This window comes from Chiloscyllium plagiosum, unplaced genomic scaffold, assembly GCF_037043375.1.
Source record: "Chiloscyllium plagiosum isolate Xiang-an unplaced genomic scaffold, Cpla_swu_hap1 HiC_scaffold_35, whole genome shotgun sequence".
Lineage (NCBI taxonomy): Eukaryota > Metazoa > Chordata > Chondrichthyes > Orectolobiformes > Hemiscylliidae > Chiloscyllium > Chiloscyllium plagiosum.
The window spans coordinates 54,531,183-54,603,271 of record NW_028270173.1 but is presented as its reverse complement, the minus strand read 5'-3'; the positions used below and the strand labels follow the sequence as shown (position 1 = coordinate 54,603,271).

The 72,089-nt window shown below is 46.2% G+C and overlaps 2 pseudogenes across 1 annotated transcript; one reads left to right on the top strand and one right to left on the bottom strand.

Annotated features, from left to right (window-relative positions):
• Positions 1–15,608: 15,608 nt before the first annotated feature.
• On the bottom strand, positions 15,609–37,389 carry LOC148140934 (cytochrome P450 2K6-like; annotated as a pseudogene). Its single transcript, XR_015753104.1, has 5 exons — positions 36,960–37,389; positions 26,154–26,295; positions 22,515–22,701; positions 22,049–22,189; positions 15,609–16,663 (listed from the first exon to the last, which is right to left on the bottom strand). The product of XR_015753104.1 is annotated as a cytochrome P450 2K6-like (transcript).
• A 7,647-nt stretch (positions 37,390–45,036) lies between these two features.
• Positions 45,037–70,115, top strand: LOC148140933 (cytochrome P450 2K1-like; annotated as a pseudogene).
• The last annotated feature ends 1,974 nt before the right edge of the window (positions 70,116–72,089 follow it).

Below are 72,089 nucleotides of genomic sequence, written 5' to 3'. Positions count from 1 at the left end.
CAAGAAGGGGAGTAGGGATAACCCTAGTAACTATAGGCCGGTGAGTCTCACTTCTGTTGTGGGCAAAGTCTTAAAGAGAATTGTAAGGGATAGGATTTATGAACATCTGGATAGGAATAATGTGATCAAGGATAGTCAGCATAGTTTTGTGAAGGGCAGGTTGTGCCTCACAAACCTTATTGAATTCTTTGCGAAGGTGACTAAGGAGGTGGACGAGGGGAAAGCGGTAGATATGGTGTATATGGATTTTAGTAAGGCGTTTGATAAGGTTCCCCATGGTAGGCTACTTCAAAAAATACGGAGGTATGGCATTGAGGGTGAGTTGGAGGTTTGGATTAGGAATTGGCTGGCTGGAAGAAGACAGAGGGTAGTAGTTGATGGTAAAGGTTCATCTTGGAGTGCCGTTACTAGCGGTGTTCCGCAAGGATCTGTTTTGGGACCACTTCTGTTTGTCATTTTTATAAATGACCTGGAGGAGGGGCTAGAAGATTGGGTGAGCAAGTTTGTGGATGATACGAAAGTCAGAGGAGTTGTTGATAGTGAGGAAGGATGTGGCAGGTTACAGCTGGATATAGAGAAGCTGCAGAACTGGGCAGAAAGGTGGTAAATGGAGTTCAATGTAGCTAAGTGTGAGGTGATTCACTTTGGTAAGAGTAACAAGAAGATGGGGTACTGGGCTAATGGTCGGATACTTGGTAGTGTGGATGAGCAGAGGGATCTTGGTGTCCATGTACACAGATCTTTGAAAGTTGCCACCCAGGTAAATAGTGCGGTGAAGAAGGCGTACTGGCTTTTATTGGTAGAGGAATTGAGTTCCGGAGTCCTGAGATCATGTTGCAGTTGTATAAGACTCTGGTGCAGCCGCATCTGGAGTATTGTGTGCAGTTTTGGTTGCCATACTATAGGAAGGATGTGGAGGCACTGGAACGGGTGCAGAGGAGGTTTACCAGGATGTTGCCTGGTATGGTCGGGAGATCGTATGAGGAAAGGCTGAGGCACTTGGGGCTGTTTTCATTGGAGAAAAGAAGGTTTAGGGGTGACTTGATAGAGGTGTACAAGATGATTAGGGGTTTAGATAGGGTTGACCATGAGAACCTTTTCCACGTATGGAGTCAGCTATTACGAGGGGGCATAGCTTTAAATTAAGGGGTGGTAGGTATAGGACAGATGTTAGGGGTAGGTTCTTTACTCAGCGAGTCGTGAGTTCATGGAATGCCCTGCCAGTAGCAGTGGTGGACTCTCCCTCTTTATAGGCATTTAAGCGGGCATTGGATAGGCATATGGAGGATAGTGGGCTAGTGTAGGTTAGGTGGGCTTGGATCGGCGCAACATCGAGGGCCAAAGTGCCTGTACTGCACTGTATTCTTCTATGTTCTATGTTCTATCAAGATTGGATAATCCATTTACAGAACAAGTCTCAATGGTCTTTACCCTGTCAAGGTGTTGTGTGCCAGTTTGATTTCAATTGTGCTATGGGCGACATTGGTGAGCTTTGTCCCCCTTCAAGTAGATCACGCTGCAAAAGAGGAAATGTTATCGTCCACTAATAATTTGTTTCCCAAAACTCACAATAGAATATTTGGTAGGGATGAAGTGGTTTGTTATGCCCTAACTTCAGTAAAAGACTCCTTAACCCGTTTTTCCCCCTTCTGAATCCCAACGGAGGAGTATGGGACACTTCTAAAGTGTTTACTGGACATAATATTTCTTTTGAATATTATTTATCTCCACCTGCCAGTTGCTTATGGACTTCCTCCAATAAATCCGGAGTAGCCGATCCAAATTGCTACAATGGTAAGAGATGGGGGTGCACTTACATAAATGTGACTAAGACTATCCCCTGTGCAATGATCAAATGTACCAGACACCTCTGTTCCCCTGAAGGACCTCGCATCTCATGCATATCCCTTGAGGAGGAGTGTGTCTCTGTTATCACTGGTATTCAGGCCCTTTGTGGAATGGGTAATAGCATCCACCTTTATTATGAGACCCCTAGTGGCAGCCCCATCTTCCCAATTGTGGGATGGAAGGAACCATTCTGGGACATTAACCGCATCTCTTACTGAAAGACCCACCTTTTTCTATTGAACAGCGTTCACCCCAAGCGCTCAGGACAGCCGTACTTTGTAGCTGTGGACTACCCATATGTTCCAGGAAGTGACAAAGCCAGGCCTGCTTCTTACTGGGAAGCTCCTTCCATTATCGATACTAAACCCACTTATTGTTTTCTCAGTCACATTAAGGCAACTAGCTTCCTTGGCCTTAATGAAATCAGTCCTCCCCATGCTGGAGCTGTAGGGACACGTTTTCCGACTACAGTTCCCTGTCCGATTACTTGGGAATGGGATCGGGATTTCCCTGTTAAATGTTCAGTCTCACCTGAATTGTGCGCACATTGGAGGAATGCTCAGACTTTGAGCTTCAACTGAGACTGACTGTCTAGGGTGTGCATTCCTTAGTACCTTTACCTTAGGTGGGTCTGCAGGCATCATCAGCCATCAAAATCGAAATGATCTCATTTGCGGTCTCACCCTCTTGGGTAACGAGGCAGCCGCTGCCCTGGCAGGAATTAGGCAAATGCTTTCAGAATTGCGCCTATTTTCCCAACAAAACCGGTACCGCCCTCGATTACACACTGGCAAAGGAAGGTGGAATTTCTGCCGTAGTCAAAGGCAAATGCATTATGGGGGTCACTGACCTCATCGAAAATATTACCAACCATGTAGATAACATCCACACTTTGTCAGCCAAATGACTGAAGGTGCGGGATGGGGAGATTGGGGTTTTGGCTCATGGTACAACTGGCTGATCAATATGGCTATGTATGTTGTTATTGTTTTAGTTGGTCTTTTTGTTGGTATTGCTATTGTCAATTGTATTATTGCTAAAATGCTTCTGCTCCATTCATGGGGAACATGAGGAGGTGCCATTACCTGCCCCTATTTCCTCCCTGGAGGAGGAGGAAGTAGGGCAGTCATAGAGTCATAGAGATGTACAGCATTGGAACAGACCCTTCGGTCCAACCCGTCCATGCCAACCAGATAGCCCAACCCAATCTAGTCCCGCCTGCCAGCACCCGGCCCATATCCCTCCAAACCTTTCCTATTCATATACCCATCCAAATCGTCTTCAATTTTGCAATTGTACCAGCCTCCACCACATCCTCTGGCAGTTCATTCCATACACATACCAGCCTCTGTGTGAAAACATTGCCCATTAGGTCTCTTTTATATCTTTCCCCTCTCACCCTAAACCTATACCCTCTAGTTCTGGACTCCCAGATCCCAGGGAAAAGACTTTGCCTATTTACCCTATCCATGCCCCTCATAATTTTGTAAACCTCTATAAGGTCACCCTTCAGCCTCCGACTCCAGGGAAAACAGCCCCAGCCTGTTCAACCCCTCCCTATGGCTCAAATCCTTGTAAATCTTTTCTGAACCCTTTCAAGTTTCACAACATTTTTCCGATAGGAAGGAGACCAGAATTGCATGCAATATTCCAAAAGTGGCCTAACCAATGTCCTGTACAGCCACAACATGACCTTCCAACTCCTGTACTCAATACTCTGATCAATAAAGGAAAGCATACCAAACACCTTCTTCACTATCTACCTGTGACTCCACTTTCAAGGAGCTATGAACCTGCACGCCAAGGTCTCGCTGTTCAACAACACTCCCTAGGACCTTACCATTAAGTGTATAAGTCCTGCTAAGATTTGCTTTCTCAAAATGCAACACTTCACATTTATCTGAATTAAACTCCATCTGCCACTTCTCAGCCCAGTGGCCCATCTGGTCCAGATCCTGTTGTAATCTGAGGTAACCCTCTTCGCTGTCCACTACACCTCCAATTTTGGTGTCATCTGCAAACTTACTAACTGTACCTCTTATGCTTGCATCCAAATCATTTATGTAAATGACAAAAAGTAGAGGACCCAGCACCGATCCTTGTGGCACTCTATTGTTCACAGGCCTCCAGTCTGAAAAATAACCCTCCACAACCACCCTCTGTCTTCTACCTTTGAGCCAGTTCTGTATCCAAATGGCTAGTTCTCCCTGTATTCCATGAGATCTAACCTTGCTAATCAGTCTCCCATGGGGAACTTTGTCGAAGGCCTTTCTGAAGTCCATATAGATCACATCTACTGCTCTGCCCTCATCAATCTTCTTTGTTACGACTTCAAAACAGTCAATCAAGTTTGTGAGACATGGTTTCCCACGGACAAAGCCATGTTGACTATCCTTAGCAGTCCTTGCCTTTCCAAATACATGTACATCCTGTCCCTCAGGATTCCCTCCAACAACTTGCCCACTACTGAGGTCAGGGTCATCGGTCTATAGTTCCCTGGTTTGTCTTTACCACCCTTCTTAAACAGTGGCACCACGTTTGCCAGCCTCCAGTCTTCCGGCACCTCACCCGTGACTATCGATGATACAAATATCTCAGCACGAGACCCAGCAATCACTTCTCTAGCTTCCCACAGAGTTCTCGGGTACACCTGATCAGGTCCTGCTTCCATTCAATTGGACTAATCTAACCCATGTCCTCACATCCTATGATGTGGTCATGAAATGACCAAAGTGGGGAGATGAGGATCAAAAATCTGGATTTAGGCTGTTATCAAGAGTAACTATTTTATGCGTGCTTTTATTAACCACAAATGGCTTCTTATGCAAAGTAACATAACAAAATGGCTTCAGGCTGCAAATTACCACTATGTTTGAAATGGCTTCTCACCCGGCTATAGGCTACATTCCTGCCTTGCTGAGCTAACAATTCAAAGATAAAGCAGAACAATGGATCCCTGACTGTATGGAATTAACTAAGCTAGATAGGACATTACTAACCATCCAAGCTAACCTCGAAATGTAGGTGGGAAGAGAATGGGTGGTAAATAACTTTGTTTCCCATGAAATATCATTGGGTTAGCCTGTTGTCCATTATGTCATTTTATTACTGGATTTATTCATTAGATTCATTCTGCGATTAAGGCTGTACTATTTCTTAAGAACATGTAAAACTTGCCTTTGTTCCAAGTGAAATTGCGCAGGTTCTCCAAGGAACACAGAAGTCTTTAACCTCTGTATTGCTGGACAAACCTGTGCCTGGCGTCATAATAAACTGTGAAATCTTGCTGAAGCAGACCGTATTCCTGTAGATTATTTAACCGATTGCGGAACCAAGAGACCCCTCCTGGGGAGGGGGTTGAGATCCTCAGGCCAGTGTGGTCAAGCTTGTGGATCTTGGGTAGGAGGTAGAACCAGGCAGTGTGGCATTCCTTAACAGCTTCCAATCTCATAGTTTGGGAACGCCACACTGGCCTGTTTTACCCCCTCCCCAAGATATACAAGCCTGACTTCACCGGCTGACCCGTTATCTCAGCCTGCTCCTGTCCCTCGGATGCTGCCTGACATGCTGTGTTTTTCCAACTGTATTCTTTGCTCCTGACACAGTTAGCTCACAACCTATCCCACTCCTCTAGGACTTTCTCATTATTTAATGTAGTTTGAGCCATATCAAGCTGCATGACATTTGGATTTGGTTCCTCACTCTGCGGGGCAGTAACTAATATCTGTTTCTCCAGTTCCCAATCTCTATTTTAGTAAGGTTTCAATATATTCATGTGACATACCTGATACAGTTTTTTTTCTCTACAGATGGTTTACTTGACTCCACTTTGTCTCAGTTTGATAGTGACCACTAAACCTGGCTTTGAAGGGATTCCTATCACTGGTAACAATAGTAATAAGTCATCCCCACAGGAACATGTCTGAATAGTAGAGTTTTTTTCTATCTGCTGTTTTGGAAAATGTAGCGGGTGGTGGATTCTCAGGGGAATGTAGCACAAACAGTCAAGACTGACTCTAATGCCATGAGGGGTTCATCTGGTTCCAAGAGATCAATTGTATTAGGGAACTCCCTAGTCCGAGGTACAGACAGATGTTTCTGTGGCCAGCAGTGAAAAATCCCAATAGCGTGTTGCTTCCCTGGAGCCAGGGTCAAGGATGTCTCAGAGAGGGTGCAGAATGTTCTCAAGAGGGAGTGGGACCAGCAGGAGGTCATTGTACACATTGGAACCAATGGCATAAGAAGGGAAAAGGCTATAATTTTGAAGGTAGATTACAGAGAGTTAGGCAGGAATTTGAAAAGGAGGTCCTCAAGATTAGTAAAATCTGGATTACTCCCAGTGCTACCAGCTAGTGAGGGCAGGAGTAGGAGGATAGAGCAGATGAATGCATGGCTGAGGAGCTGGTGTATGGGAGAAGGATTTGAATTTTTGGATCATTGGAATCTCTTTTGGGGTAGAAGTAACCTGTACAAGGAGGACAGATTGCCCTAATTAGAAGGGGACTGATAAACTGGCAGTGAAATTTGCTGGAGCTGCTCAGGAGGATTTAAAATAGTAAGGTGGGGGAGCGGGGTGGGACCCAGGGAGATAGTGAGGAAAGAGATCGATCTGAGACTGGTACAGTTGAGAACAGAAGTGAGTCAAACAGTCAGGGCAGGTAGGGACAAAGCAGAGAACAAGGTAGGACTGATAAATTAAACTGCATTTATTTCAATGCAAGGGCCTAACAGGGAAGGCAGATGAACTCAGGGTATGTATAAGAACATGGGACTGGGATATCATAGTAGTTACAGAAACATGGCTCAGGGATGGACAGGAGTGGCAGCTAAATGTTCCAGGATACAAATGTTACAGGAAGGATAGGAAGGGAGGCAAGGGAGGAAGGGGGAGTAGATAAGGGATAACATCACAGCTGTACTGAGGGAGGATATTCCCAGAAATATCCAGCGACGTTATTTGGGTTGAACTGAGAAATAAGGAAGAAATGATCACTTTATTGGGATTATATTATAGACCCCCTATAGTCAAAGGAAAATTGAGAAACAAATTTGTAAGGAGATCTCAGTTATCTGTAAGGTTGGTTATGATAGGGGATTTTCACTTTCCAAACATAAACTGGGACTGCCATAGTGTTCAGGGTTCAGATGGAGAGGAAGTAAGTGTGTGCAAGAAAACTTTCTGATTCAGTATGTGGATCAGAGAAGGTGCAAAACTTGACCTACTCTTGGGAAATAAGGCAGGGCAGGTGACTGAGGTGTTAGTGGGGGAGCACTTTGGGGGCAAAAACCATAATTGTATTAGTTTTAAAATAGGGATGGAAAAAGATAGACCAGATCTAAAAGTTGAAGTTCTAAATTGAAGGAAGGCTAGTTTTGATGATATTAGGCAAGAACTTTCAAAAGTTGATTGGGGGCAGATGTTTGCAAGGAAAGGGATGGCTGGAAAATGGGAAGCTTTCAGAAATGACATAATGAGAGTCCAGAGACAGTATATTCCTGTTAGGGTGAAAGGAAAGGCTGGCAGATATAGGGAATTCTGGATGACTAAAGAAATTGAGATTTGGCAAAGAAAAAGAAGGAAGCATATGTCAGGTATAGACAGGATAGATCGAGTGAATCTTTAGAAGAGTATAAAGGAAGTAGGAACATACTTAAGAGGAAAAAGGGGACATGAGACAGCTTTTGCAAATAGAGTTAAGAAGAAGACAAAGGGTTTTTCCAAGTACATTAAGGGCAAAAGGGTAACTAGGGAGAGAATAGGACACCTCAAAGAGCAGCAAGGCAGAGTTTGTGTGGAGCCACATGAGTTGGGGGAGATACTAAATGAGTATTTTGCGTCAGTGTTTACTGTGGAAAAGGACATGGAAGATATAGAATGTAGGAAAATAAATAGTGACATCTTGAAAAATGTCCATATTACAGAGGAGTAAGTGCTGAACGTATTGAAATGCATAAAAGTGGATAAATCCCCAGGATCTGATCAGGTGTACTGTATAACTCTGTGGGAAGCTAGGAAAGTGTTTGCTGGGCCCCTTGCTGAGATATTTGTATCACTGATAGCTACAGGTGATGTGCCAGAAGACTGGAGGTTGGCGAATGTAGTGCCACTGTTTAAGAAAGGTGGTAAGGATAAGTCAGGGAACTATAGAGCAGTTGGTGGTGGTCAGGTTGTTGGAGGGAATCCTGAGGGACAGGATGTACACGTATTTGGAAAGGCAAGGACTGATTAGGGATAGTCAACACGGCTTTGTGTGTGGGAAATCATATCTCACAAACTTGATTGAGCTTTTTGAAGCTGTACCAAAGAGGATCTATGAGGGCAGAGCGGTGGACGTGATCTATAGGAACTTCAGTAAGTCTTTTGACACGTTTCCCATGGGAGACTGGTTAGCAAGGTTAGAGCTCATGGAATACAGGGAGAACTAGCCATTTGGATACAGAACTGGCTCAAAGGTAGAAGACAGAGGGTGATGATGGAGGGTGTTTTTCAGATTGGAGGACTGTGACCAGTGAAGTGCCACAAGGATCGGTGCTGGGCCCACTACTTTTCATAATTTATATAAATGATTTGGATGTGAGCATAAGAGCTATGGTTAGTAAGTTTGCAGATGACACCAAAATTGGAGGTGCAGTGGACAGTGAAGAAGGTTATCTCGGATTACAATGGGATCTTGATCAGATGGGCCAATGGGCTAAAAACTGGCAGATGGAGTAATGTACCAGCCTCCACCACTTCCTCTGGCAGCTTATTCCATGCACACACCACCCTCTGCATGAAAGAGATGCTCCTTTGGTCTGAGGGGTGTAATTGTGGCCGTGACATTGATAAGGAGCAGAGACTATTGGCGGGGTGTCTGTGATAGACTATAGCGAGGCTGGAACCACCCTCCAAACGTGTCTATCCTATATCCCACCGATTGCCACCAGAGGGGGGTGTTGTCCCCAGAAGCGGAGGGGGCCCCTATCAGATTCAGGAAGGTCGGAGGGATGTGAAAGGTCATGACAGCAGCAGAACAACATTGATGCAACCACCATTCAGCAGCGTCTGAGTCATTAAAAGGTACGGCCCTCCAGGGAATCCCACCTTTAGAATGGAAAGGAACGTGTGCACAAACCCAGCAGCCAGAGTGGCTGACCTACCGTGTGTAAAGATATGTGTATAATTAAACCTGTTGGACTATAACCTGGTGTTGTGTGATTTTTAACTTTATATAAAGAAAGGCATTAAAATGCAATTCTTTCTCAGTTGAGGCCACCAGGTTCTACCGAGGACCCCAGTCAGATAAGATCGACATCAGAAAATCAAGCAAAACCAATGTAATAACTGCAAAAACAATCAGTTGGGGACATCTGCGGGTTTTCCAGGGAATGCAGCAGGAATCAGTAGATGTTCTCCTTGGGGTGGTCCTCCCTTGCACTGCGTCCCCTGTGTCCATACGGCCTCCCCTTGACCTTGATCGCTGAATGGGTGACCAGCAGGACTAGGAACGGGCCTTTCCACCCAGGCTCCAATTTGCCCGGGCCTAATTCTCAGGCCTGGTGTACCTGTGAATGTAAACTTTGAAGAGTTTTGGTTAACTGATGCAAATATTTCCCACTTGTCCAACACTGTAGTGGCAGCTGTATCAGTCATTGGGATAGTTTGATTCATCTACTAAATACATCCACTGTTATTAGACAATATTCAGAACAATGTGCACGAGGCGATTCTATAAAAGCAAGTTGTGGACAAGTAAAAAGGCCCACCAGGCAAGGAAAGGGTTAACAACCGCACGGCATCCCTCTTACAGCGTGCGTCTCGTTTGTTTACAAATTAAACAACGCGTCAGCTCTTTTCCTGGCTGCTTTCTGGAAATCTGGGTGCCACCGTGTTTGTAACAGAGTATTAACCATTCCTTCCTTGCCCAAGTGTGTACAAATATGCACATAATCAACTACAATAGGCAGCAGCAACACAAACTTGTCCAGCAGGAGTCACCCACATTTTGGTTTGAGTATTGAGGGAGTACTCTATTTGAGTCCACAGTTTGTGATGTTCAGCAGAGGGCTTCCCCTGTGATTTCTGTACCTTACCCAGGTCTGGCATACCTGTCCCCATATTGTCCCTATCTGGGTGTTGCTGGGGACCCAATGGGACCAGAAGTTTGGGGTGTAAGGCTGCATGCTGGGCAGCAGCATCTATCTGCTGATTGCTTTGGAAACTGTATCAGTTGCCTCAGTGTGAATCGAACATCTTAATAACTGCCAGACTGATTGGACAAAACAGCATTACTATAACACCATCCCGTGGGTGTTAACAATCCTTTATGTTCCCACAAGGCTCTGTAATCATGGGTCACCCCAAAAGCACAATGACGAGTCAGTATATATTCACAGATTTTCCTTTTGCCAGGATGCAAGCATGTCGATCCCTGCAATTGCTCCAAGGTAACATTAAGGACACATCATTCCCTCGTGGCCATATTTCCACAGTAAAGCAAGGGCCTGCCATTTGTCCCTGGGGGATTTCACTGTCTTGTTCCCAGCCTCAAAGGTGTAGCACTGGGGCCTGTCTGTCCCCATTTGCAGGGTCCCCTTGAGAACGTGTTGATCAGCTGTGGTCGCTGGGTGGGCATCCGAGGTAGATTCCTCTCCCAGTGAGTATCCTGGTGCCAATTAACCCTGTCAGGGCTGGGCACACAGCACTTGGAATCGTGAGGTTGCTGGATATAATCGGTTTTACCTGTAACTTGCACCGTGGTTCAGTCTGGTTCTGGCCATCCCAATAGAAAACCACCATTTGTCTCATTGGCGACTGGAAAATCCTGGACTAGTTCATATTGTGTGTTCGGATCATGTCAGTGACACCAGGAGGAAAATTTTGTAAAAGCATAGGGTTAAACAAAGGTGCATCAGCTCCTTGATTATTTTTTCAATTGTGGGCTGTATACCACTTCCATCAAACAGATGGCCACTTGTTTCAGTCCTATAACACAAGCCATTCGTATTCAGGCTGCTCCCAGAATCTCACTGAGTTTATATCTGTATCACCCTTGGACATACTGAGCAAAGTGGGCTGGTTTGTTCTTGTGGTCAGGGGCATGTCTCATTAACATTACTCTGATTCCCAGGAAAGCCCCTGGTTTAGGATGGCACAGGCCACTCATCCCCATGATATCGGCAATGAAGGCTGGATGCTTCATTTTCAAAAGAGGGAAAGGTTTGTAATAAGGGTGGGGGGTGGGATCTATCAGGAGATGTTAGTGGCTCAGTAGGTATCCAGGAATAAAATCCCCATCCTCATCCCTATCAGCGTCATCCCCATCCTCAAATAGGGTCTGTATGCCAGACATAGGCTGGGGATTCCGAGTAGAATCTAAGTTCTGAATTTCACAGCATTGTTGCTTTAACCCTGTTTGTATATTCCTCAGCCTTAGTCGCCTTACACTGTTTCACATGGCCCTTTTATTTTTTTCATCTACCCATTCACAGTCAGCTATGACCACCTCCCACCTTTTGGAAGTTCCATCTACTCTCCATACCTCTGTTCTTCAATCACAAGCAGAATTCCTTCAACTGGCCAGTAAGGGATCTTTCCATTCTTTAGTTCACAACGAATCAATGTGGCCATGCTTCAAATTACCCATGAGGCAATGAGGCAGGTCACTGACAATGTGTAAAGGAATAAAACCAAGCGATCCTGCCAATTCATTCTGATTTTGTGATTCAGGGCTCATACAATTATCAACTGGAAATTCATTTATTCAGTATTCAATATTTCAAATGAAAAATGTACACAGTTACCAACTCTGAAATCCATTATCATTACCTGGTTCTAGTCCCTTAAATTAAATCCCAGATTAGGTTCTGTAAGCAGTCCTGACCAGTCATTGCTCATTGACAATGCTATAGGCCGTGAAATGTCTACAGTTGCTGCAAAGGGTCTTGTCTACTCACATGGTAACAAAAAACATCTCATGCACAAATAATGGCCGAATCCAAAGGCACAGATATTAATAATAGGATGTTAATTTTGTAACATGATTTATCACAACCTAATGTTGAACTGAAATTACAGTTGCCAGTGAGGGAGAGGAAATTGCTATGGAATAAAGCTACGACTGGCACACCATAATGACCAATGAGACACGGCAGTCTTAAAATTAAATGGAAACAAACAAGTCTGAAATAAAAATTAAATCTGCTGGCATCATTTTCTGAAACCAATGCTGTTAGTTTGAGATATTTTGGATCTATCTTTATACTTCCAGTTTTCCAAATTAAAGTAAATTAAATAAGGTTCATGCAATTCCTCCACTCACTGAGCAAATATTAAAGTCTCAGGTGATTTTCCTCAATGCCAGGCTTAGATTATAACTAAAACTGTGCAGAAATGTGCTGTCATCCTGGTACAGAATGATTCTGCACCTCAGGCCCAGATTTAGTGCTACTGCTTCACTTCCTTTAATCAATTCTATGACAACGTTCTGTGTTGAATCTGCACATATCTCTGTGCAGATCTGGACTTGGATCTCTGCTGATTCACTATTTGATCAGTAACGTAGTTGGCAATGAGGCAGCACCAAACGGTAATGAATATATATCCAGGAGCTATCTGACTGTACTGTCACACCACCCACTTCTGCACTTTGAGTTCCATTTTCCAATTGAGCAGAAACCTGCGCTCATCCCGGAACAGAATGATTCTGCAGCTGAGGCCCAGGTTTAGTGTTACTGCTTTACTTCCTTTAGTCAATTCTTTCATTCGTCCAACAGGTAGGGGTGAGACGGGTGAAAATGAACTTTGGCAGTAATATGAAAGTATGGGGAATTTGAGAGAAGGTTTATACTGATGTCAAATGGTGCAGAATCAAAGGAGAAGATTTTTTAAAAAGATTGTAATGTCGTCTTTCTCCATATTAAACTGATTTGAAATTAACTAAGATTGGCTTTCATGTAAGCATAAAAGAGATTAGTTAGAAATTGACAGTAGCGCAGTCAAGAACAGGGGTTAATATTTCACTTCATAATCACGGATGGATCCTTAACCTTAAAAGAAATCATCTTAAATTCCCAAAGGACAAATCAAATTCAAAACAGTCCTAGATCTGAAGCTCTAGGAACAAAACACAAACATTCAATCACCAACAAACAAATGTGCATTCAAACTGAATCACAAAGGGTTAAACTTGCTGCAAGCTGCAGGAAATCAGCACTGATTCTCTCTCTCTCTCTCTCTTTGTCTCTCTCACACACACACATATGAACATTTTAAGGGTAATGAGGCACTCACATTCCAAAATAGTTAAAGTTAAGGCGTTTAGTCTCATAAATCCTGGCTGTGGCACACAGATGCTTAACCAAGTGTGTGAGAGTTGTATCACTGGCCAGCTTTCTTTTTTTTAACCTGATAAAGGCAGGAACTACCCTCTCTATTCCATAAACAAAGGACAAACACCAAAACACACAGAACAAAACTATAGCAGACAAACAAGACAAAGCAGCAAAGCAAGACAAGCCAAGCTGAGTAGATACAACAGAGAAGATAATCTCGACCTAAAGCTTTCACGAAACAACAATCTGACAATGAACATCTAGACTAATGGTTTCTGCAAAACACTCTCGACATTCTCTAACCCTGACAGTCTCCTTATAATATATCATGATCTTTCTTTGTTTTGTCTTTCACAGAATAATTTGGGAATTAATTTAGACAACGCCAATTTGACTGAAGTTGAGTCCCCGACTCATTTGAAGTATTTCCTTATGCAGGTCCCTGACCTGTTAGTGGGACTCTCCGACTCCCTTGAAGTCCCTGACACCTTTTTTTAAGGGTCCCCAACTCTATTTGGGCCCTGATCCGCAGGTCCCTGACCTGTCAGTGGGAGTCCCTGACTGGAAACAAAACAAATGAAACTTGTGATTTTTCAAGGTAGGTCTCCATCTGGAATCTGACTTTTCTGGTATTTCACTCAGCATATCCCAGATCCAACCTTCCATTTCCCCACCCCCCACCTTATCCCAGATCCAACCATCCATTTCCCCTCTCCCCACCTTATCCCAGATCCAACCTTCCATTTCCCCTCCCCCCACCTTATCCCAGATCCAACCTTCCATTTCCCCTCCCCCCACCTTATCCCAAATCCAACCATCCATTTCCCCTCCCCCCACCTTATCCCAGATCCAACCATCCATTTCCCCTCCCCACACCTTATCCCAGATCCAACCTTCCATTTCCCCTCCCCCCACCTTATCCCAGATCCAACCATCCATTTCCCCTCCCCCCACCTTATCCCAGATCCAACCTTCCATTTCCCCTCCCCCACCTTATCCCACATCCAACCTTCCATTTCCCCTCCCCCCACCTTATCTCAGATCCAACCGTCCATTTCCCCTCCCCACACCTTATCCCAGATCCAACCTTCCATTTCCCCTCCCCACACCTTATCCCAGATCCAACCATCCATTTCCCCTCCCCCCACCTTATCCCAGATCCAACCTTCCATTTCTCCTCCCCACACCTTATTCCAGATCCAACCTTCCATTTCCCCTCCCCCCACCTTATCCCAAATCCAACCATCCATTTCCCCTCCCCCCACCTTATCCCAGATCCAACCTTCCATTTCTCCTCCCCACACCTTATTCCAGATCCAACCTTCCATTTCCCCTCCCCCCACCTTATCCCAGATCCAACCATCCATTTCCCCTCCCCCCACCTTATCCCAGATCCAACCATCCATTTCCCCTCCCCCCACCTTATCCCAGATCCAACCTTCCATTTCCCCTCCCCCCACCTTATCCCAGATCCAACCTTCCATTTCCCCTCCCCACACCTTATCCCAGATCCAACCTTCCATTTCCCCTCCCCCCACCTTATCCCAGATCCAACCATCCATTTCCCCTCCCCCCACCTTATCCCAGATCCAACCTTCCATTTCCCCTCCCCCCACCTTATCCCAGATCCAACCTTCCATTTCCCCTCCCCACACCTTATCCCAGATCCAACCTTCCATTTCCCCTCCCCCCACCTTATCCCCGAACAAATCTTCCATTTCCCCTCCCCCCACCTTATCCCAAATCCAACCATCCATTTCCCCTCCCCCCACCTTATCCCAGATCCAACCTTCCATTTCTCCTCCCCACACCTTATTCCAGATCCAACCTTCCATTTCCCCTCCCCCCACCTTATCCCAGATCCAACCATCCATTTCCCCTCCCCCCACCTTATCCCAGATCCAACCATCCATTTCCCCTCCCCCCACCTTATCCCAGATCCAACCTTCCATTTCCCCTCCCCCCACCTTATCCCAGATCCAACCTTCCATTTCCCCTCCCCACACCTTATCCCAGATCCAACCTTCCATTTCCCCTCCCCCCACCTTATCCCCGAACAAATCTTCCATTTCCCCTCTCCCCACCTTATCCCAGATCCAACCTTCCATTTCCCCTCCCCTCCACCTTATCCCAGATCCAACCTTCCATTTCCCCTTCCCTCACCTTATCCCAGATCCAACCTTCCATTTCTCCTCCCCCCACCTTGTCCCAGATCCAACCCTCCAACTGGACACCGCCCTCTTCACCTGTTGACCCTGTCCATCTCCCTTCCCACCAATCCACTCCATCCTCCCCACTGCCCTATCACCTTCACCCCCAACTTCATCGAACTATCGCATTCTCAGGTACCCTGCTCCCCGACCCCGCTCCCCGACCCCATTCCCCTCCCATTTATCTCTCAGCCCCTTGAGCTGCCTTGGGCCATAAACCTCATTCCTGATGAAGGACTGATGCTCCGAACATCGATTCTCCTGCTCCTCAGATGCTGCCTGACCTGCTGTATTTTTCCAGCACCACACTCTTTGACTCTGATCTCCAGCATCTGCAGTCCTCACTTTCACCCTGTGATCACAATACGGCAACATTCTGTGTTAAATCTGCACATATCTCTGCACAGATGTGGACTTGGATTTCTGCTGATTCACTATTTGATCAATAACGTAGTCAGCAATGAGGCAGCACCAAACGGTAATGAATATATATCCAGGAGCTATCTGACTGTATTGTCACGCCACCAACTTTGAGTTCCATTTTCCAATAATGACATTGCATTAATTGGATATAGAGCACATTTATTAGATATTTAATCATCACATCCATGATTAACTTTATTAGATATTTAAATTAATCTGAGAGTTTTCAGCTCCCTGAGGGTTTGTATGTGATTGGGTAGGAGACTGACTAATGTAAGGTGGTTTCCCTAATTCAGAATCAGTGAAACGTGCTGGTTATTGTTAAAGAACAAGGTTTAACCATTCGGTAGTTGCAATATATCCATTTGAAAGCATTTCGCTAACCCGATTAAGTCAATGCTCCGTGTGTAAAGTTTTCTCAAACTGAACGAGTTGGATTGCTTGAGTGGTCAGTGGACTCACGCCTCTTGATGGGATTCCAGCTTCTTTATACAAGTGGAGAAAATGTTCCTTGGAATTGTTATCATTCATGGGAGAGTATTTCGGAGACAAGCTGATTCACTATTTGTGAATTACGATTTGTGCAAAAAGTAAACGATTGTGTCGCAGCTAGCATAGAGATAGGATAATCAAGTCCCACCTTTATAAAGCCAGCAGTGAAAGACCGACTGGGCCTGTCGCTGGGTCCCATCAGCGAGACACAGCGCAAACCCGGTGGGGTTTCGGGTTGGACACTAAGCCGATTCTCGGGCTGGTGTCCAGGTCTGTCACGCCTGGTGGGGCCTGGAAGTGGAACTTCTGCAGCAGGGTGGTGAAGAACAGGAAAAGCTCCACTTTAGCCAGTGCCTCACCAGCGCACACCCTCCAACCTGAAAAAGAACAGGGGACGGTCAGTACCTCACCCACACACACAGACACAGACACACACACATACACATACGCACACACAGGCACACACAGGCACACACACACAGACACACACACACAGACACACACGGTTCGTTCATAAACAGGTGGAGTCCATTCGGTCACTCGACCCCCCTGCCCCTTTCAGTAAGATCCTTGCTGATCCTTTCCCTCCACTCTGCTCTCCCACACAAACTATTATGATCCCAGCTCATGGTATTATTCCATTAGGAAAGAAGACAGGGAAAGTGACTGAGGTGGGGGAGCACTTTGGGCTGTGTGATCGGAATTTCTATTAGTGTTAAAACAGTTATGGAAAAGGATAGAACTGATCAAAAAGTGAGAGTTCTAAACTGGAGTAAGGCCGAGTTTGACGGTATTAGACAGGAACTTTCAAGCATTGATTGAAGGAGGTTATTCACAGGTAAAGGGTTTGTTGGATAGTGGGAGGCCTTTAGGAACGAGAGTTCAGAGACAGTATGTTCCTGTTAGTGTGAAGGGCAAGGCTGGTAGGTGTACAGAATGCTGGATGACCAGAGAAATTGAGGCTTTGCTCAAGACAAAGAAAGAGGCATATTATCAGGTATAGCCAGTTGGGATCGAGTGAATCCCCAGCAGAATATAAAGGCAGTAGGAGTACACTGAAGAGGGAAATCAGGAGAGCTAAAAGGCGACATGAGATAGCTTTGGCAAATTGAGTTAAAGAGAATCCATAAAGGCTCGATAAGTACATTAAGTGCAAAGGAGTAACTGGGCAGAGAATAGGGCCCCCTTAAAGGTCAGCAAGGCCGCCTATGTGTAGAACCATAGGAGATGGGTGAGGTATTAAATGGAGACTTTGTATCAGTATTTACTGTGGAAAACGACATAGAAGTGGGGGAACTCAGGGGAATAAGTAATGAAGGCTTGAAAAAAGTTCATATAACAGAAGAGGAGGTGCTGGAGGTCTTAAAACACATAAAGGGAGATAAATCCCTGGGAACTGAGCAGATGTTTCCCAGAACTTTGAGGAAAGCTTGGGAAGAGCCACTTGCTGAGATATTTGTATCATTGATAACCATGGGTGGGATGCCGTAAAACTGGAAGTTGGCTAATGTGGTGTCATTGTATCAGAAAGGCTATAAGAAAAAGTGAATTACAGACAGGGTGAGCCTGATGACAGTGGTGGGTAAGTTGTTGGAGGGGGTTTTGAGGAATAGGATTTATATGCATTTGGAAAGGCAAGGATTGATTAGGGATAGTCAACATGGCTTTGTGCATGGGAAATCATGTCTCACTAACTTGGACACTGAGGGTCTTTTTCCATGCTGTATGACTCCAAGACTCTAAGTGAAATCCCAGGCTGAAACCATAGGAACAGCAGTGTGCCATTCAGCCCAACCAGTCTGTTCCACCATTTAATGACTGATCTATTGTCTAGCTCCATATCCCTTAGGCCCATACCCCTTCAAATCTTTGCTTCACAAAAATGTAAATATCTCAGATTTAAACTAAAAACTGATCCAGCATCAACTGCAGTTTGTGGAAGAGAGTTCCAACCATCTCCCACCCTTTGTGTGTGGATGTGCTTCCTAATGTCTCTCCTTCAGACAATTAAGATAATAGAGAATTAACCAAGTAATTTACAAACAGCAAAAATGTAAAGGTTTTGTAAAAATCAATCCCATTTATTCCACTAACATGCCTCGACAGTACTCCCATCTGAGACAATTCCCTGCCCTGTCTGGAACTTTTAAACTAAACTCCTTAAACTGAGGTAACCTTTTTCTTAAAATTAGTACCTCCTTTCTGGGGAGCAACTGCTTTATGCATCCAACTTCAGCCAAGGCTTCAAGTGAATTGATTTTCCCAGCATCGTTAAGACCCTGATGATCATTGCAATTGTAATCTTTCTGACTTGCCGTTTTGGTCTCCTGATTTATTTTCTTCCTCACATCCTGACTCTTGCTCAGAGGCTTGTACATAACACCCATCAGGGTCTTTTAGCCTTTGCTGTTCCTTGATTCTACCCACACAGATTCTGTGCTTCTGACTCTGTATCACTACTTGCTATCGTTGTAATTTAGTTTCTTATTGAGAAGGCAACCCAACCCCCTCTGCCAATCTGTCTGTCCATTCAATAGAACGTGTCTCCTTGGAGATGTAGCTCCCAGACCTGATCCTCTCACAGTTACATCTCTGTGGCACTGGCAACATCATACGGTGGCACAGTGTTTAGCACTGCTGCCTCATAGCGCCAGAGACCTGGGTTCAATTCCCATCTCAGGCAGCTATCTGTGCGGAGTTTGCACATTCTCCCCGTGTCTGTGTGGGTTTCCTCCCACGATCCAAAGATGTGCAGGTTAGGTGAATTGGCCACGCTAAATAGCCTGTGGTGTTAGCTGAAGAGGTAAATGTAGGGGAATGGGTCTGGGTGGGTTACTCTACGGAGGGTTGGTGTGTGCTTGTTGGGCTGAAGGGCCTGTTTCCACACTGTAAGTAATCTAAAAAAAAACCCAAGTTCAATCTTTGCTATTAGCTCATTTACCTTGTTTTGTACACTGCACACATTTAACTGCAACACCTTCAGTCCTGGGTGGGCCATCCCCCTTCTGACAGTTGTCCACTTACCTGCTGTGCCTGAAGTTAGATTCCCAACCCCTTTCCATACCCTCTGTCCTATTACTTGTACAGGAAACTTTAATAACCTCTGATGAGCCCTTCTCCACCTTTAGCTAGTTGAACATTCTTGTGACCACTCTCTTTAGCCTTTCCACTGGGATCTTGGTCTTATCCCAGTTCAGGTGGAGTCTGTCCCAACAGTGCAGTTCCTTCCTGTTCCAATACTGATGCCAGTGCCCCACAAGATGGAACCCCTTTTACCCCATACCACTCCTTTAACCTTGCGTTTTCTTCCCGAATGTTTTTAACATCCATCTCAATTTGGGCTCGGGTCATAATCCAAATATTATAACCCTCGAGGTCTCTTTTCTTTAACTGTGTTCCAAATTCCTGATATATCCAAACAGGACTTCTTGCCTATGTTACTGGTGCCAACATGGACCACAGCTATTGGATCCTCCCTCTCCCACTCCAATATCCTCTCAAACTGATTTGAGATATCCTTTACCATGGCACTGGGCAGGTAACAAACAATGCATTACTCTCGATCCTGCTCACCAAGGATGCCATCTGTATCTCTACCATTTTTCTCCTTTGCTCTCCCCACTTGAATGGCCTCCTATGTCCCGGTGCAGTGCCCAGTTTGTTCCTGGTAGCTGTGGAAGCACATGACAGGACTGCATCAGAGAGGAGGGAACTCCATCCCCATGAGACAGAAGGCAGTGAGATCTTTCACCCTCTCCATCGGACAGATGCCCAGCTTGCCCTTGGCAACTTCCTGGCAATTTGGCGCCTTGGTGGTTTCGAGAGCCACCTCCTGCTCCAAGGTCATCAGTACGGTGACACCCACCACACCACCATTGCCCCCTTCTCATGCCCCGTGTGTGGGGGGGGGGGCTCTTGGTTCCCACGACGTCAAGAGTGAGTTTGTTCAGACCACAATGCCCTCTGTCACTGCACCCCGGGGGCTCTCTGTCTGTCCCACTTCCAGCCTCCAAAGCTCTACGGGCTCCTCCCTTCCTTCAAATGCTTCATGTGAGTGTTTCCATTATTCAGGAGTACAGCCAGCTCTGCAATGGAGGGGGTGGTGGACACCACCATCATCAGCTACCAACCTGCACCTTATCCATACAGTAGTGCCCCCTGGCAACCAATGCCAGCCTTACATTAATGGTTCTATGGTTCTATGGTGGTCAAAGACGTGGAGCACGGGCCATGGTCTCCTCTGTCACACAGATATACACCTTAGAAGCTGCCTGACCTAGTCACAGGGATGATAACCCCTGAGAAGGTTCGTTTGTCGGTGATGCCTTATTGGTATCTTTTTGAAGATGTGCGATCTGAAGCAGGAATTCATAACCTCAAAGGCTGGCCAAGAACAAAGGGCATTGGCTACGACAGCAAGAAAATTACACAGGACACAACCTGCTCGATTGGAGTCATTGGGCTCACCGCACTTTCAGAGAGAGGCCTCATAACCCAGTTTCCGCATATGGGTCAAATATATGTACAATATATAGTGATCAGTAAAATCAACACAGATGGTCAGAGAGAGAGAGAGAGGGCGAGAGAGAGAGAGAGGGAGAGAGCCACAAAGGCAGCAGTCCTTGTCCGCTCTGTCTTTCTCTAAAACCCATCAACGTTTGTGAATTGAAAGGGCACCTGCCTCCAGAAAAACAGTCTTCAACCAGCCATAACTGATCCAGGAAGAAGCCACCTGCTAACTGTTGTGGTGTTGGCCCCAGACCAGTTTTTGGATGAATATGTGATTAATTATTGTACTGTTATTTGACTGAAGTGCTTCTAAGGCAACACTCTGCAGAACCTTCTTTTTATGTTTTCTCCAATGGCTGGACCATGACATCATGAGAGTAAAAACATAGGCCATTCAGCCCATTGAGTCTGCTCTGACGGCTGGTCTGATAACCCACTCTGCTGCCTTTTCACCACCAGCTTTGATTCTCTCACTTACCTCAGCCTTGAATAGACTTAATGACCCAACCTCTGCCACCCTCTGCAATGAAAAACTCCATAGACTCGCCACCCTCTTAACAGCAACAAAATTCCTCATCATCTCTTTGCGAAATGGGCTCCCCGTTATTCCAGATTCTGCCCTCTGGTCCAGGACTCTCCTATGCTGTCAAACAGCCTCTTTGCATCTACTGCATCTTGTGGCCTGGTGTATAAAGCAGTTCAGACCTGAAAGGGTTAATTGACATCATGGGATGCGCTCCTCCCATCTAGTTCTAAAGTGTCAGCGTTTGTACATTCAGTCACGTTGACCCCCCTGCAGTTGCTGTACTCTTAGATTGGACCCGATATCTTACAAGAGGAACTCGTAGTATCTCAGATATGATGCAACTAGTCATTCAGTAAGATGTAATAAACCTAGTTACTGTACATCTTCTGCTCAAGACGTTGTGTCAGTCTCCTTCCCCATTGGATGTCAGCAACGCAGATGGATGCCAATCAGAAGGATTGGTGGTAGTGAATCAACCCAAGATATCTCTCGTGGTCCCAGCAGGAACTGGAATGTCCCAGATGGGACCAGCAACAGTAGCAGCAAGATACAAGACCACGTTCACCCTGTACAGTTTACACCCGCGGCAAATGCTAAAGCATGTCTAATTGTGACATTGTGGAGTTCCTGCCTGTTCAAAATAAAGATTGTTCTCAACAGTTCCTCATCTCACTTCAGAAATGGAAATATTTAACAACAGGAATACATGTCCTTCTCGTCCAGTTACCTGCAGAGAAAGGCACGAAGGCATCCTCTTCACAAAAGTCCCATCAGCATCCAGGAAGTGAGCTGGGTTAAACTCCTTTGGAGTTTTCCATTGAGTTTTGTCACGCAGCACCGAGGTCAGGACAGGAATCACGTACGTTCCCTGCAAACAAGAACAATAATTCGGAATGCGTTTCTGAGCCTGACTTCAATGGAGAGTGAATGAAGTGGGGTGTGTGAACCCAGTGTTGTACCTGATCCTGTTAGTTTCCAGTGGTCAAGGCAGGGCCCATACTTATTTTAAATGTCATTGGGATTCCTCCACTATGAAAATTGCCACCTCCGATTCACGAATTTCCAAATCAGTCCCATTTAATTTTTTTTTGTTTTCTTTCTCTGTCATTTTTTATTTTAGTTTGAAGGTCCTTCCAATTTCTCGCAGACACAGATTGTGAAACCCGAGCCTGGTTTATATCATTCAGAACTACCTTTGGAATGAAATGTCCTTTCACATGTGTGTCCTCGGTTGTTGAATGAGGAAGGTTCATGGGGACGATGTTGGCAAAGCTCTGGATTTCAGAATCACAGCCTCAGTGTAAAGCATTCGCTTTCAGTCTTCGGTTACAGGGGCTCATCCGGCTCCTATCACCTGATCGATTTCTTCCTGAACTTTCCCTGAAATGGAGAAAGCTTGGATTGGGGAAACTGCTGTCAAACAACGGGATAGAAATTCATCAGTGACAGAAATTAGGCGCGATCAATGTGTCTTATGTTCCCCATTGGATATTCATCAGCTTCAATAAACACAAAAGCCAAATACATACAACAAGCGATTGGTTGTATTTGGGTCACTGTGTGCTAACCTTCAAGATCAATTTTATCATTTTATTTTTCACTCATGGGATGGGCATGTTGCTGGCTCGGCCAGCAATTATTGCCCGTCCCTAGTTGCCCCTCGAAAAGGTGATGGTGAGCTGCCTTCTTGAACCGCTGCAGTCCACCTGTTGGAGTGAGACCTGCAATGCTGCTAAAGATGGAGTTCCAGGATTTTGACCCAGTGACGCTGAAGGAACGGGGATATATTTCCCAGTCAGGATGGCGAGTGGCTTGGAGGGGAACTTGCAAGTGATGGCGTTGCCATGTATCCGCTGCCCCTGTCCTTTTAGACGGACTTGGAAGGCTGTTACAGATTTTTGGTGAATTGCTGCAGTGCATCTTATCGATGGTACACACTACTGCTACTAAGTGCCGGTGGTGGATGGAGTTGATGCTTGTGGATGTGGTGCCAATCAAGCGGGCTGCTTTGTCCCTGGGTGGTGTGAAGCTTCATGAGTGCTGTCAGAGTTGAACTCATCCATTTACTTGTGAAGACAATTGGACAACACTTCTAAAATAATTCCATGCCAATTTTGGAGTGACAGATATTTATTACCATTGAGAAGAATTCCATTGCAAGTGGATATTTACTGAGCCTAAATTTCTATGAAAATACCTGTTCGGCTCAGAACTCACCCAAGACAAGAGGACCCCGGGTGGAAACGCTTTCGGGGTTTCCTCAAAGGGGTCAGAAGGGGTCAAAGGTTTCAGGCCCCTGGACTGTGACCAAGTAAATAGGAGACAGTGTGTTCAGGAAGCAAACAAACGATTCAAGAGAGGAGCAAATTCCTGCAGAGGCTGGAGTCTGGACTGAAACAACAAACGCTGGGGATCACAGCGGGTCAGACAGCAGCCGTGGAGAAAGAGGAAGCTGACTTTTCAAGTCCACATGACTCTTTGTCAGAACTGGACTGAGCAGCTCTCGACTTGAAACATTAGCTTCCTCTCTCTCCATGGATGCTGTCTGACCCGCTGTGATCCCCAGCGTTTGTTGTTCCCAGAACAATTCGAGAGAGTTCATCGGAAACACATGGAGGTGAAGTTCAAGTATCAAAGAGATCGTACAAAGAACTAAACTCTCTGACCCCTGACCCATGTGTGGCCAAGTCCTCAGGTCACACATGAGACTTATTGCTGAGTTATTGAACTGGATTGACAACAAGCCATTCCAAGGGACTGCCTGTGTAAAGTGACCTAAATCAACCAATGGCTTAAGGTACTGTACCGACAGTATGCATTGTATTGCAGGAAATACCTTGCCAGGTTGAATGTGAGAGAGATCGTTCTGCTCTGAATTACAATGAGAGACCTTGGTGATGTCCAGGAGGCCTGCCATTGCTTTGTTCTCTCATGCAGCATGCTTGTCTACAACCAGTTACATTGAGATCGAGATGAAGGAAATCATTTTGACATTTTCTGAAAGGTTGCCTTGCCCTTGCTTCTGAAACATGTTTATTGGTATCATTGGCCATTCTCATCTCCACAAACCCTTCTCGCCATCAGTCCATGTGAATCTGGCTGAAAGAAGCTCAGCCAGTTCTTGTCGGGTTCCTGATATTTCTGTAGAAACCCTCAGAATATTTAAGAAGTGCACATGCGATCCCCAGTGTTATGGACCACACCAAACCCGCTCAAAATATATTAAGAAGATAGCCTAAACCCCCAACATTTCCTTATTTTTAAAGGCAAGTGCGTTCTGGATACAATTTGATTGGTCAAACTACCAGGCTTGAAAGCAAACACAGTTTAGGGCAGCATGGTGGCTCAGTGGTTAGCATGCTGCCTCATCGCACCAGGGTCCCAGGTTCAATTACCGCCTTGGGTGACTGTCTGTGTGGGGTTTGTGCATTCTCCCTCTGTCTGCGTGGGTTTCCTCCCACAGTCCAAAGATGTACAAGTCAGGTGAATTGGCCATGCTAAATTGTCCATAGTGTTCGGTGCATTCGTCAGAGGGAAATGGGTTTGGGTGGGTTACTCTTTGGAGGGTTGGTGTACTGATTGGACAAAAGGGCCTGTTTCCACACTGTGGAGAATCTAATCTTTATTCTTAAAACCCTGTTCAAATACAGACAAATAAGAAATTCTAAAAATTAATTTAACTGTGACTCTATTGAATTGCTTAATGAGATAATATATATGCTAACTACTACTGATTGCGCTATTCCAAGATAGTAACACCCCATAAACACACACTTGGCAAAGGCAAATTCAGCGAAACAGATTGTCTCACGCGCAACTCTCTAGTTCAGTCCATCCAGGGATAACTCTGAGAGAGAACTCGAGCGTTTTGCTTTCACAGGGAGAGATGTGCCGCAGCTTCCAAACCCCAACACGACTGAAAGTTAAACTAAAATCCTGGTTCTGTGGGAGCTTGACACCACCCCTTCAGGCTGCTTCTATTGTTCCAATATTAAAAAAAAACAAAGCTCGCTGGGCTCAGAGCAGACCGCTGGGCTTTTAGTTTGCAACACTTGCTTTCAAAAGGACAAATCCTTCTTAAAGCAGCACCTCATAACATCAGGTAAACATGGCTCTGGTAATTGAGATTAGAATAATTTGGTTGCTGATTCTAACCAGCACGGACCCAAAGGACCTTTTATTGTGCTGTAGAGCTCCATGACTCTTAACTCCAATCATCTGTGCGTGAAGTAAGGTGTGTGATACAGTCTATTTGGATTATTGAATTTTGAACCAGTGGCATTTGGATTTTCCTTGTGTCTGAAGGGGTTTAATGATTAACTTGTAAGTATTTCTGTCACTGTGGTGAGTTTTCTTAAAGTACAGTATTAGAGAAAGAGAGAGACCTCCTGGAGAGTTTTATTTACCTTTGTAGAGGTTATGAGCGAACAGAATAAACAGAGTAGTATATTAGGCTTTCAGACAGAAGATTCCAGAATTTGGGGGGAGGCTTAGGCAAGACATCCACAGCATGAGCTTTATGGTGGTTTTGACATTGATATCACGTTGTTATGAGTGTCACGCTGGGTATAATCTCTGAATCTGCAGTGCACGTCATGCCTGGGGGAGTTACATTGGGTTCAACTCAATTTCAGAAAGACTCCACTTGCTGACTCACTCACCATCAGCTCTTCCTGAGACCAACCAGTTGAGGTGTTACTGATTAAAATGACCAATTTCACACTGACCATGGGCCTAGTTCACTACTGACCTCGATAGTCCTATCCATATGCTCAAGTAACAGTTTGGACACCAACAACAACTAACAAACACAAAGTTAGTGATTCCCTTACTCTGGATATCCGGATATTTCATCATGAGAAGGAGTCCCCAGCACACGGTGGTGGAAGTGGTTTCTGTGCCGGCACCAAACAGGTCAATGATTGTAATCAGCATGTCCTTTTTCTGAATTTCCAAGGCTTGGCCTTTTGATTCCTTCAAGGCAAAATAGAATAAAGGAGAAGCTGCCACATTCTTGACAGAAATATTTTAGTGCAACTGGATGCAGCAGGAACAGAACCAAATAAATCCCAGATGACACAGTACAACAGCACTTCCCAGGAGGCTCCAAGGCACTGAAGGTGTCACCGAGACAGGGAACGGCACGTCAGCAAATCAACTTCCCAGCTCGGGGCGAACATACCCACAACTACAGCAGAATAAAGGAGAAGGTACCACGTTCTTGGGGGAAATATTTGAGTGTGTATATTGCTGGACGGGTCTGTGTCACTGGGGGCAGTGGCTGTCTTGCTCAGAGTCAGGATTTCATGAATTCAGGCCACACTTCACAAATCTGAGTGCACAACCTCAGCTGAAATTTCAGCTCAGTTCTGAGAGGGTGCTGCACTATCAGAGGTGCTGCCTTTCAGATGAACTATTTAACTGATTAAACACAGGTGTAATTCTGGTCTCCCTGCTCAGGGAAGGATGTGGTGAAACTTGAAAGGATTCAGGAAAGATTTACAAGGATGTTGCCAGGGTGGAGGGTTTGAGCTATTGGGAGAGGCTGAATGGGCTGGGGCTGTTTTCTCTGGAGCGTCGGAGGTTGAGAGGTGAACTCATCGAGGTTTATAACATCATGAGGGGTATGGATATGGTGAAAAGTCAAGGTCCTTTTCCAAGCAAGGGGTGTCCAAAAGGAGAGGGCACAGGTTTAAGGAGAGAGAGGCAAGATTTAAAAGGGACTGAAGGGGCAACTTCTTCACAGAGAGTGGTGCGTGTGTGGAATGAGCTGCCAGACAAAGTGGTGGAGGCTGGTACAATTACAGCATTTAAAAGGCATCTGGATGGGCATATGAATAGGAAGGGTTTAGAGGGATATGGGCCAAGTGCTGGCAAATGGGAGTTAATTAATTCAGGATATCTGATCAGCATGGACGAGTTGGAGCGAAGGATCTGTTTCAATGCTGTACATCTCCAAGACTCTGGGTACATGTAAAACATCATGTTATTAGTTTAACAAGGACAGAGAAGCTCTTCATTGGTATCTTAGCCAATGTTTACACTTCTACCAAAAGAGTGATCTGGTCATTATCACTGTTATTAGTGTGGGGCCTTGCTGTACACAAATTCATTAACTCATTCCCCTGTGTCACATTTTAAAAATCAGTCCTTCTCCATAGAATGCTTTGGGACATCTCAATGACATGAAAGGTAATATATTGAGGAGCAAGGCTTGGGTACGCAGGCTATATTCATTACTACTTTTGTACACTTGATAGAAGTCAGCAATATATTCAGCAATGAACAAGATATTAACAAACTTTAGGACGTCAAAGGCGGATTGGTAAAATGGACAGACGAAAGTGACCAGAAAGAATGGTGAAGTGATACACTTTTCTATGAAGAATGAGGGAAAGACAATATGGAGTCAACCATTTGATTCTAAAGTCAATGCAGAAGGAGACAGAGCAGATGGGAATCGACATTGACCACAGATACCGAGTGAAAAACCGATGGGAAACCTGAGTGGTTTTCCATCAGGAGCTATTCCATTGCAGTCAGGAGCTAACTTGGGAAGCCTCAGGCCTATGGCCCATTTCAGCCCAGGGTGGGAATGATGAACCTGCCAGCCAATCAAAGTGGTGGGCACTGCCAGTGTTACACTCAGGCCTTCACCATAGATAGTCACTGGATTACCACAGACAGACAGTGGTGCAAGGGGTAAAGTCACTGGCCTGGTAATCCAGTTCAATGCTCTGTGAGCGTGGGTTCAAATCCCATCTGTGGCTGATGGTTAAATTTTAATTCAATAAAATCTGGAATAAAGAGCTGGCCTTGCTGTGAAAGCCCACCTGGTTCCTATGTGGAAGGGAACATCTGGATTCTTACCTAGTCTCGCCTATACACAAAGGCAGAGCCACTGAAAGGTAACAAAAAAGAGAAAATGCTGGAAAATCTCAGCAGGTCTGGCAGCATCTGTAAGGAGAGAAAAAAGCTGATGTTTCGAGTCTAACTGACCCTTTGTCAAAGCTTTGACTCAAAACATCAGCTCTTTTCTCTCCTTACAGATGCTGCCAGACCTGATAAGATTTTCCAGCATTTTTCTTTTGGTTTCAGATTCCAGCATCTGCAGTAATTTGCTTTTAGTGACTGAAAGATGGTTGACTCTTTACTGCCCTCTGGACAATTTGGGAGGGGCAATAACTAGGCAGTACAGTGGTTACCACTGCCTCTCCACAGCACCAGGGATCTGGGTTCCTTGGGTGGCTGCGTGGAGTTTGCACGTTCTGCCCGTGTCTATGTGGGTTTTCGCTGGTAATTCCGGTTCCCTCCCACAGTCCAAAGATGTGCAGGTTCAGTGGATTGGCCACAGGAAATGCAGGGTTACAGGGAAGGGTAGGATGCTGTTCGGAGGGATAGCACAGACCCAATGGGCCAAATGGCCTCCATCTGCACTGTCCGGATTTGATGATTCTATCCCCCTGTGATGCCCACTGCGATTTGAAAGAGCTGGTTTAGGATTGTGGGAATGGGAGAATGGAAGGGGCTGAGTGTAAGCTGATTGTCCTCAAAGCCTGATTGTGAAGTTGTGATTTGTGGGAATGTCACAGGGATTACTGATTCAGAACCCCAGGCTCGTATTCTGGGAGTATAACTGTGGATGCTGTAAATCTGAGAGAAGACCAGAAAGTGCTGGAGAAACTCAGCAGATCAGGTAGCATCTGTGAAGGGTGAAACAGTGTTAACGTTTCATGTCTGGCCTGGTCCTTCTTCCGAACTAATTTGCTGGGGGAGTCCTGCCAGGGCAAACTGCAAAAATTGAATTGAATGAAAATCTGGAATTAAAAGCTAATCAAATGGCAATTGTAAACCTCCTGTCATTGAAGCCAATCTGGTTCAATAATGTCCCTCCGGGAAGAAAATTGGCCATCCTTACCTTGTCTGGTCTACATATAACTCCAAACACATAGCTATGTGGTTGACTCTTAACTGCCAATTAAATGAGCTAAAAAGCTGGCCCCATCCCATGAAGATCGAAATCACTGTAAGGATATTGTCAGCTTCTTCACAGAGAACAGGCTTCGGGAGTTATTGAAAGAAGAGTTATTGAAAGGGTGGCACGGTGGCTCAGTGGTTAGCACCGCTTGCCTCACAGCGCCAGGGACCCGGGTTCGATTCCACCTTCAGACAACTGTCCATGTGGAGTTTGTGCATTCTTCCCCGGGTTTCCTCTTGGTGTTCTGGTTTCCTCCCACAGTCCAAAGTTGTGCAGGTTAGGGTGGGTTGGCGGTGCTCAATTGCCCCGTTGTGTCCATGGATGTGCAGGCTAGGTGGATTAGCCATGGGAAGTGCAGGGATAGGGGGATGGGTCTGGGTTGGATGCTCTTTGGAGGGTTGATGTCGACTCGATGGGCCAAACGGCCTGATCTATGATTTGAACTCAAACACAAAATGAAGTGCGAGCAGACAATGGATTGGGAAGTTGAAAGCAGAGATGGGACACCTTCCTTCTCCCTATCGCTCAGAGTAAAGTCCTTTGCTTGGTCATGATGTGCCTGAGCATAAAGAATATCCCTTTCTGATATTTGTCACCCATGAGTCCCAAGGTGGAGGGTAAGGACAGACTTGGAGTTCCTGGCCTCCCAGGAGTACGATACCTGAGGTGGTGGGGTGAGGCCTTCAGCTAGGCCTTGGCTTCAGAAAGGCTCCTGTGGACAGGAATGCTGCCCTCCGACCTTCTCACCTTGAAATAAGGGGAGCCCAACTCAGCTGCATGCCCTACCATGGTGTCAAAATGTCCCACGGCCTCCAAAGGCACTTCCTGGGGTTTGGGGAGTGGCACGGGGAGAGAGGTTGGTGATGATTAAATCCCACTCACCCCGGGGTCAGACTTTGGGAGGCAGCTGTTGGTCTGCACAACACCCGAAGCTGGCACAGCCAATCCAGAGGCCCCTTAGAAAAGAATCAGACAAAGTCTTTGGCTCCTTATTGTCAGGGAGTACAAGGGTGAGGAAGTGACCTTAAACCTCTATACCGGGGAAAATAAAATCTGGCATAGCTTCAGCTGGTGCACTGTATCCATTGTGACATTACACTTTGAGAAGGATCTTGGAGCTGTGCGGTGGGGGCAGAATATTCCGTGAAGAATAAATGTATTCCTGAGTGTTGTACCAATTGCCGGGATTGCAGAGAGACTGTGGGAGCTGGGGGGGTATGAGCATGGTGGGGTTTGTTTATTCCCCTCAGAATGAAGAAGGCTGAGGGGAAACTGAATGGAACCGTTCAAAGGCATGAATGGTTTTGTTTGGAAGAGTAAAGTCAAACTGGTATTGGGGGGAGGGTGGGAGGTCAGTGGACTCGGGATTTCAGGTGATTTCCAAGAGACCCCGCAGAGCTGACAGGAAGGAATGTCTGTTTTACCTGCACCGTCTATTAAGTGATGGGGCTTCCACTCTGAAGACAGCGGTGGAGACAGACTCAGAGTAACATCTCGATAATGAGTGGACAAGAAGGGTCAGGGGGCTGTTGAGGCTGGATCGTTAAACATATGCAAGACTGAGATAGGAAGGTTTTGAATCAGTGAGAGAATCAAGGGTTATGGGGTAAAGAGTCAAAGAAACGTGGTGCTGGAAAAGCCCAGCCAGTCAGGCAGCATCCCAGGAGCAAGAGGGTTGATTTTCGAGCATAAACTCTTCATCAGGATGTGTGCCCTCATGCTCGAAACGTCGATTACCCTGCTCCTCGGATGCTGCCTGACCTGCTGTGCTTTCCCAGTGTCACACTCTTTGACTCCGATCTCCGGTATCTGCAGGCCTCACTTTCTCCGAGTTGATTGCGGGGTAAAGGCAGGCAAGTGGAGTTGAGGCTATCATGATCTCACCAGATGACAGAACAGATTTGATGGGCTGAAAGGCCCATTTCTGCTCCTATGTCTTACGGTCTGTGGTCTTATTTGTAAGAGGTGGATAAATACTTGAAGGGAAATGAGTGATAGGAAAGAATAGGGGAGTGGGATAGCTCTACCTGGGAGCAGCCATCGATTCGATGGGCCAAATGATCTCCTTCTGTCCTGTAACACCCTACAATTCTCTGAAGGAAAGCTGTCTCTCCTGTCTAAGTTCACCATTAGACTTCAATCCACTCTGGCAGCACAGCAGAGATGAAAGGCTGGTCTTAATGGATGTGAGGTTTAAATTCATTTGTCTCAAAGAGATTGACATCCCAGACAACATGAGCAGAGGACGGCTCCAAAGCACTCGACAACACATCCAGGTGTAATTTGAGGGACGTTATTCAGGGAAAATAACGTGTAAAGTAAGTAGAAGCTCCTCACCAATTATATTCTGAGAAGACATCTCTCTCACATTGTAAATTGCGAGATTAAAACTCATACATCCTTCAGGGATGTGTAATCGTAATGTCACTGGAATCATCATCCAGATGACAGGCTAATGTACCCATGCCCCTACATGTGTTCAAAACCCACCATGGCACATGGTGAAACTTGAATAAAAATCTGCAGTTTATAGCTGGTCTAATGGTGACCATGTATCAAACTGTCATTTGTTGTAAAAAATCCATCTGGTTCACTGATAACCCTTAGGGAAGGAAATCTGCCAGTCTTACCTGGTCTGGCCTACATGTGACTCCAGACCCACAGCAATGTGGGTGACTCCACTGACCTCTGTGTTATAAATGTCGGTCCAGCCCCTGTCACTCACATCCCATGTCTGAAACCAATGCTACACCCTGGACACAAACATCCACATGATGTCATGAGCACTACAATGAGATAAATAATCAGATACAGTGAGCGCTTGAAGCTACACATTCGTAGTTCTATCCAGAAACTAGGGGCAGTACTGAGCGACATATTAATAGATGTTTAACACAGAATCTTCCTCCATCAAAACCCACAAAGTCCTGGTGTGGAGTCTGAAATCTGGGGAGATTCCCCTTACTGCTGAAAAGGTGTGTCACTGTACCTGCTGATGCCTCAGAATTAAGGCCTCGTTTAGGGTCTGAATGCTGTTCTCACTCAAGGTTTCTTCAGCCGCTTTGAAGAAACTGTCGAAGATTTCCATCATCTAATCTCGATTTTCAATCATCTTCCTGCGAGCTGGAATCAGAATTCCCAGAGATGGAAAAGAATTGTACAGCTGGATTGGAACAAGAACAGAACCAATAAGTTCAGGCCTTGAGTTGATAAGTGACTGTCCGTCTGTAGTCGATGCGTTGGCCAAGTAACTTACGGTGACACAAAACAAAGAGCTGCTGGAAATCGGAAACAAAAGCAGGAATTTCTGGAGAAACTCAGTGCGTCTGGCCACATCAGTGAGAAGAAAGCAGAGTTAACATTGTGAGTCCGGTGAGGCCTTGGGATTTTTTTCAAAAATTGGAACAGGAAGGGCAAGTTACGTGAACCTTGCATGACCTTGGTCAAAAAGAAAAAGGAGAAATATGCAAAGTCTGGGAGGATGGAATTAACTGATTAGCGATGAAGAAAGGTTGGATAGACTGGGTTTGTTTTCACCGGAACGCAGGAGGTTGAGGGGTTAGAATAGAGGGGTGACTTAATAGAAAATAATAAGGGGCTTGGATGGAGTGGATAGGGAGGACCCGGGTTACCTCACAGAGAGGCCAAAAATTGGGCACACAACTTTATGGTGATTGGTGGAAAGATTAAAGAGGGCTCAAGGAAAATTTTTTTTCCCAGCCACAGGGTGTTGGGAGTCTGGAATCTGCTGCCCAGTTTGGTTGCTGAGGTGGAAAATCGCTGGAAAGGAGCCTGCATCCGCACTGGACGCACTGTAACCTGCAAGGAAATGGACTGGATCACGGAAAGTGGAATTTGACATTATTCATCCAAGGACTGAATGGCATCGTTCTGATGTGTAACTGTTCCGAGGGGCTCCCACCTCTCACCTCGTTATTGACCTTCTGATTTATCAGTGAGGCAAGGCCGCTCTCTCGTTATCCCCACAGACTTTAAACGCCTGGCTGACCTGAGGCCTTTTCTGAAATACTGCCAAAGTGATCTGATCCCATCTTGTCACTGTCCATGGTATTGTTGGTCATGACTTCACAGCAATGTCTTCTGTTGTCTTTTCCCCCTTGCTTTTGGGTTTTCTATCTTTTGTTTTCAAAGTCTTGGTCTGCACCATTTGGAGTCTTCCCATTTTTTTCTCAGCTTCGCCTTTGAATCTTGCAAGGGCCTGTTCCGCTATCGAAGTCATAGAGTCATCGACCTGTACAGCACGGAAACTCGAGCTGTACAGCCCCTTCTCCCCTTTAAACAACCACCAAACCTCAAACAGATCATTGTTCGTAGCAAATTGCCCAGCTCTCAGGACAACACCATACAACCCTGTCACGGTAGATGCTGCAAGACGTGTCAGAGCGTTGACATGGATTCCACCATTACAGGTGGGGACACCTCCCACCATGTACGTGGCAGGTACTAATGTGATTCAGGTAAAAACAAGGACTGCAGATGCTGGAAACTAGATTCGAGATTAGAGTGGTGCTGGAAAAGCACAGCAAGTCAGGCAGCATCCGAGGAGCGGGAAAATCGACATTTCAGGCAAAAGCCCTTCATCAGGAAAAGAGGCAGGGTGTCTGCAGAGTGGAGAGATAAATGAGAAGGGGGTGGGGGTGGGGAGAAAGTAGCATAGAGTACAATAGGTGAATGGGGGTGGGGATGGAGGTGATAGGTCAGAGAGGAGGGTGGGGGAAGGTAGCAAATAGTACAATGGGTGAATGGGGGTGGGGATGGAGGTGATAGGTCAGAGAGGAGGGTGGAGTGGATAGGTGGGAAGGAAGATAGGCAGGTAGGACAGGTCATGATGATGGTGCTGAGCTGGAAGGTTGGAGCTGGGGTGAGGTGTGGGAAGGGAAAAGGAGGAAACTGGTGAAATCCACATTGATGACCTGGGGTTGAAGTGTTCTGAGGCGGAAGATGAGTCATTCTTCCTCCAGGCGTCGGGTGGTGTGGGAGCAGCGGTGGAGGAGGCCCAGGACCTCCCAGCAGAGTGGGAGGGGGAGTTGAAATGTTGGGCCACAGGGTGGTGGGCTTGATTGGTGCGGGTGTCCCGGAGATGTTCCCTAAAGTGCTCTGCGAAGAGGGGTCCAGTCTCCTCAATGTAGAGGAGACCGCATTGGGAGCATCGGATACAATAAATGCTTTTGGTGGATGTGCAGGTGAAACTTTGATGGATGTGGAAGGCTCCTTTGGGGCCTTGGATGGAGGTGAGGGAGGAGGTGTGGGCGCAGGTTTTGCAATTCATGCGGTGGCAGGGGAAGGTGCCAGGATGGGAGGGTGGGTTTTTGGGGGGCGTGGACCTGACCAGGAAGTCACGGAGGGAACGGTCTTTGCGGAAAGCGGAAATGGGTGGGGAGGGAATTATATCCCTGGTGGTGGGGTCCGTTTGGAGGTGGCGGAAATATCATCGGATGATGTGGTTTATGCACAGGTTGGTAGGGCGGAAGGTGAGCACCGGGGGGTTCTGTCCTTGTTATGGTTGGAGGGGTGGGGTTTGAGGGCGGAGGTGCGGGATGTGAATGAGATGCATTGGAGGGCATCTTCAACCATGTGGGAAGGGAAATTGCGGTCTCTAAAGAAGGAGGCCATCTGGTGTGTTCTGTGGTGGAACTGGTCCTCCTGGGAGCAGATATGGTGGAGGCAGAAGAATTGGGAATAAAGGATGGCATTTTTGCAAGAGGTCGGGTGGGAAAAGGTGTAATCCGGGTAGCTGTGGGAGTCGGTGGGTTTGTAAAAAATGTCAGTGTCAAGTCGGTCGTCATTAATGGAGATGGAGAGGTCCAGGAAGGGGAGGGAGATATCAGAGACGGCCCGGGAGAATTTAAGGTCGGGTTGGTGAAGTTGATGAATTGCTCAAACTCCTTGCGGGAGCTCCCATTCACCCACTGTACTCTTTGCTACCTTCCCCCAGCCTCCTCCCTGACCTATCACCTCCATCCCCACCCCCATTCTCCTATTGTACTCTGTGCTACTTTCTCCCCACCCTCACCCCCCTTCTTATTTATCTCTCCACTCTGCAGGCACCCTGTCTCTATTCCTGATGAAGGGCTTTTGCCCGAAATGTCGATTTTCCCGCTCCTCGGATGCTGCCTGACCTGCTGTGCTTTTCCAGCACCACTCTAATCTAGACTTATGCGACTCAACGTTGTCTATCTGATATGCTGCTGGTAAGGATGCCCTGAGGCATGGTACGTTGGTGAGACCAAGCAGAAGCCACAGTAACGGATGAATGGACACCGCACAACAATCAACAGACAGGAGTGTTCCCTCCCAGTCAGAGAACATTTCAGCGATCCGGGACATTCGACCTCAGAACTTCGGAAGACCATCCTCCAAGGTGGACTTCAGTACAGGCAACAATGAAAAGTAGCCAAGCAGAGGCTGATAGCTAAGTTTGGTACCCATGGGGAGGGCCTCAACTGGGACCTGGGGTTCATGTCACACTACAGGTGACCCCATTGCACTATACACTCACACACACACACTCACACACACACAAACACACACTCACACACACACACTCACACACAAACACACACAGACACACACACAAACACACACAGGCACTTCTACGCACACACACACAAATATACTCCTACACACACAGAGACACTTCTACACACACACACATAAATACTCTCTTACAGACACACACTCAGGCAGACCCTATCTCTTACACTCACACGTACATTCCCACACTCACAGACGCACCCTCTCACAGACTTATACCCCTTTACACTCACACTCACACACATACACACACTCTCTCACAGACCCCCAATACCCACACACCCACACACCCACATACACACATACACATATAAGTTTGTCGGGTGAATCTGTACTTGCAGAATTACATTTTACTTTACTCAAAAACTGCCTGAATCCATGTAAGATTCTGTAAATCTGTTTTTCAGATTAGAATCAGCCCGACCATTGTGGCACAGACAGTCTCACAGAAGGAAGCTCACACCTTCCGTACATTATCTGGGCTAAAATGACACCAATTGTTAAAGTTCACTTAAGAATGTAATTTTTAAAAATGTTTTGCGATTTACATGTGTAAGAACTGAAACCAACATGGTCATTCTAATTGATGAGAGACTTAACAAACAATCCAGGTCTTTATCAATATATAATTTCAGTCACATCACACTGTAAACTTTGCTATAAATTCTGTGTGTCTTACAATCTTCTACTCCACAACCACCTGATGAAGGAGCAGCATTCCGGAAGCTAGTGTGCTTCCAAATAAACTTGTTGGACTATAACCTGGTGTTGTGTGATTTTTAACTTTGTCCACCCCAGTCCAACACTGGCACCTCCAAATTAAAAATAGTCAACTAAATCAAATATTTACTTTTCCTCTTGTGCTGCATGATTCGTTGTGAGGTGATAAAACTCTGCAATTTATTTTTTCTTTTTAATCAAAGTCTGAGCAAAGTTCAGAGATCATAGGCCCAGAGGTAACAGATTCCCCGATCACGGATTCCAGATTAGCTTCGGGCTCTCTCCTTCTGTGGCTCTCTCGGTCTCTGTGAGCTTCACCTTGGGAGCTGTTCCCTCACACCGCCCCATCCCTCAGACAGTCCCCCATTGAAGGATTCTCACTTACCCTCATGAGAGACCAGTCCAGCTTCTTGAGGTCCAGTTGGTGCAGGTTTCCGATCAGAGGAAGCGGGGTCGGTCCAGGAGGGAAATTCCTGGGAACTCTCCACCGAATAACGGACACGGCCAGGAAGAGAAAGAGGGCCAGCAGCGATAGGGCCAAGGTGTAGTCTGTGGGGTAGAGCTTGAGGAGAGCCATTGTGCCCAAGTGCCCACACACTAAGTGGAGCCACTGGTGTTCCTGATGTTATAATGTGGGCTGTCCTTCACTCCAACTCTCCACTTAATAGTTCCCAAAGAACCGCCTCATTTTGCTTCATCGCCTGTGTCTCTTTAACCCCTACCTTGCTGTGTGCTGGGCTATTAAATTAAACAGGTCGGTGTACATTCCCGGAGCTTCAGTTTGAAGTACAGGACAGTTTCTGATAAAGGGCACAGAAAATGGTGGTGCCATCACCTGGAGTCCCTGGGGGGAGTGATGTTCAGGCACAGCAAGATCCCACTCAGAGGAAGTGCTGCAAACATTCACAGCTGACTCTGGCTGAGCTTGTCTGGACAGGTTAACCTGACGTGGTTTTATGGTAAGATTCTCATTCCCAGGATACAGGTTCCGATGAGAAGTAAGGATATCCAGTCACCTTCCACACATGTAGCAAAGCAGAGAATTATATCTCTGCAGGTTTGCTGTTCCAAATCACACCTTAAAGGTTATTGACATCCATGTGGTGAATCATTGCTTGGTAGTACAGTCTTGAGCATTCCTAATAAAAGAGACATTCTACTGAGGACTTGCATCTGGTACAGGTCATAGAGTCATACAACATGGAAACAGACCCTTCGGTCCAACCAGACCATGATGAACATAATCCCAAACTAAATTCATCCTACCTGCCTGAGCTTGGCCCATATCTCTCTAAACATTTCTTTTTCATGGACTTATCTATAAGTTTTTTAAACATTGTAATTGTCTACTACTTCCCCTGGAAGTCCATTCCACACATGAACCCCTTTCTATGCAAAAATGTTGCCTCTCAGGTCTTTTTTTTTAATCTTTCTCCTCTCACCTTAAAAAATATGCCCCCAGGCTTAGGGAAGGGACACTGTCATTCACGATTTTATGGCTCAACCATAAGTTCATCCCTCAACCTCCTGCACTCCAGTGAGAAACAGCTCAGCCTATCCAGCCTCTCCTGATAACTCATACCCTCCATTCCAGGCAAAGTCCTGGTAAATCTCTTCTGAACTCTCTCCAGTTAAATACTAACCTTGCTATAACGGGGCGACCAGAACTGAACACGGGCCTCCAGAAAAGGCCTCACCAACATCCTGTTCAACCTCAACCTTGAGAACCCAACACCTTTGTCCAAAGGTCTCAGTAATGAAGGCAAGCATGTTAAATGCTTTCTTCACCATCCTGTCTACATGTGATACATGCCAAGCAATTACGTCTATGATCTCTTCGGTTGTCCGGTCTTAGGGAACAAGAGGTTGTGCTACACGAGACGAGGTTGTTCATTCATGGAAAAATACGGTCTGACTGGTCGAGATGATTCCATGCACCAGAGAATTATTTCTTGCCAAGCATTTGGTTAAATTCAAATCAGGCTGACTCTGACTGACCAAGACATTGCCATGAGGAATACATGTTTTGCTGAGACAGCTCCACAGAGGTTGGTATCTTGTCACTGAGTCACCCTTTATTGAATGGCCCTTGACTTTAGTACTGCCTCAGTCAGAGACAGGTACTAGAGTGTCGGCATCTCATTGTCATTCTCAGTGTCTGGCCTATTCTCTTTCAATGTTCCTATTGACCCTGCTTCCACAACCCTCTCAGGTACTGCATTATAGATGGGAATGAGAGGCACTAAATGAAATCTTACCCTCTCTTCTGATTTGCTGTTAACCAATGATCCTCCCAATTCCAGTGTTTGTCCATTCATCCGGTTCACTAATGTCCTTTCGGGAAGGAAATCTACCATCCTACCTGATCTGGCCGGCATGCGACTCCAGAGCCACAGAAATGTGGTTGACTCTCAACTGCCCTCCGAACTGGCCAAGCGAGCCACTCAGTTGTATCGATCGCTAGAAAGTCACAACAGAGACCCACAGCCAGTGGACTGCAGCGACTTAAGAAGGCAGCTCACCACCACCTTCTCAATAGGGACGGGCTGTCCATGCTGGCCAAGTCCCACAAATGATTAAAAAAATTAAGATGGTCCTATGCTAAAACAAGCCAACCCAGTCAGGAGTTAGTTTGTTGACCAAACATTGACCAGCTCGAACATTTCACATGCAGGTCAATGTTCTGGCGCTTGAGCAACCTTTATGGAGTTAAAAGAATTGTTGATGCACGGGGAGGTTTGGTTGATAAAGCCCACAGAAAGTCTGGATGATTTCCAGGACTATTCCTTGTGCCAGGAATTCAATGATGAGAATTATCTAGAGCCACGTGGGAAAGGAGTACAATACCTTGAGTCAGCAGGGCATTGGCAATTGGCCAATCTCAACAGCAAATAAAAAGTAGGGAGGTAACTGGGTTTGATTGTCAACCCAGCAGCTTAACCAAGGGAGGGATCAGCTTGAGACCTGATTGCTGGAATTTAAATGACAAGAGGAAGCTCAATCACATTCGGGGTTTGGACGAGATGGTGATACTTTTGTAGCACTTTAGCCTCTGGGTCATAAGGTTCTGGGTTCATTTTGACTCTCAGCCTGAGCATGAAAATCAGTGCTTGTGCTCCTGTGTAGGACACATTGAGTATTGCATTGTTGAGCTGCCGTGTATTATTTGAGACAAAGTCACAAACTGTCTGTTCGGGAGGATACAAACAATCATCACGACACGGTTTTGGGATGTTATTCCCAGTCACCAAGCCCACAGTCACCATCCCAGAAATCAGATTGCATGGTCATTGTCACATTGCTGTCTGCTGGAGCTCGCTTTGTGCAAATTGCCTGTCAGATATAACATGAGAAAATGTGAAATTGTCAATTTTGACAGGAAAAATCAAAGAAACCATATTTTTGAAATGGTGAGAGATTACACAGCCCTGTGGTGCAGAGGGATTGTGGGGCATGAAGCACAAAAGGTTTGTGTGCAGCTGCAGCAAGTAATTAGGAAAGCGAGTCAAATGTGATCATTTATCACACGAATAACTGAACATAAAAATGTAGGCAGGTTATGCTTCAGTTATACATGGCACAGCTGAGATCACATCTGAATTATTGCCGACAATGTTGTCACTTAATTTAAAGAAAGACGCAAAGACATTTGGAAGCAGTTCAGAGAAAGTTTCCCAGAATTATACCTCGAACATGTTAGTTTTCTGATAAGGGAAGGTTGGACAGACTTGGCTTGTATTTCCGAGGAGTGAAAGGGGATTTGATTTCACACATAAGGCCCTGACTGGTCAATGGCAGGTCATGAGATGAGATATTGTTCATCAATACAATTTTGCTGTTTCTGCTGACCCTGGATACCCAGGTGTGAGATGGTGTGTCTGAATGGAGTCTATTTTATTTAGCTCATCAGTAATGGAACACAATATGATGGACGTTATCGTCAGCATGAAGACAGGGCTTTGTTTCTGATAGGCTGTGAGGTGGTCACATGTCCCAATGCTGTCATGGCCAGATGCATCGGCACAATGGACAGTGATGAAGATTAGGCTTATCGCTCATATTGGTTCCCTCAATCCAGCCTCAGCCACCTTGACTAGTATGGGATGCTGCCAATGCACTCATGGTGATCAACATTGAAGGTCACCATGCAAAGCACATCCTCTAGCCTTACCAACATTCCAAATGACGCCCAGCATGGAGGTGAACTGATACATTGGCTGACTATTGCTTTACCTGTCTGTGGAACAGCTTTCCCAATTTGGTATAGCTCTCTAGGTATGGGTGCTGGGTCACTGCACAGAGAGTGCCTTTATTGTTTCCAGTAACTGCACTGGTACTGGATGTTCCATCCAGTTTGATTCATATTTCACTCCTGTGTTCAGCTGATGTAATGGGTTGGTGGTTCATTTCAGAGGGCATTTAAGTGTCAAGCATGTGGCTGTGGGTCCAGGATCACATGTAGCCTATTACCTCACTGTATTTGATGTAAACATACCAATTGTACAACAAGTGTTGGTGAGATATTAAATCCTTATGTCGAGATAATTGAAGAGTTCACTGGGTGAAGCACATGGGACCTGGGCTGTATTCAGAGTAATGGGACTAACTACATCACAGCTCGATGGGAGGGATTGGCAGCAGTTTGAGAAAAACACCCTGACAGGTACATGCACGTCATAGACCAGACTGGATGGAGAGAGCAGATTGCCTCTCCTGAAGAACATTAACAGGTTTTTACAACCATCTAACATTTTTGTGATGATCACTCAGCAGACGAGGTTTTATATGAGATTTATGAACTAATTTATTTCAAATTTCCCAAGCTGCCTCGTTGGGATTTGAACTCACATCTCTGGAGCATTAGTGTAGATTTATGAGCATCAGAATATGGTCACTATATTCCCATGCTCTGACATGACAAAGTGTGATGAACAACTGACCCGGTATCACTCAGCATTAACACTAAAATTACCTCCTCGATCAACACAGTCCTCCCCATTTCCTAGTTAATTCCTCACCAATTTTCTTTTAAGGAAAATACATGATTTATCTTCAGGCTGAAGTCAATGCCCCCAAACTGATAGATGAGAGAACCAGAAATAATACTCAGGCTTGACCATGACCTTTGCAGGAGGTTAGCTTACCAGATTGTCTGAATATTTAATATTTGCACTGCTTAAACCTCTTCTCTCTGAAGCAGTAGAGAGGAGAGTTGAGGGAATGGGTGGGGTTTCCATTTCAACTTTCATGCAGGAAACGACGGTGGATGAGCATTGAGAGGTAAGACCATTGCAGAGCTTGACAATGCAACTGCCTAATGTACAAAACCACAGTCAAATTCATCAGAGGGCAAACACCAGTCAAACGGCAGTGACTGATTACTGATTCAGGCCAATGTGGGAGGGATGAAGGTCCCAGGAGTATCCCAGAAACAGCAAATGGATCATTGCTATTCAGAAACCGAGCCGAGTTTTCTGATATCGGATATTTGTCGCAGATATATATTTCATAAAGATACCGGGGAACATTTTAGTTCAACACCATCCGAGTGAATGGGCAAATGGGTTAACCATCTTATCTCAGGCAGTCTCTTCAAGAATGTGACACACCTATCCAATCATCTTAGACAGTCTCTTCAAGAATGTGACACACCTATCCAATCATCTTAGACAGCCTCTTCAAGAATGTGACACACCTATCCAATCATCTTAGACAGTCTCTTCAAGAATGTGACACACTATCCAATCATTTTAGACAGTTTCTTCAAGAATGTGACACACTATCCAATCATCTTAGACAGTCTCTTCAAGAATGTAACACACCTATCCAATCATCTTAGACAGTCTCTTCAAGAATGTGACGCACCTATCCAATCATTTTAGACAGTTTCTTCAAGAATGTGACACACTATCCAATCATCTTAGACAGCCTCTTCAAGAATGCGACACACCTATCCAATCATGTCACACAATAAACGGATACTCCTCTCACACAATAAACGGGGAAAATCTGGCAAGAGTCAGGTTAATAAGAGCAATGAGGTGAGGTGAGGCTCTTTTCGGTCATGGCTGACTATGAATTGCATCCTTGTTGTTGTCGCTTCCTGCTTCCCTGAAGCAACGTCGCTTGTGACTGAAGAGACCGATACTGGAGTGACAATCCCGGTCACAGAGGTCACATCTATATGTGGTCATTGATCTGATAGAGCTGCTACACTCCTTCCTGCGTGCCAATTGTCTCCTGTACCGTTCACATCAATAGGGACCAATAGCAGTGAGAGGCAGACAGAACATGGAACATTTTACACAGGAGGGCTGATTGTGATAATGCAATTGATGTGGATCCAGGGACTTCCAAAAGACATTGGACAAATTGCCACATAACAGGCTTGTGGCCAGAGGAAACGTCCCATGGAGTAAAGGAGACAATGACAATGTGGAGTTTGAATGTGTGGGAAATTAGATACTGCTGCAAAATGATGTTTTGTTTTTGATTGCAGGAAGGTTTCTAGTGGGAGTTGTTCACGGGTTGGTCCTGGGAGCAATGCTTTTCTTGATGTAATTGAATGACTGAAACTTAAACGGAGAGGACACAACTTAAATATATGAAGATGAATCCAAAGTTGGGAAGAATCCTGAACAGCGATGATGATAACATCAACTTCAAGAGGAGATGCAAAACGAATTAAAGGATGCAATTCTGAGGGGAGTGCAAGTCCAGAGAGAACTGGGAGAACTGGGGTTAGGAACTGAAAACAACAAATGCTGGAGATCACAGCGGGTCAGATGGCATCCATGTGGAGAGAGCAAAGTAATGTTTCAAGTCTAGATGACTCTTCATCAGAGCTGACATGAAGTGGGGGGGGAGGGGGCAGCATTTATGCTATAGTTAGGTTGGGGGAGAGGGCGTGGGGCTGGCGGGGTGTAGAGTGCTGGTGGAGAAAAGATGTTGATTAATGTTTGGAAGGAGAGAATGGCAGAATAATGGTGTGTCTAACTACCAGATGGGAAAGGACAGGCTGTCCCACTGGGGTGGGGGGAGGGAACGAGAGGACATGGCGACAGAGGATGCAACAAATAAAGCTATAAAGGAATAACTTGGAGAAGGTAACAAATAAAATAAAAGAAAAGGAAGAAGTAGGAGGTGGTTCACAATCTGAAGGTGTTGAACTCAAAAAAGAGTTGTGGGCCGGGGCCAGTGTGGGACTGGAACAAGGATTGTTCCACATCCCCCAAAAAGAGGCAGGTATAACTGGAACCCATGCAGGTCCCCTTGGCCACTCCTTTGACTTGGCAGAAGTGAGATGAATTAAAGGAGAAATTGGTCAGTGAGAGAACAAGTTCAGCCAGGGGGAGGAGAGTGGCACTTAAACTAACAGGCATTTTTGCACAGTTACCTCAGTAATCCCACACACCAGACAGTGTCTCATCATCTCATTAAGGGTTATAGTCATAGGGCCATAGGGATGTACAGCACGGAAACAGACCCTTTGGTCCAACTCGTCCATGCTGATCAGATATCCGAAATTAATCTCGTCCCATTTGCCAGCACTTGGCCCATATCCCTCTAAACTCTTCTTATTCACAGACCCATCCAGATGCCTTTTAAATGCTGTAATTGTACCAGCCGCTACCACCTCCTCTGGCAGCTCATTCCATATACACAGCACCATCTGTGTGTAAAATTTGCCCCTGAGGGCACTTTTGAATTTTTCCCTTCTCACCCTAAACCTATGCCCTCTAGTTCTGGACTGCCCCACTCCAGGGAAAATACTTTGTCTATTTATCCTATCCATGCCCCTCATAATTTTATAAACCTCTATAAGGTCACCTTGCAGCCTCTGATGCTCCAGGGAAAACAGCCCCAGCCTATTCAACCTCTCCCTATCGCTCAAATCCTCCGACCCCAGCAACGTCCTTGTATATTTTTTCTGAACCCTTTCAAGTTTCACAACATCTTTCTGATGGGTGGGAGACCAGAACTGCACACTACATTCCAAAAGTGGCCTGGCCAATGTCCTGCTGTACAGCTGCAACATGACCTCCCAACTCCGATACTCAGTGATCTGACCAATAAAGGAAAGCATACCAAATGCGTTAAAATAGATTCACATGCTCCTGTCAGTCAGCCGATTATGAACGGCGTGTGACTTGTTAGCATTGTTGGTGGCACTTTCCACCTCTTTGCAGTTATCCTGGGATCCCGAACGAAGCCAAGAAACCATCTCAGGCACATCCACAAGACAAAACAAGCTGGAGAGGGGTGTGGGAATTGACACAGCTTCCATGTAGAACTACAAGAGAGGGCAGCACCACTTCTGTGCCAAGAGGCTGTCCTATACTGAAGCTCAAAAACACTCAGTGAGACAAATCAGGAAAAGGAGGCTGTTCTTTGCCAGTGGGGAACTGGACTGAAGGACATAACACACTCTAACATCACTGGTGTCTGAGCACTCTGACACAATGGCTCTCCTCAAGCTCTTCCCCACAGACTACACCTTGGCCCTATCGCAGATGGCCCTCTTTCTCTTCCGGCTGTGTCTGTTATTCGGTGGAGAGTTCCCAGGAATTTCCCTCCTGGACCGACTCTGCTTCCTCTGATTGGAAACCTGCACCAACTGGACCTCAAGAAGCTGGACTGGTCTCTCATGGGGGTAAGTGAGAATCCTTCACTGGGGGATTGTCTGAGGGATGGGGCAGTGTGAGGGAACAGCTCCCAAGGAGAAGCTCACAGAGAACGAGAGAGCCACAAACCGAAGCAGATCCCTAATCCCTGACCGAGGAATCTGTTAGTCCTGGGGGCTGTGTTCTGAGAATCTCTGATCTCTGATTTCTGATCGGACTTTGACTCTTAACAGAAAAAAAACAAACCAATTGCAAAGTTATGGAAGCTCAGAGAGTCTGGCACAGTGGACAATCTGGGAAATGTTCAATTTAATTAACATGCAAAATTAATATGTGCCATTCCTGATGAAGCCTGAAACATCGACTCTCCTGCTCCTCAGATGCTGCCTGACCTGCTGGTCTCCAGCATCTGCAGCCCTCACTTTCTCCCAGATCCTTACAATCACATATTTAAAATATAGAGCGGATAGATATAAAATCATGGAAGAAGATCTGGGAGAATTGAAAATCTCTGGGCTTTTTTTTTTATGCCATTATAACCAGAGATATTGACATTGTGAAAGATCAGGAAAACACTGGAATTCATGTCCTGATCAAAAAACCAAAGTGAGGTCAACGCAAAGGGAAGGGACTGATTTGTGAGAGTGAGTGTTCCTTTGAGGTATATCCCAGAGCCAAGTGTCCATCAAATACGTGGTGCTGGGGGAACAGAAAAAAAATCTTAAAATTCAGTCCAATAATCGTGAACAAAATGAAAGCTGATTAAAGTCACCGCTTCCCAATGCAATTTGAAGTCCATTGGTCCGTACCACCAGAGAGCGCCCAAGGTTGGGTATGGGGTGGAGTAGGTTTGCAAGGGGAGGATTGGGAAAGCAACAGCTCTAAGGAATTTGGGACTTGGGAGAAAAGGCAGGTGTTTCTGCGGCCCCAGCTGGGAATCCAGGGCAGTGTGATGTCTCTCAGGTTCCTGGTTCATGAACGTCACTGAATGCCTGCAGAACACTCAGAGGGTGAACAGCTAGTGGCTATGCACATCAATAGAAAGAGGGATGGGGCCCTGCAGTTCGACTTGAAGGAGCTGGGAATGGAAATAGCCAGCAGAACGTCAAAGGCAGCAATCTCAGGATAACTTACAGTGCTACACACCGGTCAGGAAACCTTCAGTGGGATAAGCAGATAGACACATAGAGTCGGACAGTTATAGAGTCATAGAGATGTACAGCATGGAAACAGACCCATCTGTCCAACTCATTCATGCCAACCAGATATCCCAACCCAATCTAGTCCCACCTGCCACCACCCAGCCCAGATCCCTCTAAACTCTTCCTATTCATATAACCATCCAGATCTTTTTAAATGCTGTAATTGTACCAGCCTCCACCACTTCCTCTGGCAGCCCATTCCACACATGTACCATCCTCTGTTTGAAAAAGTTGTCCCTTAGGTATCTTTCATATCTTTCCCCTCTCACCCTCAACCTATCCCTACTTATTCTGGACTCCCCAACTGCAGGGGAAAGATCTTGTCTATTTACCTGATCCATGCCCCTCATGATTTTATAAACCTCTACAAGGTCACCCCCTCAGCCTCTGACGCTACTGGGAAAACAGCCACAGCCTGTTCAACCTCTCCCTATAGCTCAAATCCTCCAACCCTGGCAACGTCATTGTAAATCTTTCTGAATCCTTTCAAGTTTCAAAACATTCTTCAGATAGGAAGGAGACCATTATGCCAGGGGATATAACACAGGAGGGTGAGCTTTAGACTCCTCGGAGGTTAGTAACAATTCTGGAGCAGAATGAAATTTGTCCAAGCTGGATGGTTTACGCCTGAATAGAGGCTAGACAAGCATCCTGATGGGATAGTATGTTAATGCTGTTGAGAAGGGTTCAAATTAATTTTTCGGGGGAATGGGAATGAGGAGATAACACTAGAGAGGAAAAGCCAGGAATTGGAAGAGGCAGCTAGCAAGAGAATGAAAAAGGTACATTCTGAGTAAGAGGAACAGCAGTAAGGTCCAAAAAACAATCACTGGGCCTACCCGTGAATGCACAGAGTGTGGTCAATGATATTGGTGAGTCGCTGATGCAGATAGCCAGCCACATGGGAACATGACAACATGGAAGTAAGTTAGTGCTGAATCTACAAGGAGAAAGTATTGCTGTTCCTTCAGTGTCACTGGCTCAACAGTGGATGTGCAAAGAGACTTGAGAGTTTGGGTGCACAGATCATTGAAATATTGTAAGTAGGTTCAGAATATAATCTAGAAAGTTGGTTGAATGTTGGCCTTCATACCTGGAATACAAAAGGATGAATAAATTATGCTGCAGTTAGACAGGACCCTGGTCAGAGCCCACGTGGAGCACTGTGAGCAGGTCTGGGCTCCACACCTCAGGAAGGATGGAATGGCCTTGGAGGGAACACAGCGAAGGTTTACAGGAATAATACATGTCCTTCAGGGGTTAGGTTATGAGGAGAGATGATCCAAATAAGGCCTGCTTTCTCTTAAATTTAGAAGGATAAGGGGTGATCTGATCAAAATCTTCGAGATTGTTAACATGATAAGGGTGGATAAAGATAAACGATTTCCACTGTTTGGAGAGTCTCGAACGAAAGGACACAGTCTGGGCCAGACCGTTCGGGAGGGAGATATGAGAAAGGGTGGTAGAACACTCTTCCACAAATGGCTGTGGGTGTGGGATCAGTTATTAGTTTTAAACTTGAGGTAGATACATTTTTATGAAGCAAACCATGAGGGGATATGGGCCAAAGGCAGGAACATGGAGTTCGGCCAAAGATCATTCATGATGTCATTGAGTTGTGGAGGGAGCTTGAGGGGCTGAATGGCCTCCTTCTGTTTCTATGTTCAACATTCTGGAATCCCTTTCCCAACACCATTGAAGGTTTACCCACCTGCACTGCAGTGGGTCAGGAAGGCAGCTCACCAACACCTTCTCGAGGGAAAATACAGATGGGCATCAAATTCTTAAGAATTGGCGATTAATATTCTTTCCTTCATTTTTCGCCCCTGACTTGTGCTTCAGCTGATTAGAAATAAAACCTTAATGAAATAAATCTCTCTTTGTTAGCTTGCAGAGAAATATGACAGTGTATTTTCAGTGGAGCTCGGCCCGCTGAAGGCAGTGGTGTTGACTGGTTATGATGCAGTGAAAGACGCTCTTGTGAATCACGCTGACCAATTCAGTGGGAGGCCAAACTTACCGATATATGACGCAGTTTCATTCCGAAGTGGTAATTTCCCTCTTTCATCTCTATGTTACTCTTTGATCATTTCCATCTTCAATCAACTCACCTGATTATGTGGTCAAAGTGACACAAAATGTTATGATATTGAACTGTAGCCTTTTAGCCACTATTTCCCTCAATTATCAATACCCAAGCTTTTCATTCCCAATAATCCTGGGTTAGGCCAATGTTTATCAGCGATTACAACTGAACTGGTCCTGCTCCCCTACCCTTTCCTCCACCGCTGAAAAGCTTTCCCTCGTCAGGCACTTATGCAATTCTCTTTTGAAAACTTCCATTGAATTTCCATTGATCAGGCACTTCTGACCATCACCATTCAATGTGTCTTTCCACAAACCCTCTTTATTTCTTTTGCCAATGCTATGAGCTCTGTGCCATCTGATTCTCAGTCCTCCAGCCAATGGGAAACATGCAGTGTTCACCTACTCTGACTAGATCCCTTATGATCTTGGATATCTCCATCCAAAAGCTCACACAACCTTCTCTTCTCCAAGGTGACCACCTTTGACAAGCGTTCATCATTCATTCATCTGATGGCGATCCTCGCTCAAGCATTTCCCAACAATGTGGCGCTCAGAATTTAATACAATGCTCCACTTCAAGCCAAACAAGCATGTTGTTAAATTTCAATAAAACTTCCTTTATTTTTGCTGAAGAAATACACATTCTATCAATCTGTTACCTTGCATTTTGCTAGAAAATGCCAAAGTAATGTCAACCAAAATTTGTGCTGCGTGAGAGGAAGCTACTAGCAATTAAAGTCATTATATTTACACATCCACATAAATACATTGTGTAACTTCGACATCTCATTCAAAACCCCAATACACTCGAGCTTCCTGCTGTCATATTAAATGGCAGGGATCAGATCCTGAACTGCTAACAGACCTCACATCCCTCCCTTGGTTAAGCTGTTGGGTTGGCAGTCAGACCCTGTTACCTTCCTACTTTTTATTTGCTGCCAATTAACTTCTTGCCAATACCTTGCTGTCTCAAGGTACTGCATTTTTCATCACATTTCTCAAGATGGTGTTAATCATCAAATACCTGGTACAATCCCCTGCGTCAATAATTTGTCTAACTCCACAAATGTTGCTCAAGCATCAGAACTTTAATCTTCACGTGATATATTTTAGACGGTCAATATTAAATCAACAAATAATTTTACTGTGGGACAATCTTAAATATGAACTGACAAACACTGAAATTGGGAGGGTTATTATAGTATCATAGAGTCATAAAGCACTGAAACAGATCCTTCGGTCTAACCAATCCATGCTGAACATAATTCCAAACTAAACTAATCCCACCTGGCTGCGCTTCGTCCACATTCCTCCAAACATTTCTTATTCATGTACTTATCCAAATGCCTTTTTAATGTTATAATTATATCCACTTCTACCACTTCCACAGGAAGTTCATTCCACACACAAACCACACTCTGTATAAAACAATGGCTGCCATCTCTTGTTTAAACCTTTCTCCTCACACTGAAAGAATATGCCCCTCGACTTGAAATCCTCCACCTGGGGGGAAAAGACACCTGTCATTCACCTTATCCATGTCCCTCATGATTTTATAAACTTCTACAAGGTCACCCCTCAACCTCCCACACACCAGTGAAAAAAGTTGCAGCCTCTCCCCATACCTCATACTCTCTAATCCCGGGAACATCCTGGTGAATCTCTTCTTAACCCCATCCAGCTTAATAATATCCTCCCTGCAGAGGGAGACCAGAATTGGACAGACGACACCAAAAGAGGCCGCTTGCTTACAAAAACCAATCAGAGGGAAGATGAGATTTGGTTTTACGGCTCTCATTGTCACCTGGAATGCAGTACCTGGGATGGTTCTGGAAGCAGGGTCAACAGGAACATCCAAAGGGGAATTGAGAATGACAACATGAAGAGGAATCTTGTGAAGGGAGACCAACGGGCTAACGCCTCCAAAGAGCACTCATGGATACAATGGTATTCGTCTTGGTTTTTGTAGAATGGTGTAATTCTCAGGAAAGGAAAGGGTGATAGAAACCTGGGGTTTGGCAGCACTCACAGCAGAACCCGTGTACAATATTTGATCAGCTTTTTGTGTGTCACTTTCAGGCGTGATATTCAGTGACGGGAAGTTGTGGCGGGAAAACCGAAAGTTTGTGATCTCAGCTCTCCGAGGATTTGGCATGGGCAAGAAATCCATTGAAGACAGGATCAGTGAAGAGGCCAGCTTTCTTGTCAATGTGTTTGAGAGTCACAAGGGTGAGTGCTTGGTAGGTCATAACATGCTGGAATTCATGGTTCCCTCGAAATTGACATCGACAGAAAAGATTTTCACTTGAATAAAAGATGCCAACACCAACTTTAGATCAAGATAATGTTACAGGGCAGCATCCACATACCAATGCTGCTGCTGCTGTGAGGATTCAGGTCTATGCTTCCCCTCAGTTTAACTCAGTCCTGCCTGATCAGCAGAGATTCTGCCACTTGTGGGGCAGGTCTGCTTGAAGAGTTCGCCACACGAGTCCTTTGACCATCGCCTCCACGTGTTGGTGACAGGCTCTCACGTATACAGCAGAGATGTGGGTGGCGAGGTACCTAGACTTGCTGAGCTACGGCAGTGGTGAGGCTCCCAGGTCAGTCACTGTAGGGGTGGCCCAATGGGGGCCCTCAGGTTCCAGGTCCCAATACAACTTGGAGATGAGTGGAAAGCACCATTGTGGGATTTCTTATTTTAAAATGTGGGCTGGTCCGTGCACACCGATTCCCACAGGACACAACAGGGTGTGACACTGGTGCAGTGGCAAGGGAGTTTGAGGGTAATTTGAGTCCAGACTCTGGTGTGTAAGCACGGACACAACATGGTCTGTGTCTGGTTGTCTGCTCCTGCACAAAGCTTACTGAATTACTTCCATTCCTTCAGTGTGAACGGTGGTTGCTAAAGGTTAGGTGCGATGGGGTATTAACAGCCTTTCTCATGCTCTTCCCAACTCTCGGGTCAATTTAGACATTTGGTTGTTCAAACCAATGGTTCATTTCACCCCGAAGATCTGTTTGTTCCTCCTTGACCTGGTGTGACATAATTGACAGGTAAAGTCACCGCCGTCCTTCTCTCTCACTGAGTAGACATGACTGGTGCTGAGTTTAACCTTAAACATGCCTCAGGTAAGGGGTGAGGTTGAAAAGGTGGGACCTTTATAGCAATCACTACCAGTGTGAGAATTGACACCATGCTATGTTTTCAAAATTTTACGCATGGAATTGGCACTGCTGACTGCCAGCAACATTTTTGCCCGTGTCGAGTTGCCTCCTGAGAAGGAGACGGTGAGCTGTCTACTTGAACAATTCCAGTTCACATGCTGTAGGTTGACCCATAATGTCCTGATGGAGGGAATTCCAGGATTTTGATTCAGTTATGCAAAATAGCCATACATTTCCAAGTGAGGATGGTGAGTGGCTTGGAGGGGAATTTGCAGGTGGTGATGTTCCCACGTATCTGCTGCCCTTGTCCTTCGAGATGGAAGTGGTCATGGGTTTGGAAGGTGCTTCAAAGGATCTTTTGTGAATTTTTGGAGTGCATCTTATAGCTTGGTTGAAGGGCGGTACGGTGGCTCTGTTGTTAGCACTGCAGCCTCACAACACCATTGACCTGGGTTTGATTCCAGCCTCTGTTGACTGTCTGTGTAGTTTTCACTCTCTCCCAGTGTCTGTGTGGGTTTCCACACCATGGTCCAGTTTCCTCCCACAGTCCAAAGTTGTGTAGGTTAGATGAATTGGCCAAGCTAAATTGCCCACAGTGTTCAGGGATGTGTAAGTTAGGTGGATTAGTCAAGGTAAATGTAGAGTTATAGTGTAGGGAAATCAGTCTGGGTGGGATAGTCTTCAGAGGGTCAGTGTGGACTTGTTGGGCCAGTGTTTCCACACTGTAGGGATTCCACGATACTAGCTACGACAGAGCATCGGTAGTGGAAGAATGGTTCGTTATGGATGTGATGCCAGTCAAATGGGCTGCTTTGTCCTGGATGGCGTCTGGCTTCTTGAGTTTTGTTGGAAATGCACACGTCCAGGCAAGTGGGGAATTTCCATCACACTCCTAATTTGTGCCTTGTAGATGGTGGACATGCTTTGGGGGATCAGGAATTGAGTTCCTCTCTGCAGTATTCCTAGCCACTGGCATGCTCTTGAAGCTACTCTGTTAATGTGACCAGTCCAGTTGAGTTTCTGGTCAATGGTAACCTCAATGAAAGTAAGGGATTCAGTAATGGTAAAAACTCCAGGAACTTCCTACGTACGTTCGAGACACCACCCACGCCCTCCACCTCCTCCAAAACTTCCGTTTCCCTGGCCCTCAATGCCTCATCTTCACCATGGATATCCAATCCCTCTACACCTCCATCCGCCATGACCAGGCCTCCAAGCCCTCCGTTTTTTCCTCTCCCAACGTCCCCAACAGTACCCTTCCACCGACACTCTCATTCGTTTGGCCGAACTGGTCCTCACCCTTAACAGTTTCTCCTTCGAATCCTCCCACTTCCTCTAGACCAAAGGGGTAGCCATGGGCACACATATGGGCCCCAGCTATGCCTGTCTCTTTGTTGGCTACATAGAACAGTCGATCTTCCGTAATTACACCAGCACCACTCCCCACTACATTGATGACTGCATTGGCGCCACCTCATGCTCCCGCGAAGAGATTGAACAATTCATCAACTTCACCAACACATTCCACCCTGACCTTAAATTTACCTGGACCATCTCTTACACTTCCCTCCCCTTCCTGGACCTCTCCATCTCCATTAATGATGACCAACTTGACACTGACATTTTTTACAAACCCACTGACTCCCACAGCTACCTGGATTACATCTTTTCCCACCCTGCCTCTTGTAAAAATGCCATCCCGTATTCTCAAATCCTCCGCCTCCACCGTATCTGCTCCCAGGAGGACCAGTTCCACCACAGATGGCCTCCTTCTTTAGAGACCGCAATTTCCCTTCCCACGTGGTTGAAGATGCCCTCCAATGCATCTCGTCCACATCCCACACCTCCGCCCTCAGACCCCACCCCTCCAACTGTAACAAGGACGGAACACCTCTGGTGCTCACTTTCCACCCTACCAACCTTCGCATAAACCACATCATCTGATGATATTTCCTTCACCTCCAAAAAGACCCCACCACCAGGGATATATTTCCCTCCCCACCCCTTTCACCTTCCGCAAAGACTGTTCCCTCCGTGACTACCTGGTCAGGTCCATGCCCCCAAATAACCCACCCTCCCATCCTGGCACCTTTCCCTGCCACCGCGGGAACTGCAAAACCTGCACCCACACCTCCTCGCTCACCTCCATTCAAGGCCCTAAAGGAGCTTTCCACATCCATCAAAGTTTTACCTGCACATCCACTAATATCATTTATTGCATCCGTTGCTCCCGATGCAGTCTCCTCTATATTGAGGAGACTGGGCGCCTCTTAGCAGACCGCTTTAGGGAACATCTCCAGGACACCCGCACCAATCAACCACACCGCCCTGTGGTCCAACATTTCAACTCCCCCTCCCACTCTGCCGAGGACATGGAGGTCCTGGGCCTCCTTCACTGCCGTTCCCTCACCACCAGACACCTGGAGGAAGAACACCTCATCTTCTGCCTCGGAACACTTCAACCCCAGGGCATCAATGTGGACTTCAACAGTTTCCTCATTTCACCTTCCCCCACCTCACCCTAGTTCCAAACTTCCAGCTCAGCACTGTCCCCATGACTTGTCCTACCTGCCTATCTTCTTTTCCACCTATTCACTCCACCCTCTTCCCTGACCTATCACTTTCATCCCTTCCCCCACTCACCCATTGTACTCTATGCTACTTTCTCCTCACCCCCACCCTCCTCTAGCTTATCTCTCCACGCTTCAGGCTCTCTGTCTTTATTTCGGGCTTTTGCCCGAAACGTCGATTTTGCTGCTCCTCGGATGCTGCCTGAACTGCTGTGCTCTTCCAGCACCACTAATCCTAAAACAAGATTCAGTAATGGTAATGATCTTGATTGTTAAGGGATAAAAATTAGATTATCTCTTATTGGTGATGGTATTAGTCTGGCATCCATGTGGCATGAATGTTACTTGTCACTTGTCAGCTCAATCCTGGATATTGTCCGGATCTTTTTGCCTGCGAACATGGACTGCTTCAGTATCAGAGGTGTCACAAATAGGTGGTGTTCTCCTGCATCACAGTCCAGCCAACTGAGTGAAACCGACCCCTAACCCTCAATTCACCAATTTACCATAAATCATTACTTTCACTGACAATGAAACTGCCCTGCTCCTTAATTTGGCAGAATCTTTGTCTTCCTCCCACACTCCACTCCCTTCGGAGATGTAGGTTTGAATCCCACCGCTGCCAAGTCATTTTTTAAACTGGAGGATCCTGAGGTGGAGGACGGGAAAAAATAGTGGCTGTAACAGCTGCTCCATAATGGAGGTATTTCAGGTTGGAGATGATTTCCTGGAATTTTTGAAGCAGTAATTACTGTTTTATAAGCTGTTGCTTTGTTTACTTTGGGAAAAAATCAAAACAACAGTGTTTAGAAAAAAGAGAATGAAGTGAGACAAAACAGAGACCACATGGGAGGTTAGAAATGGAGACATAAACCTTCTAAGTTGTGTGACCCAGCAGTGACCCTGCACAGCTGTGTGACCCAGAAGTGACCCTGCACAGCTGTGTGACCCAGCAGTGACCCTGTACAGCTGTGTGACCCAGCAGTGACACTGCACAGCTGTGTGACCCAGCAGTGACCCTGTACAGCTGCGTGAGACAGCAGTGACCCTGTACAGTTGTGTGACCCAGCAGTGACCCTGGACAGCTGTGCAACTCAGCAGTGACCCTGTACAGCTGTGTGGCCCAGCAGTGACCTTGAACAGCTGTGTGACACAGCAGTGACCCTGGACAGCTGTGTGAACCAGCAGTGACCCTGTACAGCTGTGTGACCCAGCAGTGACCCTGCACAGCTGTGTGACCCAGCAGTGACCCTGCATAGTTGTGTAACCCAGCAGTGATCCCGCACAGCTGTGTGACGCAGCAGTGATCATGCACTGCTGTGACCCAGAAGTGACCCTGCACAGCTGTGTGACCCAGCAGTGACCCTGCACAGCTGTGTAACCCAACAGTGACCCTGTACAGCTGTGTAACCCAGCAGTGACCCTGTACAGCTGTGTGAGACATCAGTGACCCTGCACAGCTGTGTGACCCAGCAGTGATCCTGTACAGCTGTGTGACCCAGCAGTGACCCTGTACAGCTGTGTGAGGCAGCAGTGACCCTGCACAGCTGTGTGACTCAGCAGTGACCCTGCAGAGCTGTGTGGCCCAGCAGTGACCCTGCACAGCTGTGTGACCCAGCAATGACCCTGCACAGCTGTGTGGCCCAGCAGTGACCCTGCACAGCTGTGTGACCCAGCAGTGACCCTGCACAGCTGTGTGACCCAGCAGTGACCCTGCACAGCTGTGTGGTCCAGCAGTGACCCTGCACAGCTGTGTGACCCGGCAGTGACCCTGTACAGCTGTGTAACCCAGCAGTGACTCTGCACAGCTGTGTGACCCAGCAGTGACCCTGCACAGTTGTGTGACCCAGCAATGCCCCTGCACAGCTGTGTGACCCAGCAGTGACCCTGCACAGCTGTGTGGCCCAGCAGTGACCTTGAACAGCTGTGTGACACATCAGTGATCCTGCACAGCTGTGTGACCCAGAAGTAACCCTGCACAGCTGTGTGACCCAGCGGTGACCTTGCACAGCTGTGTGACCCAGCAGTGACCCTGTACAGCTGTGTAACCCAGCAGTGACCCTGTACAGCAGTGATCATGCACAGCTGTGTGGGCCAGCAGTGGCCCTGCACAGCTTTGTGACCCAGCAGTGACTCTGCACAGCTGTGTGACCCAGCAGTGACCATGCACAGCTGTGTGACCCAGCAGTGACCCTGCATAGCTGTGTGAGACAGCAGTGACCCTGCACAGCTGTGTGACCCAGCAGTGACTCTGCACAGCTGTGTAACCCAGCAATGACCCTGCACAGCTGGTGACCCAGCAGTGACCATGCAGAGCTGTGTGACCCAGCAGTGACCCTGCACAGCTGTGTGACCCAGCAGTGACCATGCACAGATGTGTGACCCAGCAGTGACCCTGCACAGCTGTGTGGCCCAGCAGTGACCCTGCACAGCTGTGTGACCCAGCAGTGACCCTGCACAGATATTTGACCCAGCAATGACCCTGTAGAGCTGCCTGATTTTGCTGTTTAGTAACCAATGTGTCTGGACATTGGAGTTCATTCTGACAAAAATGAACAAACAGTGAAATTCACAGTTGACCTTTGAGAAACCATGTGGGGATCTCACAACAGGGGAGCAGCAAAGTGACTAGTTTTAAAGTGTAACCTTATTGTGTTTTTTGGTAAATGTACAATTGTGAGAACAATTATTTTTTGATTATATATTTTTATTGAGATCGCTCTCTTTAATATACTTTAAAGATATAAAATATAGGTACTAAGTTATCCTTTTAGAGCAGCAAGACTGAGCTATTTTCTGTGTCTGTAGATTATTATGGTGTGAAGATGGCCTTTATTCGGGTGATGTGCTCTTCCTGTTGGATGTGGGAGATTAGGGAGAGTTTCCAAGTTACTGATGATGTAACTGAGGATTCATGAGGGCAGAGTGGTGCATGTGATCTGTATGGACTTCAGTAAGGCATTCAACAAGGTTCCGCACGGTAGACTGGTTAGCAAGGTTAGATGACATGGAATTCAGAAAGAGCTAGCCACTTGGATACAGAGCTGGCTCCAAGATAGAAGATGGAGGGTGGTGGTGGAGGGTTCCTTTTCACTGGAGGCCTGTGACTAATGGTCTGCCACAAGGATCAGTGCCTGGGTTCACTGGTTTTTGTCATTTATATAAATGATTTGGATGTGAACATAGGAATTATTGTTACTACATTTGCAGATGACACCAAAATTGGAGGTGTAATGGACAGTGAAGGAGGTTATCTCAGAGTACAATGGGATCATGATCAGATGGGCTGATGGATCAGTGAGTGGCAGATGGAGTTTAATTTCGATAAATTGGAGGTTGGAATAGCAAATCAGAGCAGACTTATACACTGAATGGAAAGGTCCTGGGGAGTATTGCTGAACATTGGAGTGCATTTTCATAGTTTCTTGACAGGATAGTGAAGAAGGTAGTTGGTCTGCTTGCCTTTATTGGTACATTGAGTATAAGAGTAGGGAGGTCATGTTGCGGCTGTACAGGACATTGGTTAGGTCACTTTTATAATACTATGTGTAGTTCTGGCCTCCCTCTCAAAGGAAGGATGCTGTGAAACTTGAAATAGTGCAGAAAAGATGGAAAAGGAATTTGCCAGGTTTGGAGAGTTTGAACTATAGGGAGAGGCTGAATAGGCTGGGGCTGTTTTCCCTGGAGTGTGGAGGCTGAGGGGTGACGTTACAGAGGACGATAAAATCATGAGGGGCATTGATAGGTTAAATATACCAGGTCTTTTCCCTGGGGTGGAGGAGTCCAGAGCTAAAGGGCACAGGTTTAGGGTGAGAGGGGAAATATTTAATAGGCACCTAAGGGGCAGTGTCTTCACACAGAGGGTGGTGCGTGTGTGGAAATGTGCTGCCAGAGGAAGTGGCAGAGCCTGGTACAATTACAACATTTAAAAGGTATCTGGATGGGTACATGAATAGGAAGGGTTTAGAGGGATATGGACCAAGTGCTGGCAAATGGGATTAGATTAATTTCAGATATCTGTTCAGCATGGGAGAGCTGGAGGGAAGGGTCTGTTTCCACACTGTGCACTTCTCTGTGCACTTTGTTGTAATTTTGACTTCCTGCTTCCTGATTAATCCCAATTCTTCCCAATTCTGACAAAACTCAGCAGGTCTAACCTTTTGAGTCCCCGTCTTTAGAACAGAAACATTGAAGAGAACTGGACAGATTCCTGAAGAAGCAGGGAATAGAGGGATATGGAGTGTGTGGAGGCAGAAGGGTTTTAGTTCAGAAAGGTTTCATGCATCAGTACAGGCTCGATGGGCCAAAGGGCCTGTTCCAGTAATGTACTGTTGTTTGTTAAAACACTAACTCTGCTTTCTCCCCAGGGATACTGCCAGATGTGCTGAGTTTCTCCAGCAATTTCTGTTGTCGCTTCAGATTTGCAGCCTCCGCGGTTCTTTGTTTTATATGAGTAACTTGTGCTTTGTAAAAGAGGACAATGATTGAAGTATTATTACTGTTTAGAGGCCTTTTTGTAATGGAATTCTGTGTTTATTCACAGGTCAGCCTTTTGAAACTGCACAGATTATGTATTTGGCTGTGAGCAATATCGTCTGTTCCATCATATTTGGAGACCGTTTTGATTATAACAATGAAGTATTTATCCATCTAACAAACATGGTTAATGAGAACACGAGACTGTTGGGAACAGCTCCAATACATGTAATTGTCGTTTTGTGGTATTGTACTCAGGCTGAGTGTTGAGGTCATTTGCAATTTGGTGTGTGTGACGGTTTCCACATCTGACTTGTTACAGGTTGAAGACTCTTGTTAACATTGTGTCTCAGCCATAAATGCTGATATGTGAGACAGGCTTACGTGGGCTAAATTGGAAAACTTTTGGTCAGAAAATAAACGTGGAAAACTATTTTAAAATAAAGCAAAGAACAATGGGGGTGCTGGCAATCAGAAAATAGTTGGGAAGTTGCTGGAAAGACCCAGGAGGTCTGGTAGTCTCTGAGGAGAGAAAGTTTCAGGTCCAATGGCCCTCTTTCAGCACTGACAAAATTAACCTGGCCTGGCACTGAACGTGTTGTCACCGTAATGAGTTTTCTGAACTCATTTAGAATGAAATGAGGTATTTTATAGAATCACAGAAAGATTCCCCGAAGTGGAATCATTCTCCCACACTCTTGATATGGAGAGGGAGTGGGTGTGGGGGTGTGTGGGGGGGTGGGGGGTGGGGGGGGGGGGGGTAATGCTTTCAAGAGATGTGATTCCCTCAGCTTCCCACATGAAGGAAAATGATGCAAGTGACCTGGGGGAGCTGGGTTCAAATCCTGCTGTGGTGGATGGCGGAATTTCAATTCGCTTTAACAATACAAATCTGGATTTAAGAGTATAATGATGAATATAATTGGCAAGAAAAGCCCAGCTGGTCCACTAATTTGGAGGAAATCTGCTATCCTTACTTGGTCTGACCTGTATCTGATTTTTGGAATCCATGTGTAACAGATGATAGCTGATAGGTCACCCATTCTGGATGAGAGCTAAAGCATTCAAACTAAAGCTGTAAATTTGGAGGGTTTATGGGTTGGGGTGGGGGCACTGAGGAGAGGAGAGGAAGTGCGGTGTTGCCATGACAATCTCCTATCTCCCATGAAGCATCACTGAATGTAAGTAGTTGCTGCACTGACCGTGGACGAGCAATCACTGGATCCTCCAAAGGCCTGATCCTTATGTTCTTGTTCCAATCCAGCTGTTCAACTCTTTCCCATCTCTGGGATTTCTGATTCCGAGCCGCAGGAAGATTATTCAAAATCAAGTGAACATGCATGAAATCTTTGAAGGTTTCTTCAAAGCTGCTAAAGAGACGTTGAGCGAGAACAGCATCCAGACACTCAGCGAGGCCTTAATTCTGAGGCATCAGCAGGTACAGTGACACACCTCTTCAGCACTAAGGGGAATCTCCCCAGATTTCAGACTCCACACCAGGACTTTGTGGGTTTTGATGGAGGAAGATTCTGTGTCAAACATCTGTTAAAATGTCGCTCAGTGCTGCCCCTTGTTTCTGGATACAACTACGAATGTGTAGCTTCAAGCGCTCACTGTATCTGATTATTTATCTCATCGTAGTGCTCATGACATCACGTGGATGCTCAATGTGTGCAGAATATAGTCTCATGAGTAATATAACTGAGAAATATGTCTTTCCTAATTTTACACATTATTTTCCCCGAACACTGCCCTTGAAATTACACCTGAATCTGTTGTTCAGTGCTTTGGAGCCACACTATTCTCATTTTGACTAGGAAATCAATCTCTTGAATGAATTTAAACCCCACATTCATTAAGTCCTGCCCCTTCATCTCTGCTGAGCTGCCAGAGTGAATTGAAACCTAATGGTGAACTCAGACAGGAAAGGCAACTTTCCTTCAGAGAATTGGAGGGTGATACAGCAGAGGGGAAGGTCGCTCGGCCCATCATATCGATAGCTGCTCCCTGGTAGAGCTATCCCACTCCCCTATTCTTTCTCCACTGCCTTGTCACTTATTTCCCTTCAAGTATATCCCCGACTCTCGTGTGAATGTAGCTTTGTGTCTGTGTCAGGAATTCCAGTCACTCAGCATCGCATTACAGTAGAGTGCTCCTTGTTGCCCCCTCCTACTGGACTTGTCCCTGACCCACCCTGCTCCTGCAATCATCTCTCCTTACTTATCCAGTCAAACCCATTCATGATTTTCAACGGTTCTATCGAATCTCCCCTTGATCTTCTCCCCTTCAGTAAATCTGCCCTGCACCCACGCCCCAGCATTGACATTTTCCCAAAAGTGTGACACCAGAACTGGATGCAATATTCCAGCTGAGGCCTCACCAGATTTTTATATATGTTTGTATATAAAACAGAATGGTGTGGGTTAACTTCCTGATGTACGTACTCAGTCCAACAAAAGCTATAAAGTTGCTTTAAAGGACTTCCCGACCTGTCCCTCCACCTTCAAATTGGTGAAGTCTATTGCCTCCCCAAAGCCTGACCATGAGTGAGTGTATTTCTCCTCCCTCCACTTCCCATTTCCCTGCATTGTATTCCATCTGCCAAGTCTGTCATTGTCATCGTGACATTCATGACCACAGGCTGGAAGGATCACTATCCTCGGGCACACATACCACTGTCCAGACATTTATGGAGCTGAATATTTTCCTGAAGGAGGTGACACACTCTCCTTTGTTTCATTTTGTCTTGAAGGAGCTGGGAGGTGAAGATTTAGAGAGTAAGAAAAAGGATATCGTGGTTACAATCACTGACCTGTTTGCTGCTGGCACAGAAACCACCTCCACTACCCTCTGCTGGGGACTTCTTCTGATGGTAAACTACCCAGAAATCCAGAGTAAGGAATCCTTCACTCTGTGTTTGTTAGATTAGATTTAGATTAGATTACAGTGTGGAAACAGGCCCTTCGGCCCAACAAGTCCACACCGACCCGCCGAAGCGAAACCCACCCATACCCCTACATTTACCCCTTACCTAACACTACAGGCAATTTAGTATGGCCAATTCACCTGACCTGCACATCTTTGGACTGTGGGAGGAAACCGGAGCACCCGGAGAAAACCCACGCAGACACGGGGAGAACGTGCAAACTCCACACTGTCAGTCGCCTGAGGCGGGAATTGAACCCGGGTCTCTGGCGCTGTGAGGCAGCAGTGCTAACCACTGTGCCATCGTGCCGCCCGTTAGTTTGGTGGTTGTGCCTAAATTGGCATCTGAATCTAATATAATATTGTTACTTGTATAATTGTATCTTGTTGCTTGTAATGTGGATAGATGGTTGGGAGGGGAATGCAGACATGGTCTGATTGATGCGTTTGTGGATGACACACAGTTCAGGGGTGCTGTGGATGGTAAGGAGGATTGTCAGAGGATACAGCAGGATAGAGATTGGTTGGAGAGTTGGGTGGAGAAATGGCAGATGGAGTTTAATCCAGACAAATGGAAGATGATGCATTTCGGGAGATCGAATGCAGGAGGGAAGTACTGCACACAGTAAATGGCAGAAACCTTCGTAGCACCAACATACCGAGGCATTTGGTCCCTGAAAGTGACAACACAAGTCGATAAGGAGGTCAAGAAGACATCTGGGCGTGCTTGCCTTCACTGGTCAGGGATAGAGGATGAATAATTAGCAAGTCATGTGGCAGTGGTGTGGTACTTTAGTGAGGCCACATTTGGAATATTGTGTACAGTTCTGGTCGCCACACTACCAGAAGGATGTGGAGGCTTTGGAGAGGGTTCAGAAATGGTTGATAAGGATGTTGCCTGGTGTAGAGGGCATTAGCCATGAGGAGACAGTGGAAAAACTCAGTTGTTTTCACTATAATTTCAAAGGATGAGGGGTGACCTGATAGATGTTTACAAATTATGAGAGGCATGGATAGATGGAGTCCTTAATGACAGTTCCTGGGTGACATCAATTTAAGGTAAAAGGGGGTAAGTTTAACAAAAATATGAGAGCCAAATTTTTTTTACCCAGAGGGTGGTAAGTGCCTGGAGGAGGTGGTGGAGGTGGAGACAATAGTAACGTTTAAGAGACATCTTGACAATTGAGGAACAGGCAGGGAATAGAGGGATACTGACCACGTAGAGGCAAAAGGGTTTTAGTTAGAAAGGCATCACGTGTCAGCACAGTCTTGTTGGGCCGAAGGGCCTGTTCCTGGGCTCTACTCTCCTTTGTTTTGTTTTAGTCAGTGCTTTATGTTCCCTGAGGGAGGTTAGTTCCTGTCATGAGTGTCTTGGCACGTGGCATTTCATATCTACATCTGGTGCTCAAACCCACCCTCCCCTCAGGGTAAAATACTGACCCCTGTAAGAATCTGATTGAGAATAAGACAAGACATTGTCAGTCAGGAACCCAGTGACCATCAAGAGCAATACTGAAACAGCTCTGGGTTCAGCACGATATTGGCCATCTCAATCAGAAACCCCTCCAATGGTTGGGATTAGAAAGAGCTGATCATTAGTGAGCCAGCAAGTGGAGTCTTCCTGAGCTTGAGCCCAAGGTGACACCTCTGGGCACAGAGGAGACAACTTTCATTGCAGGTTCCGGGATGATACCCAGGGTGACATTCATAAAGACACAAAATCAATATTGACACATCTCATCAATCCACATTTTAAATTCTGTATTTGATTTCTGCCCTGGAATTGGAGCACAAAAACTTTATTAAACACCAGAGAAAATGCTAGACCTGGGAGTGCAGGTTTGAAAGAGAGCAGAGCTATAACCTGTTCACAATGTGGCACAGTCATAGTCCTGCATCAACACACCAATCCCACTAGGTGGAGCCTTGCAGTCCAGCACTGAGCTCCATACCTGGATCGATGTTCGGAGAATTATCCAATTTATCACAATTTTCCTGAGTTTAAGCCCAGGTGAACACCCCAGTAGCTGCACAGTGAACACTCCAATCTTGTGGATCGTTGTGGTCAAGGGGAACCAACAGCATGGAATGTGGAGACAGAGCATTGATAAGCCTCGAACAAGTTGTATCCAAGACCTCTCTCGCTCTCTGACAGAGAGACAAAGCCTCCCTCAGGGACATCGGGAATCCAACAGAACTGGCAGATCCTCTGTCAGTCTGATTCACTTGGGTAAATAATTACCTCACTGTCTGATTCCCAATTGGACTGAAGGCAAGAAGGCTTTATGTAGGTTGAGGTGAACAGTTATCCCAATAAACAGGTCACTGCAGAGGGGATGGGCCACTTGGATTGATTTGTTATACTTTCGATCTAGGTTGAGGGGGGAATACTCTGGGGGTGGCCCTAAAATGTCCCTCCTGGGATCATCCTGCCCCTGCCGAGTTTCCTGCCCAGCACTTTGTTTGTGGAAATTATGACACTCGACAAATCAGCACTTTCAATTGGAACCTTCTCAAGGGTAATAAATATGAATAGTGGCATGGAATTATTTTAAATAGATTGTCAAATTGTCCTCAGGAGTGAACAATAAAAATTTACCTTGGAGGTTAGCACACAGTGGGTGTTATCACATCAGCTGTGTGTTTGGGGCAGTTTGATGTTTATGCCTGTCAGAGTTGATGAAGCAAAGTATTGAGAGGGGAATGTACTGGCAATGGAACTGATCGAGCCCATTCCGTGTCACTCAACAACACAAAGTTCTCCACTTCAGTTCATTCTGCTGTAAACTGTTACCCTCCATCCAAAGATCTTTACCTTTTTGTCTGTTTCAGGGAAAGTTCAAGATGAAATTGATCGGGTGATAGGAGCTGGTCGATTCCCGAGGACAGAAGACCAGAGACACATGCCCTACACTGAGGCTGTGATTCACGAAATCCAGAGGTTTGCCAACATTGTCCCGAACCTTGCTCATTCGACAACTGAGGACACACATTTCAGAGGGTATTTCCTTCCAAAGGTATCAGAGATACAAGGCTTACTTTTCACAATATGTGCCACTTGGAGCATTGTTCGAGATAAAAGAAACTGCAGAGACTGGAAACCAAAATAAACAAACAGGAGGCTGGAAGGACACAGCAAGTCAGGCAGCACCAGGAGGTGGGGAAGTGGGTGTTTCGGGTGTAACCCTTCTTCAGGACTGGGGGTGGGGGTGAGGGGATAGGGTGGGGGAGGGGGGCTCAGAGTGGTGAGGTGGAATAGGTGAACACAGGGAGAGGGCACGATCTGGTTGGTCGATGGGAGGAATGTATCCAGTTGGGAGCCGGAAGGAAGGGTCGATCAGAGGAATGGAAGGGAGGTGGAGGGGCTGGGAAGGGAGTCAGGGGATGGAGAGGGAGGTTATTTGAAATTGGAGACCTCAACGATGAGTCCTCCTGGCCGTAGGCTGCCCAGGCAGAAGATGAGGTGTTGTTCCTCCAACTTGTGGTCTGGCAATGGTAAAGGTTGAGGATGATCATATTGGAGAGGGAGTGGGAAGGGTTATTAAAATGGACAGTGACTGGGAGGTCAGGTCGGCCCCTGTGGGCCCAGCTGAGAGGTTCAGTGAACCATTCCTTAAGTTTACATTTGGCCTCCCCAGTGTAGAGAAGACCACATTGGGAGGACCTGATACAGTAAACTAGGTTGGAAGTGAGGCAGGTGAACCCCTGTCTGACCTGGAAGGACTGTTTGGGGCCCTGGAGGGAGGTGAGGAAAGTGGTGTACCAGCAGGTTTTGCACCTTTTCCGGCTGCAGGGGAGATACCATGGGTTGGATGTGGGGTGATGGGGATATGTTGGTGGGAAAGTGGCACAAACCAAGGACTGTTGAAGGGAGCATTTTTTTCCTGAGGGCAGAGAGGGGTGGGGAGGGGGAGATGATCTTGGGGTTGGGTCTAGTTGGAGTTGGCCAACCTGACCTCCCAACCACCGCCTATTTCAATTCCCCTTCCCATACCCTCTCCGACATGTCCATTATCCTCCGCCTCAACATTGAGCTCTCCAATTTCAAACAACCTCCCTTCCCAGACCCTCCCCTCTCTTCCACTGCTCCCTGCCACCCGGCCCACTTCCTACCCAAAACCCTCCCCCACATCCCCCCCCCACCTTTATCTGCAGCTCCCCTCACCCCCACCCCAGTCCTGAAGAAGGGTTCTACTTGGAACATTGTCACCATGGTAATAATATGATGGTACTTTCTGAATAAATACAGGAACTGAGTTAGAAGGGAAACAAATTAAAAGGGGAAATTTCAATGTTGAGAATTGCTAATAAAAAAGTCACATCGAAGGTTCCCATCACACAACCTCAATGGTGAAAAATGAGGCCATTTCTCCCATTTTATCTGTACTAGCTCTCTTTAGCATTTTGACAGAACCAAACGTCTGCCTTTCCCCCATAAGCCATTGGTCCTATTGAAATAATCATCAAGTGCTCTCCTGAATGCCTCATGTGACCCTGCCTTGACCATACTTCATTCCAAACCCAGTCACTAACTGTGGGAAGAGGTTTGATTTTAAATATCACCTCACATTTGTATTTTTTAAAATGCGTCAAATCGCACCTCACACATGCTTTTTTTCAAAATGTGGTTAAAATGTGCCATCTGACTCTCAATCCTGTTACAAACACTTTGCACTCATCAATGAAAAGGGTAATATTATCGTTTTTTTTCTTTTCTTTCTTTTTTCTGTCGGGGAAGGGGATCGGGTGGCCAGTGACAAGTACTGCCCTTCACATCAAAGGGCAGTGCTGTGTGATCAAAACAGTGAAGGGGAGGGTAGGGACTAAATCAAAAAAGAGTTGGAGGGAGAAACAATGCACTCCATTCCCTGCGGCGCCCACCTCTCCCTGAACAACCCCAGAGTATTGGTCGACACCGCGTGCTCCTTCTCCAAGGACACCCGGGCTCTAACGTAACTGCGGAAGAGGGGCAGGTAACATTATTGTTAATGAATGAGAGGAGAGTGCTGATTGGTTGGCCAGTAGACTCTGATTAGCAGAGGTCAAAGCAAATGCACCAGTTAATGATGACTGGCGCTTAACTGCCAAGCTCTGTTTAAGTTTTAAACTGGGCAGGTTGACTATGATTGCCCTGAAGAGTGAACTGGATAAAGGCAGTCACCTGTTTTATTGAATTGAACAGGCACAATCTATGTACGTGTTCCTTCTGTCAGCAAACAGCAGGGCCCTGTGCACTAATCTACCCAGCCTCCACTGCAGGTAATTATGTCCCACTGCAGGCCAAACAGCAATTTGGATTTTAGGAACTGAGTTTCTTTAATCGTGGGGAAGAGCCGCTACATTTGACAATAAGGTGGAGTCGGTTATAACCTGAGGTGTCTAGTGAAACTAACAGGATCAGGGAGAAAACTGGGTTTTCCACATCCTGCATGACTCACTCTCCATTAAACACAGGCACAGTAACACATTCAGAACGACTTTCCGTGTTTTTTAGGGAACGTCTGTTATTCTTTTATTGACCTCGGTGCTGTACGATAAAACCCAATGGGAAAAGCCCCACCAGTTTAACCCGGCTCACTTCCTGGATGCTGATGGGAATTTTGTGAAGAGAGACGCCTTCATGCCTTTCTCTGCAGGTAACCGGTTGTAAAAGGGGCCATGTGTTCCGTTCCTAAAATATTCCCATTTCTGAAGTGAGGCAACTGACTGTGGAGAGCCAGCTCTGATTTGAACTGGGAGCAAGCTCCAAAATTTCACAATGGGTTGAGCTCCCCCATTTGGCTCTTACTTCATCCACGGTATGTGGGTGTCACTGGCTGGGCCCAGGATTTATTGCCCCTGCCCAAGTTGCCCCTTAAGAAGGTGGTGGTGAGCTGGTGTCTTGACCCGCTGCAGTCCATGCGCTGGAGACAAATGCTGTTACGGTGGGAACTCCACGATTCTGAGCCAGCGACACTGAAGGAATGGGGAGATGGAAAAGGCAGGCCAGTGGATGTGAAGAATGTGGGATGAGCCATTATCCTATTGAATGGCAGAACAGTCTCGAGGGGCCGAATGGTCTGCTCCAGTTCTTATTTCTCGTGGTCTTAAGGTCAGGATGGTGAGTGACTCGGAGGGACTGTATTGTTTCAAGAAGCCAGCTCACCACCACCTTCCCAACGGGACAAATCGGGAATGGGCAATAAGTGCTGGGCCCAGACAGTGATGTACATGTTCCATGAGTGAATAAGGAAAAGGGAAGTTAAATACGAAGGCTATGACCAGTAATGTCAACTAATTCAGCTCAGGAGGTGGCACAGGTCCTGCGATCCCATAGGGGTTTGGTGGGACCACACTCAGTCACAGTTTTGGTCTCTCCACCCAAGGAAGGGTAAAGTTACCTTAGAGAGAGTCACTGAGCTGACTCCTGGAACAGGGTCTTGGTGCTCTATTCCTTAAAGACATTGAAATAAGTATAATTCTTCAGGTCCTGGAGAGGGGATGTGTCATAGAGTCAAAGAGATGTACAGCATGGAAACAGACCCTTCGGTCCAACCCGTCCATGCCGACCAGGTATCCCAATCCAATCTCGTCCCACCTGCCAGCACCCGGCCCATATCCCTCCAATCCCTTCCTATTCATATACCCATCCAAATGCTTCTTAAATGTTGCAATTGTACCAGCCTCCACCACATCATCTGGCAGCTCATTCTATACACTCACCACACTCTGGGTGAAAAGGTTGCCCCTTAGGTCCCTTTTATATCTTTCCCCTCTCACCCTAAACCTATGCCCTCTAGTTCTGAACTCCCTGACCCCATGGAAAAGACTTTGCCTATTTACCTTATCCATGCCCCTCATAAATTTGTAAACCTCTATAAGGTCACCCCTCAGCCTCCAACACTCCAGGGAAAACAGCCCCAGCCTGTTCAGCCTCTCCCTATAGCTCAAATCCTCCAACCCTGGCAACATCCTTGTAAATCTTTTCTGAGCCTTTTCAAGTTCCACAACATCTTTCAGAAGGAGACCAGAATTGCACGCAATATTCCAACAGTGGCCTCACCAAGTCCTGTACAGCACCAACATGACCTCCCGACTCCTGTACTCAATACTCTGACCAATAAAGGAAAGCATAACAAACGCCTTCTTCACTATCCTATCTACCTGCGACTCCACTTTCAAGGAGTTATGAACCTGCACTCCAAGGTCTCTTTGTTCAGCAACATTCCTTAGGACCTTATTATTAAGTGTATAAGTCCTGCTAAGATTTGCTTTCCCAAAATGCAGCACCTCGCATTTATCTGAATTAAATTCCATCATTTCTGTTCAATGGACAGCCTCACAGTAAAGGAGTGTCCATTTCGGACGGGGAGAGGACAATGTTCTCTCACTCAGAGTGGGGTGTGTCTTTGGAATTCCCTGCTCTGAGGGTCTGTGGATATTCAGTCATTGAGTAGATTCAGGACCAGGCTATTGGATCCGAACTAAATGGATAGGAATGGAGAAGGTTTGGGAAGGTGGGGTGGAGGGAGCAGATCAGCCAGGTCCTTATTGAATGAGCAAAGAGCATGAAGGGCCGAATGTACTCCCAGCTGTTCGAGTTCTGTCTGTACGGGGATAGAGAGACACACTGTGGGAATGAGATTGATTGCAGTTGGTGACCATTGGGATGGTTTCAGCGATGGGGGTTTGGAAGATGGTGGTCTATGAACAGACTGTGTTTGTGTGTGTGTGTGTGTGTGTGTGTGTGTATCTGTGTGTGTGTGTCTGTGTATGTGTGTCTGTGTGTGTGTCTGTCTGTGTGTGTGTCTGTGTATGTGTATGTGTGTGTATATGTGTGTATATATGTCTGTGTGTCTCTGTGTGTGTCTGTGTGTGTGTGTCTGTGTGTGTGTGTGTGTCTGTGTGTCTGTGTGTGTGTGTGTGTGTCTGTATGTGTGTGTGTGTGTGTCTGTGTATGTGTCTGTGTCTGTGTGTCTGTGTCAGTGTGTGTGTGTGTATGTGTGTGTGTGTCTGTGTGTGTGTGGGTGAGGTACTGACCGTCCCCTGTTCTTTTTCAGGTCACAGGGTGTGCGCTGGTGAGGCACTGGCTAAAGTGGAGCTTTTCCTGTTCTTCACCACCCTGCTGCAGAAGTTCCACTTCCAGGCCCCACCAGGCGTGACAGACCTGGACACCAGCCCGGGAATCGGCTTAGTGTCCAACCCGAAACCCCACCGGGTTTGTGCTGTGTCTCGCTGATGGGACCCAGCGACAGGCCCAGTCGGTCTTTCACTGCTGGCTTTATAAAGGTGGGAGCTGCAGCACAAAGTGTGAGGCAGCACCAGAACCGGATTACCCTGTCTCTATGTGACGTGGCACACAATCATTTACTCTTCGTACAAATCTATATCGTCCCACCTTCACTTCTGTAACGATAATGTTTCCAGGGAATCAACTGAGAATGTTCTCCCATTACAAAAGGAGGCAGGCATTTCATTGAGGGTTTGAATGCTCTTTGCAAATTAACTCAGACCCATTCCAAACCTGTCTGACTGATTCATTTTGAGGAGAATCCTTGCTTTTTGGAGCATTACATTCATTGAGGTATTTGAACTGATGCATTGCAATGACTGAATGATTAAACCATGTTCCCGAATCTTGCAATAATTCGCATTTCTCTCTGAATTGTTTGTTTGGGAGGTTTCACACAGCCTAGTCAGACTGGTCGGTCTAGTTCCATACAAACCTAATTGTGTAAAAACTGTCAGATTAAATGAATAACTGAATGGTTTAACCATGTTCACTATTAGAGTCGTACAGTCATAGAGATGTACAGCACGGAAACAGGCCCTTCAGTCCACCTTGTCCATGCTGACCAGATATCCCAACCTGATCTAATACCTTTTGCCCACACTTGGTCCATATCCCTCCAAACCCTTCCTATTCATACACCCATCCAGATGCCTTTTAAATGTTGTAATTGTTCCAACCTCCACCACTTCCTCTGGCAGCTCATTCCATACACTCAACAGTCTCTATGTGAAAAAATTGTCCCTCAAGTCCCTTTTAAATCTTGCCCCTCTGACAGTAAACCTAAACCCCTCGCGTTTTAGACTCCCTACCTTGAGGAAATGACATTGGCTGTTCACCCTCTCCATATCCTTCACGGTTTTTGTAAACCCCTAGAAGGTCACCCCTCAGCCTCCGACACGCCAGTAAAACCAGCCCCAGCCTATGCAGCCTCTCCCTGTAGCTCAAATCCTCCAATCCTGGCAACATCCTTGTAAATCTTTTCTGAACCCTTTCAGGTTTCACAACATCCTTCCTATAGCAGGGAGACCAGAACTGAACACAGTATTCCAAAAGGGCCCTAACCAAGGTCCTGTACAACCACAACATGACCTCCAACTCCTATACTGAAGTGAATTGTTAATCTGCGACAGCCCATTTTGCTCTCTGTAATAATTGAGGAGTCACAGCTGGAAAGGAAAATTGTTTCTTATTGGACACCAAAATAGAGCCACTACTTGTTTTGTATATGAGCCAGTCCCAGCCTGGGGCAGACGCACCCCTGAGTCTGCAGCACGATGGTCCTGTAGTTAGCACTGCTGCCTCACAGCGCCAAGGACCCGGGTTCGATCCCAGCCTCGGGCGATTGTCTGTGTGGAATTTGCACAGTCTCCCTGTGTCTGTGTGGGTTTCCTCCCACTATCCAAAGATATGCAGGTAAGGCTGGATTGGCTGTGCTAAATTACCCCACAGTGTTCAGGGATGTGGTTAGATGCATTAGTCAGGGGTAAATGTAGAGTAATAGGGTGGGGGAATGAGTCTGGGTGGGTTACTCTTCAGAGGGTCAGTGTGGACTTGTTGGGCTGAATGGCCTGTTTCCGTCCTGTGAGGATTCTACTCTATGAATAGTGCCCAGAGCGTGGGGCCTGGACTGGTGGTTGGTTGCTTGCTGTTTTGAGTCAGAGCATGGAGATGAGCAGGTTTGTACTTTACCTCTGTTACACAGGCTCATGTATATCACACTGAGAGGCCACATGATAGAGAATTCATGGTGCCTTTTTGAACACCTCTGTATCCCTGGGTCTGTCGCTTAAACAGATCTCTGCTCGCAACTCACAGTGTCTCCGGGAATGGGGCAGACCAAGATTAATCTTTGTGCATTTAGGGAAGAGATAGAATCCCCACAGTGTGGGAACAGGCCATTCGGCCCAACAGGTCCACACCAACCCTCCAAAGAGCATCCTACCCACACCCATCCTCAACCCTAACCCTGCCCTCCTCGTGGCTAATGCACCATCCTGCACATCCCTGGATACTGTGGACTATTTAACACAGGCCAATCCACGCTGACCCACAGCCCTGAACACTCTGGGCAATTTACTGTGCCAATCCATCGAACCTGCACATCTCTGGACACAATGGGTAATCCACCTAAGATGGATCTTTGGACTGTGGGAGGAAACTGGAGCATCTGGAGGAAACCCATTCAGACAC